This window comes from Rosa rugosa, chromosome 6 (assembly GCF_958449725.1).
Source record: "Rosa rugosa chromosome 6, drRosRugo1.1, whole genome shotgun sequence".
NCBI lineage: Eukaryota > Viridiplantae > Streptophyta > Magnoliopsida > Rosales > Rosaceae > Rosa > Rosa rugosa.
Genome location: NC_084825.1, coordinates 3,188,178 through 3,249,125, shown reverse-complemented (window position 1 = coordinate 3,249,125; position 60,948 = coordinate 3,188,178). Strand labels below are relative to the sequence as shown.

Sequence of the window (60,948 nt, the reverse complement as noted above, 5' to 3'; positions counted from 1 at the left end):
GGAATTCTGTGGACAGAACATCACTGATACGATGTTGATCGAGAAGACTCTCTCCACCTTCCCTGTCTCTGCATTGATGATAGCCAAAAACTATCGGATTGATGTCAATGCTAGACGCATCACAAGATTTCATGAGCTAATTGGTGCCTTGAACGTAGCTGAAAAGCACGACAACATACTTGTGAAGAACTATAACTCTAGACCTGTGGGAACCAAGTCAAATCCGGAGTCTAATTATAGTCGCGCCTCCAAGGGAGGACGCAAGGAGCGAAACCCTAAGAGTAGGGATAATTCTGGACGTTCTGGTCCATATTCTCGCCTTAAAGAGGAAGGAAATCGCCAAGATAGGCGTGCACGGAACCGTGGAGGTAAACGTGTGAACAGAGAGAGAGGCCAAGCCTCCGGTTATGGTGGTAACGCCACCAAAGGCAATAACCATCTACAAAACGCTCCCAGAGCGCCTCAATCAAGGGAACCTGACCATAATGATGCTTGTCTCAGATGTGGATCAAGTGGACATTGGGCAAAGAAGTGTACTGCATCCCAGAACGTTGCAAACACATACAAGATGTATCGTGAAGCAAGGGAGGCAAATTACATGGAACAAGAAGATCAAGATGGAGATCTCGATCTAAGGGTGGAAGACTACAAGGATCAAGACCCAGAAACTGGCGATTTTGATTAAGTCTTTTTATTTCCAAGAGATGTAGGCAATTGCCATATTATTTTTTGTAGTAGATGCCAATGCTATTAGTCTTTCTTCAAAGTAGGCATACTCAATGTGAGTGTGATGTCTAGGAAGGTTTTGAGATCAGTGGTACTTAAGTGAGCCTCGCTCCACCGACATCTCTCTACTCACCTGGTCACATTTACATTGGAATTACCGAAAGGAGTTAGACGACTACCATTGTTTTGCACTAACTAGTTTATTGGATTAGATTTCCTTTGGTTAAAGAAACGATGATGTAATTCCGTTTGGCTTATTAATAAAAGTTGAGTTCTTTTCTTTATGACTCCTTTTTAATTACGAGCTTTTCTTTTAGGAATGGATGAACTTCAATGTCTTGCGGATAGTGCGACTACGCACACCATTCTACGACATAGGCAATTATTCTTGGAGATGTTGCCTACATATTCATCTGTGACTACGATGGCTGGGCCATCAGGTTTAGTTCAAGGACATGGAATGACCCAATTCCTTTTGCCTAATGGCACCTTGATTAAAGTCACTGAAGCTCTCTACGCTCCTAAGGCAAATCGAACCTTATTGAGTTTTAAAGATATTAGAGCCAACGGATTCCATGCAGAAACGCATAGTGAGAACGGAATAGAATTCCTTTGCATTACCTCTAATGATTGCGGAAGAAAGCGCATCTTAGAGAAGCTTATGTGTCAATCTAGTGGACTTTGACCTATTGAATCCAATAATGTCATAAGAGAAGATCTCTTGGATTCAGACACATATTGGCTTTGGCATGACCGACTAGGACATCCTGGTCGTGATATGATGCTCCGTATACTAAAGACTTCACACGGACATCCATTCTTCAGAGTGAGAAGAAGCAAGAATCAAAAATTGATTCCAGGACTTAGCAAGACCGCAACAATTGCAGCATCTGGAGCTGCAGCCGTCTTGGGGCGCCATAAGGCCGCCCACGTCCCATGTGATGACGCCATTAATGGCGCCAACCATGAGCATGACGCCATGGTTGTTCCTCCTAGTGGCCATGACGCCACACACACCAATTTCCATGGCTCTAACGCCATAATGGGAGATGTAGTCACACACTTTGCTTCTAATAGCTCTACGGACGCTCAGGCCCAACCAAAATCCTCATTGGTTGCTTCTAAGGCCCCTCGCTCTTTCTGCAAAGCCTGTTCCTTCGGGAAATTAGGACCGAAACCGTCCTATGCAAAGGATCCCAAAATACTCATTCCGTTCTTACAGAGAATCCAAGGGGATATCTGTGGACCAATTCAACCATCATGCAGACCTTTTAAATACTTTATGGTATTGGTTGATGCGTCGACACGCTGGTCACATGTCGCGCTATTGTCCACTCGAAATGCTGCTTATGCTAAACTCCTCGCCCAGATTATTCGTCTACGAGCTCACTACCCTGACCATCCTATTAAGTCAATTCGACTTGATAAGGCTGGGGAGTTTACATCGAAAACATTCGATGACTATTGCATGTCACTGGGGATTGATGTAGAGCATCCAGTTCCCCATGTTCATACCCAAAATGGTCTCGCAGAAGCCGCTATCAAACGACTACATATGATAGCACGGACATTGGTTATGCGCACCAATCTCCCTGTTTCTGCTTGGGGATATGCAGTATTGCATGCAGCGACGCTAATTCGTCTACGACCCACTGCCACCCAATCTTACTCTGCGTTACAGCTAGTGACTGGGTACGAGCCTGATATCTCGCACTTACGCATTTTTGGGTGTGCCATTTATGTGCCTATTACGCCGCCACAACGTACTAAGATGGGTCCACAACGACGAATGGGCATTTATGTTGGATATGAATCTCCAACGATCGTCCGCTACCTTGAACCCTTGACAGGCGATCTCTTTACCGCTAGATTTGCGGATTGTCACTTTGATGAGACAGTCTTCCCATCGTTAGGGGGAGATAAGAACACATATGTTCAACAGGAACGACAGGAATTGTCGTGGTCTGTCCCCACTATGTCTCATCTCGATCCCCGTACCGCACAGTCCGAACTTGAAGTGCGAAGAATAATCGAGCTCCAGAACGTAGCAGACACTCTGCCTGATGCGTTTTCTGATGTTGCCAAAGTGACGAGATCACACATACCTGCTGCAAACGTGCCTGCAAGGATCGATGTCCCAAATACTGGACATCACGCCTCTCCTGTGACACCAGGAGATGGCGCCATTGCCCAACATGGCAATGATGTGGCATCTATGGCCGCAGGTCCCGCAAGAAAGCTCAGTAGACCGATTGGTTCAAAGGATACTCGCCCTAGAAAGAGAGCGAATGAGGCACAAACAAATCCTTTGATCATCGATACTCAAAATCCGTCACATGAGAATGTTCCGGATTATGGTTATGTTCATGAGACATCATTGGGGGACGCCTCAATGTCAGAACCTATCCCTGAGAACGTAGAGATCTCTGTTAATTACACTAGTGTACATGGGACGTGGGAAAGAAACTCCATCATCATTGATGATGTATTCGCGTATTCAGTGGCGCGTGAGATTATTGAGACCGATGACATCGAACCACGCTCCATTGATGAATGCCAACGTAGAGCTGATTGGCCAAAGTGGAAAGATGCGATCCAGGCAGAACTTGATTCTCTAGCGAAAAGAAAGGTATTCGGACCAGTTGTGCCAATACCGCCCAACACCAAACCAGTAGGTCACAAATGGGTATTCGTTAGAAAGCGTAATGAGAAAAACGAGATTGTAAGGTACAAAGCTCGCCTTGTGGTGCAAGGTTTCTCACAACGCCCTGGAATCGACTACGAGGAGACCTATTCTCCCGTAATGGACGTCATAACGTTCCGCTACCTTGTCAGTTTGGTAGTTTCCGAAAAACTAAACATGCAGCTTATGGATGTGGTTACTGCGTATCTATATGGGGATCTAGATACAGAGATATACATGAAGATTCCAGACGGAATTCAGTTACCCAAATCAAGTGGCTCTAAACCACGGAGCGCGTTTGCGATTAGATTGAAACGCTCACTATATGGATTGAAACAATCCGGACGGATGTGGTATAACCGTCTAAGTGACTACTTGATTGGAAAGGGATATGTCAACAATGAACTATGCCCATGTGTGTTCATAAAAAGGACAAGTTCCGGATTTGCAATAGTAGCGGTTTATGTCGATGACATGAACATAATTGGCACCCTTAAAGAGTTAAGGGAAACCGCTGAACACTTGAAATCCAAGTTTGAGATGAAAGATCTTGGGAAAACACGGTTTTGCCTCGGTTTAGAACTTGAGCACCGTAGAGATGGTATCCTGATTCATCAATCAGCTTATACCCAAAAGATGCTTAGGCGTTTCAACACTGATAAGATTAAGCCTTCAAGCACCCCAATGGTCGTCCGTAGTCTTGATCCAAAGAAGGATCAATTTCGTTCAAAAGATGACGATGAAGAAGTGCTAGAGGCAGAAGTGCCCTACCTAAGTGCAATAGGCGCATTATTGTACTTAGCACAATGCACAAGACTGGATATCTCATTCGCTGTGAACTTGCTAGCTAGATATAGCTCTGCGCCTACACGACGTCATTGGACTGGTGTTAAAGATATCTTTCGATACCTAAGTGGTACGATCGATATGGGCTTGTTCTATCCCTACAGAGAGAAGATGGATTCGGACCCATCAAGTGCCAGGGACGCCACACATGGTGGACCGCGTTCCCTCTCCCCGTCCCAAAACGATATAAGTGTTTTGGAAGGTTTTGCTGATGCTGGGTACCTCTCCGACCCACACAAAGGTCGCTCCCAAACTGGTTATGTTTTCACCATGGGAAAGACCACGATATCTTGGAGGTCTACAAAACAGACCTTAGTCGCTACTTCTTCGAATCATGCAGAGATTATTGCTCTTCACAAAGCAGTTCGTGAATGTATATGGCTTCGATCCATAGTTACGCATGTTCGAAGCAATTGTGGTTTGAAGTCTACCACAGATGAGCCAACAAGCATTTATGAGGATAATGCTGCTTGCATTGAACAAATGAAGCAAGGCTACATCAAAGGCGACAACACCAAGCACATATCGCCTAAATTCTTCTACAATCAGCAACAACAGAAGCTCCTCAAGATCAAAGTGAACCAGGTTCGATCTGAGGACAATGTGGCAGACTTGTTTACTAAGTCATTGCCCAAATCCACGTTCGAGAAACATGTGGCAAGAATTGGCTTGCGGAAATTATCTGAACTCCCATGATCGTAGTCATCAGGAGGAGGCGCAGACATCAGGGGGAGATGTCTACATGTTCGTCTCGAAACGTGAAGGGTGTGTTGTGCTCTTTTTCCCCTTCGACCGAGGTTATATTTGTCCCACTGGGTTTTTGTTACTCGGCAAGGTTTTTAACGAGGCAACGAGAGAAGCACCGCGTTTGGGCAACACAAGGGGGAGTGTTCAAGTAAACCCTAATTTGTGTTTGGCCTAAACTCTAGGTTACTTGACCTAGTGGTAATAGGATTAAATTAGAAGGATCTAGATTCCTATTCAATGTACGATTAATTTCCTTGTACGATTGAGATTCTATGCATTGTAATCCTCTATATAAAGAGGCCCCTATTATCAATGAGAATACACAGCAAATTCCTCTCAATTTCAGTTTCTCTACAACAATGAGAAGTATGTGTCATGGATGAAGAAGAGGAAGAAAGACATGATTCAGTGGGAAAAAGAAGGAACCGTTGGGACTGTTAAGTGCTTAAACCATATATAAACGAATCCATAAAAATTAATGCACTAATAATTAATTTTGATTCAAAATAGTAATTTTAAGAACGTTGTTTAGAAAATAAATTAAATTTGTTATCCATGTTATAAACTAGAGAATTAGAGAGAGATAGAATAGAGAAACAAATGTAAGAGGAGGTAGAAGTGTATATTTCATTCTCATTAGACCCCTTTATATAGGAGTAATGTTTACATCATAAGGACATAACTAATGAGTATTTACAGTGGACAGCCACATATATATAATATTTATAACACTCCCCCTTGGATGTTCACCACTAAATGATATGGTGTTGGACGCGCTTAATGTTGCCTCGTCAAAAACCTTGCCAGGTAACAAAAACCCAGTGGGACAAAAACAACCCTGGTCGAAGGAGAAAAAGAGTACAACGCGCATATGTCCTAGGTAGCATATTTTGAATGCTCCCCCTGATGAGAATCTCCCCCTGATTTTTGCAAGCTTCAATCATGTATGTAATAAAATACATGCACCATGTATATTAGATATGGTGTGTCGATTACATAGGTGAGACCATGTGTGCTTAGCATAAAGGGGACTCATCATGAATTGCAATTCCTGCGAAGGTTAGGGTAATACCAATAAAACTATGATAATAAATCTTACCTCAAGTAGAACCAATTTCATATGCTCAAATTATAGATAAAGATATTAGCAAAGAATAACAATATAAAGGAACAACAATTGACACATTTACCTTTATACAATATTCCGAGCATTGAAATTTATGTATGACATACTTAGCCATAGATATCAATTTGTGTAATTGATAATTTCATATAGGCTCAATATGAGCTCTAGATAAATTCATAACTTCGTGGAAGTTAGAATATGTTGCAACATTATGAGTATGATTCGAATTCGATTTCTTAGTCTTGTTATAGTACTCATTGAGGCAATAAGTCACTTTGACCATAATTGAATGAGTATGTATGAGCTTTAGACTTTTGATTCCATGAGTGAGCTTTAAGCTCTTTCACTCATTCATGGACTTGCCTTTGGCAATATGAATCCATTAAGGATTTGGTTAAGCAATATGCTTATAATGACACATAGGATTTGGGGATTTGCTTTTAGCAATTTGCCTTTAAGATCTTCATGATAATCATGACAACCTGCTATAAGCCTCTCGTCAATATATCAGCTATATGTAACACTGTACTTATAGAAAAGTTGTCGCTTGGAGAAGAATGATAAGCCCATGTCTCTATAAAGAGACTTGTGTCATAGTGATTTTAATTCACTTTAGTACACCCTTTGTAATTTTTTAGGGTAGATAAAGTCCAAGTATATCATCACGTTTACAATATTTAAAATTATTGGAATTGCCTCTTTCCAGTTTGGCCAATAGTATAATTTGTCGACACAATGAAACGTGGTAGTAAACAGCCCTTGATGATATTTAGTAGCTACTACAGATGAGATATCATCAATGATCATCAATTAGAGATCTATCACACATTCAAAATATATGCATGCATTAGCTATAAAAGCTTATTCATATCAGGTACCCATGCCTCTTTTAGGGCATTTGTTGTCTCTCAAGGACAAATTAATTAAAGAATGTGGATCTTTGTATAACCTCATAACGAGTGTTATAGGCTAGGGCTTGTATAATCTTCCCTTATAGGGAGATTAAAACATTGGACTTGGTGGATATATCCCACATAATGCACGCCGTTATAATAGTGTTTCCTCCCCCTAACGGCGGGAAGACCATCTAGTTTGACCATTCGCAAAATATGCGTGCAAAAAATTTGGATTGGAAATCCATTGGTGGGTGGTGAGCCCAAACCAATTTTTAGGTCAAAAACTTATCGTTAATAAGTGTCACTTTCTCAATTTCTCATAATTGATTGAGACTTTTTCTTAAGATAATAATAAGACATGGTGGATAAATATCACACACCAATTCATATCGTTTTTCATAATATTTCTCCCCCTAATGACGGGAGAATTGTCTTATTAAAGTGACAACTCGCAAATATGCGATAAATTATAATATCCTCGTTAGGAAAGTTTGCAATTATTGTTGTATTATACAACAATGTAAAGTATGTAGATAAGTCTACATGACATAGTAGATAAAATAATGACACATTGGTCACGCCAAAATAATTTTATTTGGCTCAATGAAATTTTTAATTCATGATATAGTATACAGTAGTATACTTATAGTTGATTAATACAACTTAATGTAGGTGAAACTTTCATCACCAAATAATGGTATTCCACATAGGTAACATAATACGAGCTCAGTTGGAGCCGGCCATCAATCAAGATCTGCAGCTCTTGAGATGATTGTTACCTTAGTTTTTGGAAGCATCAATTGTGAAAAATTATCAACAATTGCAATGGATCATGTCCATAGTTGCATTATATGCATGCAAGACAACTATGTTTGTCATTATATTTATCATGAACATTCATGGTTCAAAATGAATTTATTAATGAACACGTGGTTCATATTATTGTTTGACACTGAAAACAAATGTCAAAATTATATACTCAAATTTCGAGTATGGGACAGTAGTCCATATGGGTATAAGCATATACTCCAATAATAATAGATTTAGGGACCATAGCCCTCATACTCAAAACATTTGGTTTGAGTCTTCACAATTAGAAGCATGTTCTAAAAGTGGAGTGAACATAGGTTCACATGTACTCATAAAGAGAATGGGACAAAGGTCCTGACATAATTGGAGATCAATAAACAAGATGTTTCGATCTATTTGATTGTATAACAATCAGTGGAGGAATTTTAAGTCCACATGTAATTGGATCAAGAAACATGTAGTTTATATCTCATTATAAATTGACAATTTTATATCAAATTATTAGATAAGATAATAAGATTAGATCAAATTGAAGTCGTCAAACTCATGAAAAATACATACCTCGATTCTGTTGAAAATATAATTGATATTGTTGATATCAATTGGTGAGTAACAAAATATTCTAAAATAGAGACAGATTTATTTAGAGTCAGTAATTGAAATTAACATGCATTAATATAACATTGTAACAAAATAATCATAAATTTGGTGTAGTCTAGTTGGTTAATATATTTTGTTTGCATCCAAAAAGACCTGGGTTCAAGTCCCAGCTATGGAAAATAATTTTGTTATTTTTTCACAAACGACATAATCATATGAGGTAGATATGACAAAAATAATCATAAGACATTAATATAAATAACTATGGTAAGTATCAAATAATGGTAATAGAATGAGTTACTTATAACAATAATTACCAGAGAATGGTAATAAAATTGATAATAAAATGAGTTATTAATAACAATAACTACCAGATAATGGTAATTAGAAATATTATCATGATAATTGTAACTCTTGCAACAAATTCTCATGACAAATTCAGTTATGAAAGAATTGTAATAAATGTAATTTAAACATAATAAATGTGATTAAACAGATAAAGATAATGAAACATAATTATGTTTAATCGGTGCCAAAACATAGGCTAAACAAAATAAATAGAGACAAAAAAAGCGCCTAAACATAGGCTTAAAATTTATCGGTGTCAAGAAAACCGCCGCTGATCATGTAATCAATATGTTTTCCATTGTCCACAAAAAAATCAGGACTTTGAGCTTGTTATCTTCACTGACAGATTCTCCTCATAATTTTAGTTGGGAGGTAATCATATGTTTAGCGGAATTGAAAATCAGTGACAGATTTAAAGTTCTGAAGGCGCAAAATGCGTCCATTCATATCGTGCTCTAGATAGAACAATGGTTTTCTGGTGAGCAAATTGATCAGCCAATGCTTGCCAAATCTCAAGTGGATCTTTCACCGTAAGGTAATCATCTTTTAGGATCTTATCAAGATGATAACGCAAGAAAATCATAGGCTTGGCGGGATCTTGCACAGATGACTTATTGTCAACTTTGATGGCATTTCCAAAGTTTTTAGCCATAAGGTGAATTTCAACATCAAATAGTTCTTGCCAGAAATTTTAAGAGGATCAAACTCCAATTTTGTTAGATGCATCATCTTTCTACAAAGAGAAAAGATGAGATATATTAGGATCCATAATTATTAGAACAATATGTTCTATGAAAAATTCATATACGAAACAAAGGTTTCGAAGAGTTCATAAATATGAACAATGGATCCCATAGGGAACACACGAGAAAAACATTTGTGTGATGTCTATAGAACCATAGGTTCTAAGACTACTCGGTCAGAGGACTCGAGTCTTGAGCAATGGAACATGTAGTTCTCATTGTCGTATATGAAATATAAATTTTCAACAATTATATTATATAAAAGATACATACAAATACATGTAAATGATCGCATAAAGAAAATTGATATTCATCTAGGAGAGAAAGAAGAAAAACTCATAGATCATTAGCCTTGGTCATAAGCAACTATGTTGCACCATAAGGCTTGCGGATCATCATGGAGTTCAAAGAAGAAGAAGAAGAAAAATAAGAGCAAATTCGTGCTGATAACGTGTTATAAACTAGAGAATTAGAGAGAGATAGAATAGAGAAACAAATGTAGGAGGAGGTAGAAGTGTATATTTCATTCTCATTAAACCCCTTTATATAGGAGTAATGTTTACATCATAAGGACATAACTAATGAGTATTTACAGTGGACAGCCACATATATATAATATTTATAACAATCCATAAAATCTTGGGTTAATTACATATAAGTGCATATTTGAATGTTTTTTAGCCATAAGGCCACCAACTATTTTTTTTCCCCTCATAAGGCCACTAGATTAAAAAGGGTGTTAAATTTTAGCTATAAAAACCAACATATTTACATAAATGCCACTAGAGTAAAAAGTCAACAATCATCCTCTTTCTCCTCTCAGGCGAGGTCTCCGGCCAACTCCGGCCTGTCTCCGGTCGACCTTCGGCCAACTTCGGCCGGTCTTCAATCGACCTTCAGCCAACTCCGAAGGGTCTCCAGCCAACCTCCGGAGAACTCCAGCAACCACAAAATCTACTGTTACTAACACCAAAAGCTACTGTCGCTAGCAACAAAAGCTACTATGGTGAGATTTCCGGCAATCTCCTGTGAGGTCACAAATGCTACTATCACCAGCAACAAAATCTACTGTTACCAACAAAAGCTACTGTCACTGATAACAAAAGCTAATCTGATGAGATTTTCAGCAACCTCCGACGAGATAACAAAAGTTATTATCATCAACAACAAAAGCTACTCCTTACCAAAAAAAAATTATGCTCCCCAAAACCAAAAACTACTATCCCCACCAACAAAAGCTACTGTCACAAACACCAAAAGCTATTCTCACCAGCAACAAACGCTACTCTCACCAACACTAGAAAGCTACTCTCAACAATAACAAAAGCTACTCTCACCATCACCAAAAGTTACTCTCATCAAAGCCAAAAACAATAACCAAACAGGAAAATAAACTACTACCAAGCAGAAAAAAAGCTACTCCCAAAGACTAACAAAGGTATTCTCAGAGACTAACAAAGTTATGAAAATGTAAATGATACAACCAAAATAAAAATGTTACTGCAATCGAGAAAAGAAAACATATTCAATGATACAAAAAGTACACAGGGTCCAACAATGATATAATTATGTAAAAAGCTACGTTCATAGTTGTAAAAAGCCACTACCATAGTTGTGAAAATCTAATACAATAGTTGGATAAAGCTACTGTCAATGTTGTAATGCTACTGTCATTTTTCAGATGACCACCGTTGATGTTTCTTATTGTCAAGCTCTACCACAGTACACTAGCCATAGGGATTATTTTGCCACCTTCAGCACCAGACTTCATTTCAACCTTTTTTTAGTTGGTCAGATGATCTCGTGGTCAATGGAGGCTTCACTACCCAAATTCACACTACTAGAAATCTGTTCATAGACATCGCATGTTTTAAATCGGTCAGACTTGCACACGATGTAAAAACGTAATCTAACATCGTTTTAAGAAAATACCGATTTAAATGTATATCATTAACATCGGGTCTTAAAATGACCGGTGTTAAAAGTTTTGTTTGAAAATTTGCGGGAACCTATTTTTGCAAAACGCGCTAAGTTTTTAAGTAAAATGAAGAAGTAGGTACTAAAACTCAAAACTTTCACACTCAGAAAAAAATTGCGCCCGACCCCAAATGTGAAACAGATCGAAACCCTCGAGCTCAGTTGAGCTGGCTCCCAAACTCGAGCTCTTCCTCACCATCACAATCCTTCCTCCTCCATTTCCGGCGGAGTCTGAAACGCCAAGAGAGTCGAAGAAACATAGATCCTGACAATGTCGAAGAAACCCGAGCTCCTTCTCGACCTTTCTTCACCTTTGACCGAGATCAATTAGCTTCTCATCTCATCTCATCTCAGCTTCTCTCTCCAGATCGGTGTATGAATTTCTAAACCCAGCCCCCCTTTTCTTTTTCGCTCTTCGATGTTTTCTTCTAGTTGTTTTTATTCTATGGATTTGTGGGCTAGAGCCCGACCTCACATATAAGGAGAATGAGTTGGTGAGTCAGTTTCCTGCTCTTCTTCCACCATGACCGATAAAGCTAAATCGTCCGACCCGTAATCCCTCAGATCCAATTCCTCTTCTTTTTGATTTTAAGCTAACTTTTTTGATTTTCTGAAATTTTTAGGGATTTTGATTTCTGATGCGATTGCTTTGAAAATTGTTGCAATAAGGGGACTAAGAGGGATTTCAGCTCTGCGATTCTCGAGCGGAAGAAGGCAGCGAATCGCCTTGTCGTCGATGAGGCCATCAATGATGTCAACTCTGTCGTCGCGCTCCACCCTGAGACCATGGAGAAGCTCCAGCTCTTTAGGGGCAACACAATCCTCATCAAGGTGCGATTTTGATGTCGTTTTGTTGGTTTATTCAGAATATTGTTGAAGAAAATTGATGGAATTTTACTTAATTAGGTTTTGGGTAGTGAGTGAAGGTAATAACCAAGATAAACTGTGGGATTGTCTGTTTTCAAGTCAAATGGTCATTGCTTGCATCTGGGTTTTATCTATTTTGGATGTTTGGAGGTTTAATTTTGAGATAAGGCTTCATGATCTACATAGCCTCTGCAAGCCATGCAAGACTGAGTGCTTGACAGCTTAAAGATCACTGGGAGAGTTAGCAACTTAGCAATGAATTTCTTAACTTCTCTATTGCAAAGAATTTCTTAACTTCTCTATTGCAATGAATTTTGGTTTTAATTGCTTTATTCTATGATTTGTATGGTCACCTTGAGTTTGAACGTACTGTTGATTTTGTTATGGTTTTGAGATTGGACGGTCTGGAGGTTGAAATGTTTTTCTTGGGGATTTGGTGATTGAGGATTTAGCAAGCATGGCAGAAGTACATTGATATTGTTAGTGAGCTATATCGATCCTACTTGGACTGATGGTTTGATTGTACGTGGTGAGTGGTCTCGCTAGTCCTTGTTGTTTTTGATGTTTCTCTGTATTAGTACAGCGGTGTAGTTACTTACTTTCTGTTTGGTTTTCTTGTCGGATTGTTTGTTTTGTATTGCTAGAAGAGCAAAGGTGGAGATGGTAGCTCGATCGGTAATGATTCAAAAAGATCAATGGGACCGGTTTTCAGCACTTTTGTTTATGAGGAGGGATCTGAAAATGATTTGTAAGCTTCTTTACTACTGCTAACTATGGGAGGTTTGATATATTAGGAGTTCAGTTATATCTACATGGTTTTTCATGCTTTAAGTTCTGCTGAAACTGCCATAATCATGTTCAGCAATTTTTGTATGCTTGGGTTAGCTTTTTCGATCGTTGTTTAATTTATCAGCTCAGTTTGCGAACTAGAAGTGGAGATTACTTGTATCTTGGAATAGTGATTGTGGTGGTATTGTGTCTTGTCTGTGAAAACTATAAGTTGCACAATTGGAAGGCCGATAGAGTACTAGGTACTAATTATGTGAAGTTTTATACACAATATGATCTTGCTCTTTGTGTACAATATCTTGTAGAACTAAGAGTTCTAGTTATCTGGTGTCTAAGTGTTTAGTTATATAAATTTTGTTTTTCATAGTGCTTCAAAAGTAGTCATCTGAAGTCAATGAGCTAATCTTTGTCATATCTCTACAACTCAGTAGACGGACTTGGTAGTTGTCCAACAGAAAACATGAGATTCTGGATTTGGAGATTTACTTGCGACCAAGCTTTAGCCGTGACTACCTCAAATATCCTTACTTTAGAAATTTATGATTTTTGTTCTGTTATTTTCCCTTCAATGTCATTGGATCCTTGACTCTACGTACTTATTCATGCATTTATCCTCTTTGTTCAGGCAATTACTTTGTCAAACTGCATTGTTGCTCACAATAATGACTTGTTCGCTTTGCTGGTGTCCTATAACTTTGCCGAGATAAAAAGCAATGTGTTCAAGTGATATAGTAAGGAAAACATTCATAGCCTGGTATACTTTGGTGAGTTTGCTTCCTTTTATTGGCTTATAGCGACTATGTTAATTAAACTAGATCGATGTGGTTCTGTGTCCGATGAATTAAATTAGATTAGTCTTATATTCTTTTCAGATGGTCCTAAATCCTCTTTGATTTTATTTTATTTTTTGTTTGTGACCAGATTCTGTGGAGAGGTTCCACATTTATGCATTTATCATATTCATCCTAGCTCAAAACATTCTGGAGGAAACATTTGATGGGAAACTGTTTTAACATTTGGGTACTGCAGAACGCTGGTGTGGTATTCGTCTGTGAAATGATCATCGATATCGTAAAGCACTCGTTCATTGCTAAGTTCAATGACATAAAGCCCTTTGCATACTCTGAGTTTCTTGAAGGACCTATGCAAGCAGGTACTGTTTTGTTCAGCTTCAGCAAATGTTGAGTTTAGATCAGTTCAGCAAATGTTGACTTATGATTCTAAATTACACTACTCAATGAGTGGGATTGGAGATTTGAAAGGTGGAAGTGCGGGACGAGAACCTGAATATCGTGGCAGACGTTCAAACAGGATCAAGAGCTTTGCCTACTTTCATCAACTATACTCGTGATGGTATAGAGGTACATGTATAGTCATGACTTAATTGAAAATTTGAAATAACATTTGATGGCCTCTATGCTTCGCCTTCTATCAGGTAATACATCTTCTGTTGTACTGTCTCTTCCATCTATTTATTTTTTTTCTAAAGTATTAGCTCTTTTTTTCTTTAAAAAGTAAATGATGTAACTAAAATAGAGGTTTGCTTGCTTGCGTTAAGAAATACGTGCATTTAATTTGGTGCAACATGAGAATTCTAAAAGCGTGCATGTATGCACATGTATGGTATATGGGTGATTCATTTTTCTTGATTTATGTGTGTTTAAATTTGGTAAAGTCCAGTTATATTAGTATTGGATGTGACTTGTAGTTGTGCAGATCCATCTTGTAGTTCAGGTGCTGCAGTTTGTTTGTTTCTTTGTTTGAGTTTGTTTGTTTTGTTTTTGGGTTAATTAAATATTAACTTGTTTACCCAATGATTGTGACTTGATTGTGTTGGTTTATACAGTTGTAGTGGGCGGTAAAGACTCAGAAATCATATAGCCAACAGCGATGAGGTGTGCATTGAAGTGGCTGATTATATACAGACTTTGGTATAGAATTTTGACTACTAAAATGATTTGGAGTAAGGCTAGTTTTTTTCTTTGAGGCAATGTGTGTTGATAAAACTGATTGTAACTTGTTATTCATATGTCTCTAGGCTAGCTTTTGTAGGCTTGGAGTTTTCTGTTGGATCATGAATTTGGAAAGAAAATTAATGGAATGTCCCATTTTTGGATGATGTGCTTGAGTTAAGATGTTGAGATATATATATATATATATATATATGAACTGATGTATATAAATGGGAACAAAACACTAATGTCAAAGAAAACGATGTCAATTCAGAGATTACAAATCAGTACCTAAAACTGGACTGATGTCTAATGATTATGAACATATCGAAATATCACCCAAAAATCGATGTACACAAAACCAATGCACATCGATATCTAAACACCAAACCGTTATCTATTGTCAACGTACAAATCAGCTGTTATAAAGTAAACTGATTTATCATGAAATACAGGACATCGGTTTTGAAAAATAGAAATGATGTCTACAAAATTACTAGACATCGTTTCAAATAACGAAAAACGATGTTCCTAGTAACATAAAACATCATTCTTAATAGATTAACTGATGTTGCCTAAAGGCACATACATCGTTCTCAGGAGAATAAAGTGGCAAGATGCACGTAAAAATAGACACGAACAAACAAATTTTTTTGGAGACTGATGTCTACGAGTGTACTGGACATCGCTTCTGGAATAGAAATCGATGCAAATGTTCAAGTAGGTATTGTTCGACATATACTTTTTTAAGCATAAAATGTGAAAATATGAAGAATTAGACATACCTAACATACAAAAATATTATGATTATAACGATTATACATCGATTTGTTTTTTAGAATCGATGTTGGTTGCTGTCTGGGACATCGGTTGAAAACGCGCTTATACTGATGTCTATACTTTTCTCTACACCCACTAAGACATCGGTCGAAAATTAGTTTAACATCGGTCTAGAACCGATGTATATGAACAAAATTCTAGTAGTGTCACATGATTTTTGGAATCTACTATTGCAAATGCAAAGGGGAAGAATTCTGCAAAAACAAAAATACAACAAAACAAGCAATCTTTATCAACTAGATAATCAAAAACAAGCAATCTAAAATATACTAAGATAAAGACAGAAAGCTACTATGACACATGTAGAAAGCTACTAGACCAGTAGTAAAAAACTACTGACATGAATACTAATTGCAATAAAACCAACAGATTATCTATGTTGATAGTGCAACACAAATCTCAAACAAGGAATGCTAGAGATACAAAATCACAACAAAAAGAAAACTGAATTTCATACAAAATCTTGATTTTCCAATTTGATAAGCTATTGACAAAAGACAACTTAAGGTCAATCAAAATGCAAACAAAAAAGCTACTGATATCGGCTTTAAAAGATATTAACATAGGCATAAAAAATTACTATCATTTTGTTGCAAAGCCATTATAACAGTTATAGAAAGCTACTGATTTGTAGTCAATCAAAATGTAAACTGAAATGCTACTGACATCAGTATGAAAAGATACTAACATATCCACAGAAAGCTACTAACACTGTTGAAAAGCAAGACACCCAAAACAGAGAGCGAGCGATTCTTACCAAGCAGTCAAGCACACTTGACTCATCTCACTCGACATCAATAGTTCGACCAAAGATATAATTGATATCTTAAAGTGCCAAGGTTCATGAGCACGTAAATCACCTCAAACCAAAAGCATTTCACAATATTAAACTAGCACATTTAACTATAGCATTGTGCATAGAAAGCTATTACCAAATTCCAACATGTACAGACAAACCTCAAGTGCTAATGCAACACCTACCAAATTTCTTTGAAACTAATTCCTGAAGCATATAAAGAAACATCAAGGAAGATTTGAGTTGAACAAATTCATCTATGGAAACTAGCTAATTCAATAATCAATTCAAAATTCTCAAGGATTTCATACTAGAAAAAAAAAAAGAACAAGTAAAAAATAAATCAACATGAAAGTAGAAAAGTTACTAACATCAATTTGAAAAATACTAACATAGGCATGAAGAAAAATTAGTGTAGTAATAGATGCATTTTAAAATCAACAAATTCAAATTCAAATTCGGTAGTGGAAACGGAAGTAGCATCAAATCAAAACAAGCTAAATTCAATTCTGTAATTGCACTAAGCTCCCTAATCACCTAACCAATCGGATTAGGTATCAATGAAAATTGAATTTCGATCAATTTCGCATTTCAATTAAAGTATACAAAAGAAACGAATTCCATGGTATAGATCAAAGAGTGAAGAAGTTTACTTGTACGAGATCGATTACTGATCTAACCGAGTTGTGAGAATTCCACGCTTGGCGGTGGAAGGATCTCCGCAGATGAACCCGACTCTCAGAACTCTATAAATTCTCCTTCTCCTCTCCCTTGATCTCCATCCACCACCACCGCATCGGGGTGGAACTTTGACGCCGCCCCACCGGTCGACGAAGCGTGATTTCTGAGGCTCAGATTCACAACTGAATGCGACGGAGGCCATCAGGAAATGATCGGCTAGGAGAAATAAGGAGTGAGTGAGGTGGAGTGGTAAAAAGCATTGTCAAATTTAAGTTATCGTTCCTAATCAGCGACGTCGGAGAGTGCCGAGCGACGACGGCGACGAGAGGCGAGGGAGTGAAAACGACTATTCGACTGGGACGGAGGCGAGGGAGTGACAGCAAAGAGAGGATGAGTTGTGGAGAAAGCAAGGTTGTGTGTGTGACAGGAGCATCTGGGTTCATAGGATCATGGCTGGTCAAGCTCTTATTGCAACGAGGTTTTACTGTCAAAGCCACTGTCCGTGACCCAAGTCTGTTCCATCCCTTGTTTTTCTTGTCTTTTTTTTTTCTTTTTCTTTTTTCCTTTTATCTACATTGAACTTTCTCAATTTTGCTAGTTCTTTCAATAATCTTCATTTTCAACTTGGTTTCGATTTTTATTCTCAGAGATTTAGCCTGTTCTGTTTTTGCATGCCGCAGGTGATCAAAAGAATACAGAACACCTACTCTTACTTGACGGAGCAAAAGATAGGCTTCATTTGTTCAAAGCAGACTTGTTAGAAGAAGGGTCTTTTGATACGGCAATTGATGGATGTCAATGTGTTTTCCATACGGCATCCCCTGTACTTCTTTCAATCACTGATCCACAGGTTAGATCATCTCTTTCTTTACATAATTCATATGTTTCGCCGTTTCTTGTAATTGCCTATTGTTTGCTGCACCTGCATGTCTTTGTTTAGCTCAGTTGTATTGTAATGTGCATTCATTGTTTGTAGCATCTTGCCAACATGTTGTAGAATTCAGTTGTATTTGATACTAGTTATCGATGCAAGTCGATTTTATCTGCAAATACTATAATCAAGACCCGCTATATCGTTGTCAGGCAGAATTAATTGATCCTGCTTTGAAGGGAACACTTAATGTCCTCAGAGGCTCAGATCATGTGCAAATACTCTGTCTGTGAAAAGGGTGGTTATAACATCCTCTATTGTATCAGTTATGTTCAACGGAAAACCTCTTTCTCCTGATGTTACAGTTGATGAAACTTGGTTTTCAGATCAAACTTTTTGTGAAAAATCAAAGGTATGTAGTTCTTAAAACTATACATTTTTCATATGCCATGCTACTTAATTTTGTAAACTATATCTCTTTTGTTTCTTTGTTTTGCTTAGCACACCCCCAGTAATACGAACATAATTGGATAAACCTTATTGCTTTCATGCTATTTAAAAGAAGATATTTTCATTCTGTTTATTGAATTTTTGGTTGTGATCAGCTTTGGTATCCAGTCTCAAAGATCTTAGCTGAGGAAGCTGCTTGGAAGTTTGCTAAAGAAAACAGAATTGATATGGTTACAATATATCCAGGAATAGTGATTGACCTTCTCTTACGGCCTACGGTGAACACAAGCATGGAACCCCTTCTAAAACTCGTAAATGGTAATCTAAAGCAATTATTAGAAATACCATCTCATTATGTCGATATGCCATAACCTTTATGGAACAACCTGTTTTGAGGATATGCTAGGTGTGATAGTTTATATATATTTCACCATGGATGCAGTGCCCACTGTGTATCTTGTCCTTGATTACCTTATCTAGTATCACCAACAGAATCTTTTTCTTGATGCTTTCTTCTATATTTATCAACAATTATGAAATAGATCTCAAATGTTAGAATATTCATATGATCTTTGAAAAAGGGCAAGACTGAAATGTCAATTAATTTTGGTTACAAAATTTGAGTCACAAATGATGGGGCATTTGCCATGGCAAATGTCATGTCCTCAATTCTATAGTAGGAATCTCCAGCTTGATGTTGTAACATCTACCACATCAGATGTCACGTCATTTAGAACTCAAAATTTGTAATTTTGGAACAGTAGAACTACTCTTTGAAAATTGAAGGATTGAATTTGTGAGTCAAGTTATAGGAAATTTGATAATGAAATACATGTTGACTTGTTCTTTTTACATTAAGAATGCGAACTCATTTTAGTAACCTCAGCATAGAACATTTAAGTAGTTTAACATAATCTTATTATCCGTTTATATGTTAACAGATTTATTTATCAATCTCTTTTTATTGTATTCCTACTTTTACAAATTGGCAGTATTGACATCCAGTTACAAATTGTAGGTTAGTAATTCATACTTCCTCAGTGATGAACATATCACTGTATAAGAAAGTGTATGAATCTCAGATCCTAGTACTTGTTAGTATTGCTTTTAACTGTCATACTAGAAACGTAAAATCAGTGTTATCAGCCAGAACTTTGAATTTTTTTTCTTTTCTACAAAAGAATGGACTTATGTTTACATCTACAAATATCAGTAGCTATGAAGATCTGTTATTTTTCCAGTACATCTTGTATGCAAATGTTATTTGCTATGTTTTCAAACTTAATTAGTTGATTGAGCATATAATTTGATTTACTTGTTTATTCAAGTATCATTTCCTTCTCTTTCTGTTATTATCAATATGCTGCGTTGACAACTAATAGTGAAACATGTTTTCCTCATTAGAAATCTCAAGTCTTATCACTTTCTTGCTATTTAAAATAAAATAGGTTCATTTTTTTTATTGAAACTTTGGTTTAATTGATGCAGGAACTGAACATTTCCAAATGTAGCTTATAGATGGATTGATGTTAGAGATGTTGCAAATGCACATATTCTAGTCTTCCAGAATCCTTCAGCTAGTGGGAGATATTGTTTAGTTGGAAAAGTAGTCCACTGTGCTGAGGTTGTGAAAATTTTGCATGATATCTTCCCCGCTCTCAATCTTCCTGGAAAGTAAGTTTCTAACTTAATAATTGCATGAAACTCCTTTGTATGTATTTGAGACATGTCCAAAGATAGTATAGGTTTACTGGAGCATTATTAATGTACCTTTCTGTCACAGTTTCTCTCTTAGACAGGGATAGTTGGGTTAATTTGGTACGAGTCATAGGACTATGCAGGGTGTGTCTTATTTTGACAATTTCTGTATAAAGCTGAAATTAAGTATTTTGAAATGGGACATGAAAGAAAGAAGGTCTTCTAGCTAGATACAGAGAGAGTTCATTTGATCAAGTTATCATTTATATACATACTTTTGACTCAAAGAAATGACATATGAATCTTCACTTGTCATATATATAAGCTAATTGAGTGGTTTAGCCTAAGGTGAACATGTCATTTAATACTTTCTCAAAACTATCCTGTTGGTACTAGTGGCATGGTGTAGCATTCTGAAATTTTGTGGTGTGGTAAATACAGTCAGATAGAACACAAAATATTTGACTCAAGTTTTGAGAGTTCAGGCTGTGTCTCTTTCCTGGGCAGATGTGCAGATGACCAACCTTTGGCACCAACTTGCCAACTGGCTGTGTCACAAACCAATCCAGAACTCTGCACTGTTCCGATGAGGGACTACTTGGCCCTAACCTAAGCTACTCCACCATTTCAAGAATGTATTCGAGATGCAATATAAAAGTGACAATATAAATACTCTGCGGATCGGGCGAACGATTTCCCATCTTCAAATTCTTCTTCTAAAATTCCAAGGATTTATCATTTATGTATCTACACCTGGTACTTTAGACAAAAACTTAGACCTTTAACGCACTTCCAGAAGTTTAAAATGTTGAATAGTCAAGAAAAGGATTTGACCATAAAGAGTGAAATTAGCAATCACCCATTTACAATTCACGATCCCTTTGTTGAAGGATGTCGACATCATGTGTGCCTCTTCAAACTAGGGTTTAGAGTTGTAATAGGAGAAGGTTCTAGGTATTTAATTGTATTCGGATTCTATTACCTTTTGTGTACTTTGTAACTCTCTATATAAATGGCTCCTATTATCAATAATATACACACAATTCCAATTCTCTACAACACGTTATCAGCACGAGCCTTAACCCTAGCCTAAAAGAAAAAAAAGAAAAAAACCCTAAAACCCCTACTCACCAAAAACTGCCGCAAGCCTGCAGCCTCCTGCCGCAAGCCCTGCAGCCCACCGCAACCTGCACACCAGCCTACCTCGCTGCAGCCCTGCCCAGCTCACCTACCCCTCGCAAGACTGCTGCCTGCTCCCTGCGCGCGCCCCTGCGCTCACGTCCGTCCCCTGCAACCTGCGCGCTGCACACTTGCGCGCTACTGCTGCTGCCCGCTGCTGCTCGCTTCTGCCTCTGCTGCTTGCCGCTGCTGTGCTGCTGCCTCTACTGCTGCCGCTGCTATTTGCAGTTGCCCTAACACGCCTGCTCCAACACGCGCGTGTTCTCAAGCCAAGAACCATCACGTAAGTTTTTGTGATTAAAGTTGCTGCTTTCTTGTATTTTAAATTCTTTTATTTGCTGCAGAATTTTGAAATATATGAATATGGTTTTGAGTATTTAATAAGCGGAATTGTGGGGATTCACGCTTAACGAACTAAGAGTGTTCGTAACCAATGAACTAAGAGTGTTCATAATTAACGAACTAAGAGCGTTCGTAATCAATGAACTAAGAGTGTTCATGATATTCGGACTAAGAGCGTCCACAAGCATCAAATTGTGACCATATTAAAACATCATTGTTTGGTCTAATCCAAAGATTCTTGGAAATTGATTTCTTGGTAGCATAGCTCGGAAATCTTATTATTTTAGTTTTCGTGGAAGTTTAGCTTTGAAACTAATATATCTTCTATTCTTATTTTCAGGATGTCGAATGAACCTAGACTCGACTTTCCCATGCTTGACTCAACAGGCTCGGATTACCATAGTTGGGTAACTGATGTTGAGAACCACCTCACTTTAAAGGGAATATTACCCATAATCCAGGCACCTAACCCGGATCTTGTGTTCGTCCGAACACCTACAAAGCATGCTCAAGCAGTTATCTTGATGCGACGTCATATGGACAAAGCACTCAGATTGGAGTATATGTCGATCAAGGATGCAAGAGAGCTATGGGTAGCGCTAGAAGAGCGTTTGGCAATGTTCAAGATTCCCTCCTCCCTGACTTGAAGGTTCAATATATGGAATAATCTGCGCTTTGCTGACTTCAAGTCTGTTGCTGAATATAATTCAGAAGCTCTTGGCTTACAATCCATGTTGAGATTTTGTGGACAACCTGTCACGGTGCAAGAGCTAATTGAGAAAACTCTCTCCACCTTCCCCGTTTCAGCCATTGTGGTATCAAAGCAATATCGTACTGAGGTCAATGCTGGACGGATCACGAGGTTTCATCAGTTTATCAATATCATATCTGTAGCTGAGAAACATGATAACATACTCGTGAGGAATTATAATTCAAGGCCCATTGGAACTAAGAGCGTTCATGAGGCGAATTATAATGCACCCAAAGGAGGGCGCAAGGAGCGGAACCCTAAGAATAAGGGACATGAGGGACGTATGGGTCCATATAACCACCCTAACCAGGAAGGAAACTGCAAGTTTGGTGCGGATACACGTGGTGGCAATGCCACACGTGGGAGAGGGGGTCGTGGTATCCCTGGCCGTGGGGGTGGCGCCATGGCCCATGGTGGTGGCGCCATGGGTCGTGGTGGTGGCACCAACCCTCCTAGGGAACGCCCACAACGTGCACCTCAATTGAAGGGAGGCAACCACAATGATATGTGTCATCAATGTGGATCAAGTGAGCATTGGTTCAAGCAATGCAAGGCAAGCCAGCAACTAGTTGCAAGATACAGGGCATACAGGGACCTGAGGGAGCAAGAAGTTTACCTTGCAGAAGAAGAAGATGGTGGAGACGTCAACCTCACCATAGAGGACTTCAAAGATGACGATGAAGTGCACAAGGATGCTGCAGACTTTGATTAGAATAGTCCTTTTTATTTTCCAAGAATTTTGTAATGGCAATTTGCCTTAGTCAATAAATGACAATTGTATTAACTCTTTCTCATGTGACGCATCCAATGAAATATGATGTCTAGGAAAGTAATTGAGATTAGTGGTACTTAAGAGAGCCTCGCTCCACCAACATCTCTCTCTACTTTCCTGGTCATATTTGATTGGAGTTACCAAACAGATTGAGTGACTACAATTTGTCTAGGTTTGATTTTCTTTATTTTGGATTAGACTTTTGGGACCTTTGATGTAATCATTGGCTATTTTTATAAATAAAGTATCGTATTATTATTCAATGTCATGGACATGTTTTAATTCCGAACTTTATTATTTTTCAGTATGTTTCCTGGAGAGTTGGAATGCCTTGTTGATAGTGGCACCACACATACTATATTGCGACATAGGCAATTATTTCTATGGATGACGCCTAGTCGATCTTCAGTGACTACGATGGCTGGACCATCACAATTGATTCATGGTCGAGAACCAGCTCAATTTATGTTGCCAAATGGCACAAGTATTAATGTCACCGAAGCTCTATATGCTCCTAGGGCTGGAAGAACCCTATTGAGTTTTAAAGATATAAGGGCCAATGGTTTTAATGTGGAAACACATTGTGAGAATGGACAAGAGTTCCTTTGCATCACCTCTAATGACTACGGACATAAACCAGTATTAGAGAAACTTATGTGTTGCTCTATTGGGTTGTATCAGTAGGGCTGGGTTCGGTTCGGTACCGAAGCTTACGGGCCGATACCATGTACCGTACCAACTTATACTGGTATGCAAAAAATCATACCACTACCGGCCACAAAATCCGGTATACCGATTTAATCGGTCTGTTCGGTACGGTTGGGCTTGTAACCGACTTTGACATTGGGCCGCAAACCAGTCACCAGTACATCACCGATCCCTTCTTCTTCTTCTGTTTTCTCCTTCTGAGAACTCTTCGACCCGCACAGTTATGGGTCTCTTCAGTCTCCATACCACACACAGTGATGGAAGAGTGTTGTGGTGAAGGAAGAAGCAACCTCAGATTTGCAACCTTTGCTAAAATCAAACAAAAGTTTCAAACTTCATTCATCTATAAAGCATGATTCTCTGAATTTCTAACAAAACCTCATCTGGGTGTTCACCAAATTTCACAACTAACAAAACCCAAGACGCAAAGAAATGAACAACCAAAACTTTACTCAACACCAACTAAACCCAAAACCAGATTTTTCCTCCCAGTAAAGAAAATCAACATAAGCAAGAAAAGAAACTTGAAGTAAAAGAGAGATCCAGGGTCGAGTTTGAATCAGATTCTGGGAAGAGAGCAGAGTCTGAGAGAAACACTTTATAGGTTGCTATTTTTCAAGAAGAAGAAGATAAGAAACAAAACAGAAGAAGAAGGAGGAAAAAAAGAGAGAGGAGACGGGGAAAGAAAGAAGAAAGAAGACAGAAGAAAGAGAAAAGAATAAAAAACTAAAAAGAAGAAGACCAGAAGAGAGACAGAAAGAGACATCAAAAGATAAAAAAAAGAAGAAAGAAGAAAGAGAAGAGAGAAGAAGCGTCCAGAAAGAAGAGAAGAATAAAAAATTTAAAAAATATGAGTATTATAGATGAGTTCGGTACGGTACGGTATACCGTAAATGTATGAAATTACATACCATTACCGTACCGTCTTCATGTAGTCGGTTCGGTACAACAGTACCAAGTTTTCGGTTACCGACTTTTCGGCTACCAATTCACTTGGCTCGGCTCGGATGCGGTTGGTACAGTTTGATTCGGGAGAATTTGCCAGCCCTAGTTGTATGCAACCACTATTCGAATTATTGAATCCAACCATGTCATGAGAGATGACTTATGGGATTCTGACACATATAGGCTTTGGTATGACCATTTGGGACATCCAGGTCGTGATATGATGATCCGTATATTAAAGACTTCACACGGACATTCATTTTTCAAAACGAAAAGAAGTCAGAACCAAAATTTGGTCCAAGGTAGGGCTGGCGCCGCCTACCCCCTGCGGCCCAAAAGTGGTATTGACACCACTAATGCCTCCTTGGTTCCTTTTTCTACTTCTAAAGTCAATTGTGACTTCGTGGCTCAACCGGATTCTTCCCTGGTTGCTTCTAAAGCCCATCTTTCGTTTTGCAAAGCCTGTTCTTTAGCAAAATTAGGATCGAGACGATCCTATGCAAAGGACACTAAGGAAAATATTCCATTCTTGCAAAGAATCCAAGGTGATATTTGTGGACCTATTCAACCAACTTGCGGGCCATTTAGATATTTTATGGTGTTGGTTGATGTATCGACACGCTGGTCACATGTCATGCTCTTGTCCACAAGAAATGCTGCATTTGCTAAACTCCTAGCACAAATCATTAAATTAAGGGCTCACCACCCTGATCATCCCATTAAGTCAATTCGTCTTGACAATGCTGGAGAGTTTACATTAAAAACATTTGATGACTATTGCATGTCCATTGGGATTGAGGTTGAACACCCTGTTCCTCATGTTCACACCCAAAATGGTCTCGCAGAAGCTGCCATTAAACGACTCCAAATGGTCGCTAGGGCATTGGTTATGCGCACCAATCTCCATGTTTCTGCTTGGGGCTATGCAATATTGCATGCAGATGTGCTCATTCGTCTGAGGCCTACTGCCACTCAACCCTTTTCTGCGTCCCAGATGGTTACTGGATATGAGCCTGATGTCTCACACTTATGCATATTTGGGTGTGCAGTTTATGTGCCAATTGCGCCGCCACAGCGCACCAAAATGGGTCATCAAAGACGATTAGGCATTTATGTTGGATATGACTCTCCAACTATTATCCGCTACTTAGAACCCTTGACAGGCGATCTATTTACCGCTAGATTTGCGGATTGTCACTTTGAAGAGACAGTGTTCCCGTCGTTAGGGGGAGATAAGAACAAAAATGTTCAACAGGAACGACATGAATTGTCGTGGTCTGTCTCCACTTTGTCTCATCTTGATCCCCGAACTGCACAGTCCGAAATTGAAGTGCGGAGAATTCTCGATCTTCAGAACGTGGCAGACTCTATGCCTGATGCGTTTTCTGATATCGCTAAATTAAGTGACAAGATCACATATACCTGCTGCAAACATGCCTGCAAGGATTGATGTCCCTAAAAATCATGGACATGGCGCCACCCCTAGAGGTAATGGGCATGGCGCCGCCACCACTAATGGTGATGGCAATGTGGCTCAGGCCGGGCTCCCAGCAAGGGAACGTGGGAGGCCCAAAGGTTCGATGGATTCTCGCCCAAGAAAGAAAGCGAGTTTGGCACAAAAAGATCAATTAATCATCGACATAAATAACCCGTCTCATGAAGATATTCCGGATTATGGTTATGTCCAAGAGACATCATTGGGAGACGTTCCAATATTCGAACCAATTCCAGAGAATAGGGAGATCTCCATGAATTACACTAGTGTACATGAGACGTTGAATCGAGATTCTATTATCCTTGATGATGTGTTTGCATATTCTATTGCTTAAGGAATTATAGAACACGATGATATCGAACCTCGCTCCGTTGAAGAATGTCAACGAAGAGAAGATTGGCCTATATGGAAAGATGCGATCCAGGTTGAATTGGATTCACTAACAAAGAGACAGGTATTTGGGCCTATAACGCTGACACCCCTAAGTAAAAAGCCTGTTGACCATAAATGGGTCTTTGTTAGAAAGCCTAATGAGAAAAATGAGGTTGTTAGATACAAAGCCCGCCTTGTGGCGCAAGGTTTCTCACAACGCCCTGGAATCGACTACGAGGAGACATATTCTCCCGTAATGGACGTTATAACGTTCCAATACCTTGTCAGTTTTGTAGTTTCCAAAAAACTTGACATGCAGCTTATGGATGTAGTTACAGCATATCTCTATGGGGATCTAGATTCAGAGATATATATGAAGGTTCCAGATGGACTTCAATTACCCAAATCAAATGGCTCTAAACCACAGAGCGCGTTTTCAATAAGATTGAGAAGCTCACTATATGGATTGAAACAATCCGGACGGATGTGGTATAACCGTCTAAGTGACTACTTGATTGGGAAGGGATATGTCAACAATGAAATATGCCCATGCGTGTTTATAAAAAGGACAAGTTCCGGATTTGCAATTATAGCAGTTTATGTCGACGACATGAACCTAATTGGAACTCTAGATGAGTTAAAGGTAACTGCTAAATACTTGAAATCCGAATTTGAGATGAAAGATCTTGGGAAAACACGGTTTTGTCTCGGATTAGAACTCGAGCACCGGAGTGATGGAATTATGATCCATCAGTCACCATATACTCAAAAATTACTAAGGCGCTTTACTGAAGATAAAGCGAAGCCTGTGAGTACTCCCATGATCGGCCGTAGTCTTGAGCCCGGAAAAGATCCGTTTCGTCCAAGGGATGAGGATGAAGACTTATTAGAGGCTGAAGTGCCCTATCTAAGTGCAATTGGCACATTATTGTTACTTAGCTCAATGCACAAGACCGGATATCTCATTTGCAGTGAACTTGTTAGCTCGACACAGTTCTGCGCCAACACGCCGCCATTTGATTGGTGTAAAGACAATCTTTCGATACTTGAGAGGTACGATTGATATGGGCTTGTTTTATCCCTACAGAGAGAAAAGAAATAACGGAAGTGTGGGATCGGACTCCACAAGGCAAAACGCCACCTTCCGTGCTCCTCCTCCCCTCCATCAAAATGACAACAATGTCTTGATGGGTTTCGCTGATGCAGAGTATCTCTTTGACCCTCACAAAGGTCGCTCCCAAATGGGTTATGTCTTTACCATGGGAAGCACTGCGATATCTTGGAGGTCTACAAAGCAGACCCTTGTTGCTACTTCCTCAAATCATGCAGAGATTATTGCTCTACATGAAGCTGTGCGAGAATGCATATGGCTAAGGTCTATAGTTAGACACATTCGAGGAACTTGTGGTTTGAAGTCTACCACAGATGAACCTACATGCATTTATGAAGATAATGCAGCTTGTATTGAACAAATGAAATTAGGTTTCATCAAGGGCGACAACACCAAGCATATATCGCCTAGGTTCTTTTGCAATCAGCAACAACAGGCACTTCTAAATATTGAAGTGAACCAAATCCGATCTGAGGATAATGTAGCGGACTTATTTACTAAGTCGTTACCTAAATTCACCTTCGAGAAACATGTGAAGAGCATTGGATTAAGAAAGTTATCCAAACTCCCATGATTGTAGCAATCAGGGGGAGATATTGACATCAGGGGGAGGTATGATGTCTACATGTTCGATCTCGAAGAGTGAATGACGTGTTGTGCTTTTTTTGTCCTTCGACCAGGGTTATTTTTGTCCCACAGGGTTTTTGTTACCTGACAAGGTTTTTAGTGAGGCAACGATCAAAGCGTCATCACCAAGTTTGAGCGGCACAAGGGGGAGTGTTGAAGGATGTCGACATCATATGTGCCTCTTCAAACTAGGGTTTAGAGTTGTTATATGAGAAGGTTCTAGGTATTCAATTGTATTCGGATTCTATTACCTTTTGTGTACTTTGTAACTCCCTATATAAAGGCTCCTATTATTAATAATATACACACAATTCCAATTCTCTACAACACCCTTTCATTTCTTTAAGTTTTTTTTTTTTTTTTTCAGCTTTTCTGGTTAGTTTGAAATTTGATTTGCCCTTATATCTGTTGGTTCATTTGGTTGTTCTAATTTACTCAACATTAGTGTTATTTCCTCGTGAAATATAGAAATTGTGGTACACATTGGTACAAAATTTATATGCTAGCAAATGAATCAATGCAAATATTGAATGAATTTTCTTTGAGTTCAACAACCACAAAACGGAGTGAAAACTTGATTTAATAATAAAAAAATATGCCTAAACAAGTTCACCCCGTATTAGGAACATCAACAACATAACGACCCAAATTTGTATCAACTTGCATTGTCTGGGAATATAAACCTAAGGGTTAATTGCCTTCCGCAGACCGGGTGTCATCGCCTTACGTAAATGTTGTGTTGCCACCTTTGCATAGAGGATATCGCGGCCTTTCATGGGTACGACACATGCCTTTGTGATATTGGTTTCTATGTGGTGGAGGAGAAAGGGATCTTTGGACTTATTTTGGTTAGGTCCCATTGGGCGCCTGTGGTTGGTTTGAAGTGATTGCAGATTTGCAGAGTACACGATTTTGCTTAAAAAAAAAAAAAAAAAAAAAAAAAAAAAACCTCTTGGTCAAGGTGTCACACTCATTAAGCCGTTTGGATTTTTGGCAAACAAACAAGACCAGAAAAGAATGTCTGCTTTCGAAAACATCCTGGCTGTTTCAGTAGTACTAGACTTTAAGAATGCATGGTGAACCTTCATCGGTTGAAGCATTTCATGCGACTAAGCTATCATGTCTTCCAAAAGATTGGAATTGAATAGTAGCTAAGCTATGCCACTGTTAATGATCATGACGCAGGTGCTGATTGCAATGCGTTTGACTTTGGTAAGAGAACAAAAAGCTGATGACGCCTTCCCTTTCGTCACAAATTAACGAGTGACAACGTTAATTTGTTCTGAGCTGAAGAGTGACGTACTGAAGCTGCCTCCCATTATTGACCCAGATCATATATAATAACATACCATGACTGTACACAAAGCTTCTGAGCCGAGAGAGAGAGAGGATGAGTGGAGAAACTAAGGTTGTGTGTGTAACAGGAGCCTCCGGTTACATAGCATCGTGGCTAGTGAAGCTCTTATTACAACAAGGTTATACTGTCAAAGCCACCGTTCGTGACCCAAGTCAGTACTACTACCGAACCCCACTTTCAATAACTTTTGTTTTCATATACTAATTCTGTTTTTTGTTTTGTTTTCCATAACAAAAGTTTAGGATCTAAGTCAGGATCCTTGGTTCTTAGTGTCCAGTGTTGTTTACCGTCATTAGCCATGTCGGTTTGGTAAAAACCTTAAATTTGCAACAAGTCGTCAATTTTTTTTTTTTTTTTTGAGTGCCAAATTGTATATACTGTCGATTAATTTACAGTTCTGGGTTATTAAAAATGGAGTCGGATTTGGACTCAGTACTGATGTGTTATGTACTTATGCGTATGTATGCGACATGCAGATGATGCAAAGAAAACAGAACACTTGCTTTCACTTGATGGAGCTAAGGAAAGGCTTCATCTGTTCAAAGCAGATTTATTAGAAGAAGGATCTTTTGACCCTGTCGTTGATGGATGCGAAGGTGTTTTTCATACAGCATCCCCTGTCCTATTGTCATCTACTAATCCGCAGGTTAGCTCAAATTTGTTGAATATGCTGCAATTAGTTCCTGTAAACTGTAATCGTGCATAATGCTTACAGGTTTTCTTTCACCGGCCAGCTATATATATGAAGCATTCTTCATGCATAATAAATACTTTAATGACCAGGTGGCACAACTTATATAACATTGTGCTCTAATCAATCTCCTCGAAACATTAGTTACATGTAATCGACAGACCCAATGATGATGGTTAACAAGAAAACGTACAGACTAAAGAAAAAATACTTTTCATAGAGGAACATGTGTGTGTGTGTTTTAATTTGCTTTGTATTTGTTAAGAAAATCACCATAATTTTCAAATCAATCGTTATGTAAAAACAGCAATAATCCTTTGTCTCTGTATCACAGGCAGAACTAATTGACCCTGCAGTAAAGGGAACACATAATGTTCTGAAATCATGTGCAAAATTTCCGACTGTCAAGAGAGTGGTTTTAACTTCTTCTATGGCTGCAGTAATATTGACCGGAAAACCTCTGACCTCAGATGTGGTAGTTGATGAAACATGGTTTTCGGATCCACTTTTTTGTGAGAAGAATAAGGTACAACTTTGTGTTCTACGTTTTGTGAGAAGTATAACTGTATAAGGTATGGAGTTATGAACTATGAAGTTGAACTTTCTTAATTAATTTTTCACTTGTACGTCCAGCTATGGTATATTCTTTCAAAAACTATAGCTGAGGATGCTGCTTGGAAATTCGCCAAGGAAAATGGGATTGATCTGGTTTCAATAAATCCAGGGTTTGTGATTGGTCCGTTGTTACAGCCGACTCTCAATCTCTCTGTGCAAGTGATTCAGAGTCTCCTAACTGGTACGTACACATGCATATCTTCAACACCTATCTTTTTCAATCTTCCATGATTGGGGTAGAGTTTGATGGAAAGTCAGTTGAATGATTCTTGTGCTGCAAGCTAGCAATTGATTAATTTTTGTTGCCCTTTTATGTAGGCAAGGCATTGCCCGCTTCAAATTACAGATTCGTTGATGTTAGAGATGTTGCCTCTGCGCATATTCAAGCCTTTGAAGTTCCTTCAGCCAGTGGAAGGTATTGTTTGGTCAACCATGTTGCACACATTTCCGAGGTTCTGAAGATTATAAGACAATTTTATCCCACTTTGTACATTCCGGAAAGGTACGTTGTCATTTGCAAAATACAACTGCTACCAGTTTCACTAATTAAGATTACTGCTAGCTATCCTACTAAATTCCCCATATCATTAATCATTGGCAGATATGAGGATGACAATAATCCTCATCGTATTCTTCTTTCTGACCCAAGTTATCAAGTATCCAACGAGAAGGCAAAAGGTTTAGGAATTAACTTCTTTCCTTTTGAAGTAACGGTCAAAGACACTGTTGGAAGCCTGAAGGAGAAGGGCTTCCTCAATTAGGTAGCTGAATTTAAACGTACACATTGGTCAGATGTTGGCAGTTGAAGTCTTTTCTCTGATAAACTCCAAAGAGCATAGTGAAGATGCATGTCCAGGATTCCTTAAAATATATAACTCAGTCAGATACTCGGATTCGGAGTTGTCTAGGCAAATGCTCAGTTGCTTTCAGCTCATTTAAGTGCTCATTAATTAGAAGCATATTTGTAGAATTAATTAAAAGGAGAATCAGTAAATCTTGACTTCAGCTGCTCGTATGGATTGGAGAATCAGTACCTCTTGAGTTCTTAGGTTGTCTGTTGTCTTGCTCTTTTGGTTTCTATATACTTGTTGCCTTTGTTCTGGATTGTAAGCCTTCCGTAGGCGTTGCCGTTGTTCTTTCTTCTCTGTATGTTTATTCGAGTGTGTAAAACTTGAAACCTTGCTATAGCATTAATAAGTAAGTGTTTGGGCTAGGGGTGGGATCGGCTCGGTACGGTTCGGTAATTAAGGTATACCGAAGCCGAGACCGATTATTTGACACGGTTCGGTACTCATAAAAATGCCTAACAAAACCGAACCGTCCCGAAACCGATCGGTTCGGCACTGGTTCGGCACCATTCGGTACCCCAGTTCTGCTTTCAAAATTCTGTGAAGAAACAACTTTCAACTTTCAAAGCAATGCTCAACTGACCAAGCAATGCAGTCCTGTTCTTCTCTTCATCATGATAAACAAGTAAACTAATCCCAAATAATCAATCTAACAATCATAGATTCATAATCTCTAATTCCTTCAATAATTAAACTAATCCTTCCCCGTCCTCTACTAAAACTCCAGCTATTAGAGTATTAGCCTTAAAAAAATTTCAATGTTAAAAACCCTCTTCAACTCTTTAACGATACCAAGTTACCAACAGCAAGCTCAAGTTTGCAAGTAAGCCATGCAAGATAAATTATCAAATTGATAATCGAAAGAGCATGGAATTTAGTTAATCTTTGGAATTTGGATAATCGAAGGAGTATCTACTATCTAATACATGATAATCAATCTGAAGTTCTCAACCAGTCAACCATCATACATGATAATCACATACTAACAAACATCTCTTGATAATCATTTGAAATTCAAAAGAATCAAAACCCATTAACCCAATAATACTCATTACTCAGACTTACTCCTAGCTTTCCGGCCTTTCTCATTGATAATCAAATCAAAGCCTTCTTGAGTTCATGAGTTCGTGAAAGCTGCAGACGTATTGGAATCGGAGCTTCAACTTCTTGTCTTCTTTAGTTCTTACTTCTTCTCTTCGATTTGAATGGAATCGTGGTGCATCGAAGTGATCGAAGGAGGTTTGCCTGTTTGAGAGTGAAGGACTGAAGGCGGCTTCTTTAGGTTGAAATGTCAAATGAGTGAATAACCTACCCGAGCTGCAGCCCTGCATCAATTTGGAGCAAATTATTGGGCTGGGTCGGTAACAACCCGGTATTAAAAAGGCCCAATCCGATCCCGACCCGAGCCCAATATAATCGGTACGGTCTCGGTTCGGTACTATAGAAAACAGAAATGAAACCGACCCGATCGGTATCGGTACCGGTTCGGTCGGTATCGGTACCGGTTCGGTCGGTATCGGTATAGGTATCTCGGTCTCAGATTTCCACCCCTAGTTTGGGCCTTTCCCATTATTGCCAATTGATTTTGGTGATGAAGCTCATGATACTTTATCATGGTATCAGAGCTGATTCACCCACGTGTGAAAACTAAACGGTCACACGTGCTCCACATCACTCATTATAAATTGTTAACATGTTTGGCTTGAAAACGTATGCCACACATACGGGAGAATGTGGAGGGGGTTAAGACCACCGAAAATACCCTGTACAACGAAATTTTGATTGAGGTTTGGGTCTTTCACCTTAATGGGAAAAACACTACAAAATTAGTATAAGCAGTTGACTTTTGAAATTTAGACCTTCAAAGTAATGCTCTAAAGTCTAAACCCCCTAAATTTCAATTTCAAAATTTACATAAATTACTTCAAACCATGGATCAAGAAAAGATCAAAAGAACAAGACTGAAATATTCAACCCTTAACTAAATTAGGTGTAGGAGCTCCGCTAGGGTTTTTTCTTCCTTAGTTTTTCACAGAAAATACGTCGTTGTATCGATGGTTGACGAAGTTTTTCTGCATTTAGCGGCTTCTTTGGTTATCTTCGATAAGGGGAAAATCTCTTTTGATTATGTAGGTGGTTCCGCCATCTTGAATCATTTTCACGTTGTTAGTCGACTACTCCATGCCAAGAGGAAGGCTCAGACTTCTGATTTGAGCTAAGACTCAGTGTTTGAAAAGCTTTCTCAGATGGTTCATCATGGCTCATTAACCTATGATCAAAAGCCTTAAGTGTCCCCATCACATCTTGAACACCAAGAGTTTCCATATCCCTAGTCTCCTCTATAATACAGATTATAGCATCATATTTTCTATTTAGACTCATAAGGATCTTCTGGACTATTCTCTTCTCCCTAATGGATTCACCATAGGTTTTCATTTGATTTACAATATCAGTCAGTCTAGTACTGTAATCATTTAACAGATCAGTTTCATTCATTCTAGTATACTCAAAATCTCTTCTCAAATATTGAAGTTTAACAGCTCTAACCTTTTCTGAGCCTTTGAACTCAAGCAGCAGAACATCCCAAGCTGCTTTCGCTGTTACTTCATTTGAGATTCTTGGAAAGATCTCTTATGAGACTGAGTTTTGTAGTATTCCTAGAGCTTTTGCATCTTTCTTTATGTTTGTCTTCAGCTCCACTCTCTGAGCATTAGACATATTTTCAATTTCTGGAACTGTATAGCCTTCATCCACATAACTCCATAGTTCATGTGAGATGAACATGGTTCTCATCTTGATCACCCAGAAGTCGAAGTTCTCTCCACTGAAGATTGGAACTTTGATTTCTGATGAGTTGCTTGAACTAGCCATATTAGATCAGTACCTTGTGTTTGATTTTTTTTCTTCCTTTTTTTTTTTCAACAGTTGATACGACCCAGTTGATATTGATCAACAGAGCTCTGATACCATGTTGAATATATTTGTGAAATTTTAATTGCTTCTACTTTGTATTTGAACAAAATGTAATCGAAACCACAACTTGTTGATTTGATTAATTTGCAGTAGCAAATGAAGCATGAACAGATGAATAAAAACCTCAGCAAACGTTGTGCTTTTAGTTTCAGAATTGTTCTTCTATCTGATCTCTTTTTACATCAACCAACACTTCCCTTATATAGGGTACAAGATTAACCTACAAAATATCTAAGCTAAAAGCATATTAAACTAGATTAAAAGTACTTTCGATACAAAATATCTAGCTTAATTTGAGTGGAGCAAACAGTAATACAAGTTGCTGTAAAATATCTTTCACCGCAGCTAAGATCTTCACCGCAGCATGTTTCGCGGCAGCTAAAAGACTCAACCTTCGCGACGATAGACTTAGTTATTCCGTGACTTGTTATTCGTGAATACTACTTCTCAGCGACCTCGCGACTTACTATTCCCCGCAGTGATGTTATCTCACGAGCATTTCGCCGCGGTGACTTCACCTCGCGACCATTTCGCCGCGGTGACTTCTCCTCGCGGTGACTTTTCCTCGCATTGACCTCTTCTCGCGAACACTCTTTCGCAACCATTCGCGGATGGAGCAGGGAAGCATTAATTCTATCACTCCCTCTTAATGCTTTGCTTCTTCATTCCGAGTTGGCCTCTGAGGTATTCAAACCTCTCTCTTGGTAGAGCTTTGGTGAAGATGCCTGCAACTTGGTCTTCAGTATTGTAGTAGATCAAATCCATTTCATTCTCTTCAACTGCATCCCTGATGTAGTGAAACTTCAAGGCAATGTGTTTCGCCCTACTGTGATACACCGGATTCTTGCTCATGGCAATTGCAGACTTGTTGTCGCAGAGAATGGTTGTTGCAGAATCTTGTTTCTCACCAAAATCTTCAATGACTCTTCTGAGCCAAATTGCTTGTGAAGTAGCTATAGATGCAGAAACATACTCAGCTTCAGCTGTAGATAGGGCCACTGATTTTTGCTTCTTTGAAGCCGAAGAGAATACACCAGTTCCAAGTGTGAAAGTATACCCAGATGTGCTTTTCAAATCATCTACACTGCCTCCCCAATCACTATCACAGAAACCAAAGAGTTTTGGTTCCACATTCCTCTCATACATGATTCCAAAGTCAATTGTACCTTGAATGTATCTCAGGATCCTCTTCGCAGCTCCATAGTGTACTTTGGTTGGCTTGTGCATAAATCTGGATAACAAACTTGCAGTATACATAAGATCAGGCCTTGTTGCTGTCAAGTAGAGCAAGCTTCCCACTAAACTTCTGTATATACTCTCATCTGCACTACCACTTCCATCTTCTTTCTGAAATTTTTCATTGACAACTAGAGGTGTTGCGACAGATTTGCAACCAAGCATTTTTAACTTCTCTAGAATTGCCTTTGCATAATTTTTCTGTGTAATGAAGATTCCCTCCACTGATTGAACTATTTCAATTCCCAGAAAATAATGCATGATTCCCAAATCACTCATTTCATATTTCATCATCATATCAGACTTGAAATTTGAAATCATTTTTTCACAACTTCCAATAAATACAAAATCATCAACATATAAGGAGACAATAAGAATACTTGATTTACCTTCAGTTTTGGTGTAAAGGGCAGGTTCATTTTCACTCCTTTGAAACCCTTTTCCTGTGAAATAGGAATCGATCTCACCGTACCAAGCTCTTGGGGCTTGTTTCAAACCATAAAGAGCCTTCTTCAGTTTGTAAACCTTCTGCTCTTTACCCTTGATGATGAAACCTTGTGGTTGTTCCACAAACACTTCTTCTTTTAACACTCCATTTAGAAATGCAGACTTTACGTCTAACTGGTGAAGAAACCAGCCTTTTTGTGCAGCAATGGAAATTGGACCTCTTATGGTCTCATGCCTTGCTACTGGTGCAAAAGTTTCATTGAAATCGACTCCAGGTATCTGCGAGTACCCTTTTGCCACCAATCTTGCTTTGTTTCTTTGTACAGAACCATCAACATTTAGCTTTGTTTTGTAAATCCACTTTAAACCAATAACATCTTTGTTATCTGGTTTATCAACCAGCTTCCATGTATTGTTCTTCACAATTACATCGATCTCCTCTTTCATCGCAGTTCTTCATTCATCTTCTTTCACAGCTTCTTCAAAATGTTCAGGTTCGAACAAGCATGCATTGCAGCTTTCATACACATCATTCAAGCTTCTTAACCTGATCGGTGTTGAGCTTGGAGTTGATTGTGCATTTGAAGGTGTTGGTGAAGGTTGTTGAGGACTGTGAGGCGGTGACTGTTGTTGTGGATCAAGTTCCAACTGTTCTGGAACCTCTTGTTCATTTTGAACAACATTATCTTGCACATCTTGTTGCAGGACTGAACCTTGATTCCAATCCCAAGATGATTTCTCAGTGAAGAGAACATCTTTGCAGATAATCATTTTTTTCTTTTTCAAATTGTAGAGCCTATAACCCTTTGTATGTGAGCTGTATCCCATGAACACAGACTTTTCACTTGATTCATCAAGCTTCTTTCTCAGCTCCTTTGGAATATGTGCATAGCAAATTGAACCAAATACCCTCAAGTGGTTAACACTTGGTTTTCTTTCACTCCAGGCTTCAATTGGTGTCATTCCTTGCACAACTGTTGTTGGATGTCTGTTCATCAAATATACTGCAGTGTTAACAACTTCTGCCCGAAATTCTTGAGGCATCTTCTTGTCATGCAGCATTGATTTCGCCATTTCCACGATTGTTCTGTTTTTCCTTTCAGCTACCCCATTTTGTTGCGGTGTATAGCTTACTGTGAGTTGTCTTTCCAAACCAATGTCTGCACAGAAATTTCCAAACTTATTTGATGTATATTTGCCTCCTCTGTCTGATCTTAGCACTTTGATCTTGAGATCAGATTGTCTCTAAACCATTGCTTGAAACTTCTTGAATACTAAGAACACATCAGTCTTCTGCCTTAGGAAATAAACCCAGGTCATTCTTGAATAATCATCAATGAACGTCAGAAAGTATCTGTTTCCAGCTTCTGTTATGGTCTTCATTGGGCCACACACATCAGAATGGACTAACTCAAGTGGAACTTTGGCTCTCCATGCTTTCCCTTTTGGAAATGAGATTATGTGCTGCTTTCCCAGTGCACATCCTTCACATACATCAATAACTTCTTTAATTTTTGGCAATCCCTGCACCATTTCATTTTGCTGCAGTTGCTTGAGACTTTGAAAATTCAAATGTCCAAGTCTTCGATGCCAGAGCCAAGGATCATCCTGTAGCTCCATTTTTCTTGCACTCTCTGTTACATATTTGAGAGTCAAAGGAAAACTTCTGTTCCTCTTCATCTCAACTTCTACCATCAGTTTCTTGCTGCTCCCTCTCTCGAAGATCTTGCAAGTGTTGTCACTAAAGTGTAAGTGATATGAGTGCTCAATGAGTTGACCAACACTTAGCAGATTCGAATCAAGATCTGGAACTAACATAACATCTCTGATGAACATTTTTCCATTTTTGGTTTCCACCGCAGTACTTCCTTTGCCTTTTGTGTCAACCAACATTCCATTTCCCATCTTCACTTTAGTGATGTTGTTGTAGTCGATATCATACAGAAGATTAGCATTCGCAGTCATATGGTTACTGCAAGCACTATCAACAAGCCACACATTCTCACTCACTTGTGTAGTTGTAGCATAGCTGACAGAGAACATGTTGTTATCACCTTGTTCTTCAATGCAATTTGCTTGTTGATTGCCTTTGTAGTTGCAATCCTTCTTGACAAGACCAAACCTGTTACAATTTGTACACTTTGGTTTTCCTTTAAACCAATATTCACCAGTATGAAGTTTTGAACAAATAGAACACTTTGAATAACTTGAACTGCTACTTCCTTCATTATTTTTCTTTACTAACTGATCTGATTTGCCTTCCCACTTCTTGCCTTTATTTTTCCAGTTCTTCTTCATCTTTTGTTTTCCCTTTTCTGAATTAGAACTAGGTGCCTCATCATATTTCTGATTTGAGCTAAGACTCAGTGTTTGAAAAGCTTTCTCAGATGGTTCATCATGGCTCATTAACCTCTGATCAAGAGCCTTAAGTGTCCCCATCACATCTTGAACACCAAGAGTTTCCATATCCCTAGTCTCCTCTATAATACAGATTATAGCATCATATTTTCTATTTAGACTCATAAGGATCTTCTGGACTATTCTCTTCTCCCTAATGGATTCACCATAGGTTTTCATTTGATTTACAATATCAGTCAGTCTAGTACTGTAATCATTTAACAGCTCAGTTTCATTCATTCTAGTATACTCAAAATCTCTTCTCAAAGATTGAAGTTTAACAGCTCTAACCTTTTCTGAGCCTTTGAACTCAAGCAGCAGAACATCCCAAGCTGCTTTCGCTGTTACTTCATTTGAGATTCTTGGAAAGATCTCTTCTGAGACTGAGTTTTGTAGTATTCCTAGAGCTTTTGCATCTTTTTTTATGTTTGTCTTCAGCTCCACTCTCTGAGCATTAGACATATTTTCAATTTCTGGAATTGTATAGCCTTCATCCACATAACTCCATAGTTCATGTGAGATGAACATGGTTCTCATCTTGATCACCCAGAAGTCGAAGTTCTCTCCACTGAAGATTGGAACTTTGATTTCTGATGAGTTGCTTGAACTAGCCATATTAGATCAGTACCTTGTGTTTGATTTTTTTTCTTCCTTTTTTTTTTTCAACAGTTGATACGACCCAGTTGATATTGATCAACAGAGCTCTGATACCATGTTGTGTTGTAAAACAGAAAAGTTTTTGAGAGAGAGAGAGAGAGTTTGGACACAGAGAATAGAATGTGTGTATTATTCATCTCACCATGAGGAGCCTTATATAGGACTACATGGTGTACACAAAAGGGTAATGCTTAATTACAATCCAATCACTCCTACAATTACAACCTATCAATCACCAATCTATAGAGATAGGCACCTATTACTCAACATCTATTTACATGATTATCCACAAATATTTACAACACTCCCCCTTGGATATTCCATGTCAATAGTGTTGCATAGGCTGAGCGCTTCTAAATTGCCTCGTCAAAAACCTTGCCAAGTAATAAAAACCCTGTGGGAAAAAAAAAACAACCTTGGTCGAAGGAGAAAAAGAGCACAACGCGCTTGAGTGTGAAGTAGCAGTATCACAGCTTTAGAGATAGGTGAAGTCTTCTTATCAGCACCATAAGTAGGTAGTATGTCTACGAGAGGGATGCATTAAAGTTGCTACACCATAAGTAGGTAGTATGTCTACGAGAGGGATGCATTAAAGTTGCTACACCAAAACCTTGCCCGGTAAACCCAATGGGAGAAACCCGTGGTCGAAGGGAAAAGATGAGCAAATGCATATATGTCAAATCAAAGCATCTTCAGGATGTAGTATAAGTGGCGTGACCATTCTAAAGATGTGCCTCGTTAAAACCTTGCCAGGTAACAAATCCCAGTGGGACAAAATAACCCTGGACGAAGGACGAAAAGAGTACACGATCGTCAAGTGGGTATGCTTCAGGATACTCCCCCTGATTTCAACTCCCCCTGAAAATTACATGTTAGGTAATTCAGATAGTTTACGTAGACTAATACCTTGAACATGCTTCTGGAATGTAGACTTTGGTAGTGACTTGGTAAAGAGGTCTGCATGATTGTCTTCAAATCAAATATGCTTAACTTCAATCTTCTGATGCTCCTGTTGTTGCTAATTGAATGAGAACTTCGGTACAATATGTTTGGTGTTGTCTCCTTTGATGAAACTCATCTTTATCTGCTCTATGTAAGCAGCATTATCCTCGTAGATAATGGTTGGTTCATCAGTGGTGGAATGCAGTCCACATATGCTTCGAACATGCTTTGTAACGACTCTTAGCCATGTACATTCACATACTGCTTCTTGAAGAGCTAGTATCTCAGCATGATTCGAAGAGGTAGCAACAAGTGTCTATTTCGTAGACCTCCAAGAAATTGCAGTATTCCCAATGGTAAAGACATAACCAGTTTGGGAACGTGCCTTGTGCGGGTCTGATAGATAGTCTATATCAACATATCCAACAAGGCAAGCATCATTCTGAGGATCAAGGGGATTTGATCCATTCCTTGATGCGTAGGGATAGAATAAGCCCATATCCGTTGTACCTCTAAGGTAGCGAAAAATGTCTTTTATGTCATTCCAGTGGCGGCGTGTTGGCGCAAAGCTATATCTAGCTAACAAGTTCACATCGAATGAGATGTCCTATCTAGGGCATTGAGCCAAGTACAATAATGCGCCTATTGCACTTAGATATGAGACTTCTGGCACCAATATCTCTTCGTTATCATTTGCAGGACGATACGGTTCTCTCTAGACTTCAGACGACCATGGGTGTGCTTGCTTTTATCCTCATTAAAGCATCTTAACATCTTCTGGATGTAATTTGGTTGATGGACCAAAATTTCATCTGCACTGTGCTCGGGCTCCAGGTCGAGACAATAATTTGTTCTCCCAAGGCCTTTCATCTCAAATTCCAACTTCAGGTGCTTTGCAGTTTCCTTGATCTCTTCAGGAGTATCGATCAAATTCATGTCATTGACATAGACCGCCACAATTCCAAACTAGGAACTTGTTTCCTTAATAAACACGCATGGGCATAGTTTATTATTCACATATCCCATCCCGATTAAATATTCACTTAGACGGCTATACCACCTCCGTCTGGATTGTTTCAATCCATAAAGTGAACGCCTCAAAACTAATGAAGAACGTGTTCCATGGTCTAGAACTATTTGCATCGGGTATATTAAGTCCTTTAGGAACTTTTATGTATATCTCTGTATCGTGATCCCAATAGAGATAAGCTGTGACCACATTCATAAGCTGCATATTCAGTTTTTCGGAAAACTACCAAACTGATAAGGTAGCGGAACGTTATGACGTCCATTACGGAAGAATACGCCTCCTCGAATCAATCACATGGAGTTGAGAAAATTCTTGCGCCACTAGACGACCCTTGTGTATCACAATCTCGTTTTTCTCATTACGCTTCCTTACAAATACCCATTTAAATCCTACAGGTTTAACATGGGGAGGTGTGGGAACTACAGGCCCAAACACCTTTCTCTTTGTCAAGGAATCTAATTCGACCTGGATTGCTTCTTTCCATTTTGGCCAGTCGTCTCTACGTTGACATTCATCAACGGAGCGAGGTTCGATGTCATCGCTATTTATAATTTCGGTAGCTACTGCGAATACAAATATATCATCGATGATAATCTCATTCCGATTCCAAATCTCACTTAAGCATGCATAATTTACCGAGATTTCTCTATTCTCGGGAGTGGGTTCAGACGTTGGAGCGTCCCCCAACGTCGTCTCTTCTAGGACGGACCCATAATCCGGAATTGTCTCGTGAGATGGATCAGTTGAGATCGCGATGTCTAATGGATTGGTTTGTGCCAGTTTTACCCTCTTCCGGGGATAAGAATCCTTCGAACCTAGTGGTCTACCTCACTTCTGGGCAGGGACATGTGACTGGTTAGCCGCCATGGTCGTACCTCGTCCATCTGGGGTGACGTGTCCTACAGGGACATCTATCCTTGCAGGCACATTTGCAGCAGGTATATGTGATCTCGTCACTTTAGATAGATCAGAGAAAGTGTCTGGCATATTGTATTCTATACTCTATAGATCTAGAATTGTCCGCACTTCAGTACTTTCGTGCAGTTCGGGGATCATGATAAAACATAGTGGGGACATTTCATGTTAGTTCACGCCATTCATCAGGAACAGTGACGTTCTTATCTCCCCCTAACGGCGGGAAGACTGTCTCATCAAAGTGACAATCCGCAAATCTAGCGGTAAAGAGATCGCCTGTCAAGGGCTCTAAAGAGCACATAATGGATGGGATTCATAATCGACATACAGGTCATTTCTGTGTAAGAGATGTTGTCCAAAATCATTGTAACCAGTTCATTATTAATGAAGTTTCTTATTGATCAAAAAAAAAAAAGATAATATGAAATTAGGAGCCACACAACCAAACCTTATCCTTCTCTTTTCTCAGCGTTCTGTCTCTCCTCGACTCCTCTCCTCAATTCTCATAATCTCATTTGACATCAGTACCTCTCTACATACTATACTCAGCCACTCAGGTATGATTGAACAATTATTTGCTGTGTTATTTACTCAGGCCCGTAATGATTCTTTGATGCGTTATTTCTAATGGTTTGATTTGATTTCCAGATCGCAAAGGTCTAGGCCAGTAGGCCGTCTAGCAATTTTGTGGGATCCTGGAATTGAGAAAATTGGAGAAGTCGAGCAGTGAACAAATTCAGAGTCTCATACTATACTTTGAGTTCAGGGAATCAGGTTCTCTCCTTCACCTTGATTTGCTAAGTTTGCTTAAATCGTCTGGGGATGTTGCTTGAATTGATTTGCTAAAATTTAGAAGCATGCCTCCTAAAAGAAAATGTTTATTTGGATATGCAAAACGTTTAAAGAAGAAAAAAGATGCAGAGTTGGTTAACTCTTTAACGGGAAGTCTTGATAGGTTCATTACTAGAGAACCATAAGATTTGGATGGACATTTAGTTAATGAAGAGGCAAAAGAGCACACTAATAGGGAAGATAATGTGGAAGAGCACACTGATGGCAAATGTAGTATTTGATAATTTGGGTAATGATGAAAATGAGAATGGTACAGGTCATAATGATAATGTGAATGATGCTCTCGTGAATATTTTTGACCCAAGAAATTGGGATAGTTTGAATAAAAAGTTGATAGATTTGTTGGTAGAAAAGGGTCCTCTTAGAGATCTTTCAACAGAAAATGATCCTCCAGACAAATTCAATAGACATTTCAGTTCAAAATTCTACACTCGGTTTTTGGGAAATGGAGAGAAATATGATAGAGAGTGGCTAGTGTAGTCAAAAAGAACTTGATAAGGTTTTTTGTTTTTGCTGCAAGTTGTTTAAGAGTCAAGGAGCACACTAATAGGAACTTGATAAGGTTTTTTGTTTTTTAATGTGGAAGATTACCATTAAAAAAAAACCAAGTTGTTTGCCTCCCTTTGTTTGAAGCCTGTTTCTTCTATATATTCATTCATTTACCAAAAATTAAAAAAACTCAGCTCTTACTAGCTTCCTAGCAGAGAGAACAAGAGAAAAAGGATGAGCTGTGGAGAAAGCAAGGTTGTGTGTGTGACGGGAGCATCTGGTTTCATAGCGTCATGGCTGGTGAAGATTTTATTGCAAAGAGGTTTTACTGTCAAAGCCACTGTTCGGGACCCAAGTCTGTTCCATCACTTCTCTTTTCTGTCTTTCTTTCCGTTTTGTTTTCAACTTTTAATCCATTTAACTTGCTCAATTTAGCCAGTTCTCCCAATCTTCAGATTAAATATCTGGGTTTTAATTTTCACTCTTAATTAAGCAAGTTCTGTTTTTGCATGCTCCAGATGATCAAAAGAAAACAGATCACCTACTCTCACTTGATGGAGCAAAGGAAAGGCTTCATTTGTTCAAAGCAGACTTGTTAGAAGAAGGTTCTTTTGACCCTGTCGTTGATGGGTGTGAAGGTGTTTTTCATACAGCATCTCCTGTCGTACTCTCATCTACTAATCCGCAGGTTCATCTCTTTATTTACATACAAAACGTTTATCAATTTTTCTTTGTAGCATCGTAAGCCAACAGTTTATGAAATTCAGTTCTATCTGATACTCTGCCAAGAGTTATTGATGCAGTTTGATTTTACCTGCAAAATCTATATCAATATGCGCTATAATGTTGCTAGCTCTTAATCGTTGTCAGGCAGAATTAATTGACCCTGCTTTGAAGGGAACGCTTAATGTCCTTGGATCGTGTGTGAAGGTTCAGTCTATCAAAAGGGTGGTTATAACATCCTCTATAGCAGCAGTTGCATTTAATGGAAAACCTCTTACTGCTGATGTAATAATCGATGAATCTTGGTTTTCAGATCCCGCTTTTTGTGAAAAAGCGAAGGTTAGTGTGTAAATGGTTTTTGTGGTTGTCTAGCATACCATGCTAAAACTTGATACGAGTTTGATCTCAATGCTTTCAAGCCATAAAAACGTACTATGTGTGTTTACTGAGTGATTGGTTTTCATCAGCTTTGGTATATCCTTTCAAAGACATTAGCTGAGGAAGCTGCTTGGAAGTTTGCCAAAGAGAAAGGAATTGATATTATTACAATAAATCCGGGATGGGTGATCGGCCCTCTTTTACAGCCAACTCTGAACCTTAGTGATGAAATAGTTCTGAAACTCGTAAATGGTACTTTTATTGAAAATATTGCATTACTTAGATCTGAACACATGTTCTTTTTTTATCATTTTATCTATCATGGCGAGAATTAAAGTCACTGTTGATCTGCTAGAACTTCCACATTTTGTATAACAGACCTTGCATTTGAACCCTTGCCTCCATTTTCCTATAAACTTATATAATTGATCTTAGTACTACTAGTCATTTTATATTGACTGAGCACATCTTGAATAATGATTATTCTTGAGAACATTCTTTAGAGTGTTTTCATTAGTGTCATTCGAATAATTGTTTTATCATCAATTTGCAATTCTTATGCGCTTATACCTATTATATTGAAATGCTGCTTCCACATTCACAATATAATCATTTGAATGATTATATACGGATATTTCTGCTGAAAAGGGGGTGGCCAGGGAGTCAGGTTGAGGGATGTAGTGTTTGAAAATTACTTTCGCACAATATGTCATATTGCCAAATTGTCATTCCTATGTAGCCTGGTAGCTTTGTGTTATAAACTTAAAGGGAAAGTTAGTTTGCCCTTCAGCTTGATGGATGTCTTAAACAATCAGCCAAGAAAATTATTGTTCCTGATAATAGTTTAATTGATGCAGGGAGCGAAACATTTCCCAACAGAACTTACAGACTTGTTGATGTTAGAGATGTTGCTAATGCACATATTCTAGCCCTTGAAGACCCATCAGCTAGTGGACGTTATTGTTTAGTTGGAAGCGTAAAACACTGTTCAGAGGTCGTGAAAATGTTGTACGAGATCTCCCCTGCTCTCAATCTCCCAGATAAGTAAGTTGCTAATATAATCAAATTGTCACATGCCATTCCTCCATGTGTTTTAGAGGCAGTTGTTAGAATAGTGCAGGTTTACTTGGTCATTAACGGTAAATTTCTGCTAGATTTCATTACTTTCCCTTTTGCATAGTCAATAGTTTCTTACAAGGATACAAAATGCATGTTACTTCTGGCATGAGTGAGTACCTAATAAACATAAATTTAGACAATATCTGTTTGAAGCCTACATTATTTTTTTTATAGAGAGGGAGGGAGTTTATTTCATTATTTGGTCAAGTTAATATCTGTTAATAGATCTTTTCTATATCCTGCCTTTTCACCATGTTGTGTTTTCAGTCCTTTCTAAAAGTAAATGGTATGTGTCCCTTCGGGGACATCCAATAAAAAAAGGTAAATGGTATGCTTAGTACAGTCGGATAATGTAGACATTTCCATAATTGCCCACTAGAGAATATTGGAACTTGACAATCTAGTCTCTATTTTTGACAGATGTGCAGACGACAAGCCTTTCACACCAACTCACCAGGTATCCAAGGAAAGAACCCAAACTTTGGGTGTAAAGTATACTCCGCTAGAAGTGTCTCTGAAGGATACTGTTGAAAGTTTGAAGAACAAGAACTTCTTCTAATTGTGGAACTCATTCACAAGTCAGGAAACAGTTAAAGATTGATAGTATGTGTATGTCTACCTCTGTTGCTTTATTGTTTATGAGATCATTGCCAGGTTGTGTGACTTTATAGGTTGTGGTGATGATATGCACATAAAAGTACCATAATGATGCTTCGTATCATTTGCAAAAACTTCAACTTATCAGAAAGCATATGGGAATAATGTGATTGATTATATTCATCTCTCAAGGAGGTGTATATGGTATTAATGAAAAGTAATCAACTCTAATCTAAGTCAATTATAGCACTTAATGTTAATTGATACACAAAATTAATCATAATAAAGCTAATTGATACAATTCGTGTTTGTTAGAGCACGATTTCTCCTGGTGGGAATCAACTGCACAATAAAAAGAACAAACTAATAACATTTATAGCTTTGCCTTGCCGGACGAAGCGAACCGCATTGTTCTGAGATCCAGTAATGGCTAAAATAGCCTAAAAGATACCTGCCGGAAAACCCAGAAAGTTTTTGAGCTTTGGTACACCGTTTGGGATAATTTTCTAGACAAGATAAGACAACAAGAACACCAGCGACTTCGAACTGATCCGATCACACACACACACACACACACAAAATTCAGATGGTTCAGATTAGATGGTGTTTAAAATCAACAGTCTGGATCTCGCCAAATTTCCTATTCTAAAATAATTATTGGTATACTGTTGTAGAAGGAGGAAATTTGAGAAAAATGTGGAAGCACATTTCATAATGGGGCTATTTATGTAGGGACAAGATGATAAGGATTACATAGAATCTAAATCTAATATTACAAGGAATCCTATTCAGAATATGAACAGGAAATCTATAACTAAATATACTCTCCCTATTATATAAAGATTCACATTCCCGTTTGGACTAGTCACACCAAAACTAGGTTCACTGCAACACTCCCCCTTGTGATATCCAAACGTGACGTCATGAATGTTGATGGTGCTTTTCACGCTCGTTAAAAACTTTACCGAGTAACAAAAATCCTTTGAGATAAAAATAAGGGCTAATTATTGTTTAGTACCCTGTGGTTTGGGTCCAACATCAATTCAGTCCCTCGACTTTCAATTTCATCAAAAACACCCTCACACTATCATTTCTCGTCCAATAGGTCCATCCGTTATGATTCCGTCAATTTCAGCCGTTTAGCTGCTGACGTGGCGATCCAACTCAGCACAGGTGGGGCCCACATGGAAGTAAAATGCCCAAAGTGACCCTGACTCTATTCTAACCCACGGCCAGGCCCAACCACCGATTCTCTATCTCCTTCCATTTCTCTAATGCCAAACTCCAGATTTTCTCCGCTCAAATCGGCCTCCGTTAATGGCTACGCGGCGAAGGAGTACGAAAAGGAAAACCATAAAGCTGACGAAATCGAGGTCGAGCTATTTGAGCAGCTCTATGCGACTGTTCGGTTTTCTCCGATCAATTTTGCCCCGCGGAGATTGGTGGAACTTCTCCGATGACGCCGAAATTAGAATCTTCGCGAAGCCGGTGACTCTGACGCGGAATCTGACTGTGATGGCTTGCCAGGATGGCACCGGAGCTAGACTGCGGTAAATTAAGGTCGGAGAAGTCGAGGTGGTTGCGGCGGTGTCCGGCGAGGTAGTTGCGGTGAGGAGGGTGAGAAGAAAGCCGGCGGAGAGAGAGAAGTAGGAAGCCATGGATTTGGGGAATCGGATTATAACGAATCCGATTGGGTTCGTTCGTTCATTGAACTTGGCCTGCGACAAGTCAAGGCTAGCCACCACATCTTCCGGAGACGCTAGGAATTGCGCTCAAGCACCATCGCCGCCGTCAGCTAATCAGCACTCTTTGGGTTTGGGCTCGCTAACCAAAGCTTTAATCAAATTGCCGAGAAATGGTGAAAATTGTAGATAGATTGATTGATGGATTGGTTTTAGTTCTAGCCCAGAAGAAGATCTTTGTGCTGGAGGTGAGTGATTCTAGACTCTGATGAATTTTGGTTTTCTGTTTGTATGTTATGATGCAATTTGGGTTTAAATTGTTGGGAATTCCGCGTTGTTTCGATCAATGATAGATGGGTCTATTGATCGAAAGGGTTTCAATTTGTTTTTGATATTTGTTTGCAATTTTGAGCAATTGGGATTGTGATTGAGGTTGGATCTGATCGTGGAATTTTGGCCATTTTTTTGTTTTGCTGAATTTGGGTTTGATTGCGGCTTTTGTGAATGATGAGAATTATTGGTTTCGTTTTTGCATGGAGTTCTTATCTTTGTTGATCTGAGTTGGGAAGCCATGGATTTGGGGCTATAATCTGAGTTAGAATCGAGACAGGGTCGTTTTTGGATGGAGTTCTTATCTTTGTTGGAGAGAGAGAAGTGAGAAGCCATGGATTTGAGGCTGGCCGTGGGTTAGAATAGAGTCAGGGTCACTTTGGGCATTTTACTTCCATGTGGGCCCCACCTGTGCTGAGTTGGATCGCCACGTCAGCAGCTAAACGGCTGAAATTGACGGAATCATAACGGATGGACCTATTGGACGAGAAATGATAGTGTGGGGGTGTTTTTGATGAAATTGAAAGTCGAGGGACTGAATTGATGTTGGACCCAAACCACAGAGTACTAAACAGTAATTAGCCCTAAAAATAACCTTAGTCGAAAGGGAAAAAGAGTACAACACGCCTCACATTTCGAGAATACCATGCAAGCATCAAACCTTCCCCTTATGTCATTCACAAACTATTTCTTGAAGAGCAAAAATCTCTACATAATTTAAAGATGTAGAGACCAGGGTCTGTTAAGTAGACCTATAAGATATCGCAGTATTTCTCGTGGTAAATACATAACTAGTTTGGAAAAGACCTTTGTGTGAGTCAGGGAGGTACCAAACATCAGCAAATCCATCAAAATATCAGTAGGATATTGATGAAGGGAGGCAGCAGCGAGGGTACACTTGCCGGCAGCAATGCCGATCATGGGGGACTTCTGTTTAGCAGCCACGATGCTTCTATGTGTGGATTTCGATTCTGTACATACCTCCAACAATATGGAGTATTTGCTATCTCACCAAGCATAAGTAACACCCTCTTTGGGACACCCACAAGCCATGGTGAGGCCCAACCGCTACTTGCATCTTGTAGCCCTATGTTCAAGCTACGCTACGGTATCCGGAAGTCACAAATCCATCGCCGGGAAGCCACCTTTCCGGCCTTGCCAAGTTGCCTCCACAATATGTTTTTCTAGACTAGAATAGTAACTTTGAGTCCCACATCTAAGAAAATGTAAATGAGGAAGCCTTCTTCCCCTATAAAAGGAATGCTTCCTCCCACAACTCAACGGACTCCATTACAACACACTTTGTAATCTTGTTAGGCCGCAAGGCTCGACACACACTAGTGTAACATTCAAGTGGACGTAGTCTCCCGCTAAGGCGAGAGGTGAACCACTATACTTCGCTTGTGTCACTCTCTCTCTCTCTCTCTCTCTCTAAAGCTAACTAGAGACCCCTCGGTCACTAACGTTAACATTGACGCCGTCTGTGGGAAGCCAACACAAAGGCTTCGTCACCTACCACGAACTTTGACCCGTAAGTGTCTAGTCAACGCTCGTTCAACATCAAATTGGGGCCGGTCAATGCTTGGTCAACGCCCGGCGGGGTGGGTCAACGCCTGGCGGAGTCGGTCAACGCCCATCAGGGCTTGGTCAACTTTTGGTCAACGCTGACATAGTTGGTCAACAACAGCCACACTAAAAAAAAAAAAAATTTTGGGCGCCAAATTTCTCTGGACACCCAGCCATTTTCTCTGGGCACCCAGGGCATGAAGATGACGATCTGCAACGCTACACTATGGCTCCGCTGGTCCTCTATGATCCGCCGAACAGCTCCGCCCAACTCCTCAGCATCGCCCCTGCTCCGCAAACGGCTCAGCCGGATAGCTTCTCCGCTCCGCCCACTACTGCGCAGGCTCCGCTTAACAGTGCACGTTCCTGCTGCAACTCCGCTGCAAACTACTACAGCAAGCTCCGCTGGACTGCACCACGGCAATCCTCCGCTGGCCTATCCGTTCCGCCGGTCTCCGCTGGGAAACTTCCAGCTCCGTAAAGGCACAGCTAGGCTCCGCCGGCGCCGGTCCGCTTGGCGTCATCCGCCACCGCTGACCAAGGCTCGTTCCGCTACCCATCCTCTGCTAGGCCTGCCATCCATGTCCCCGCTAGTCTCCACCGCCAAACTTCTTCAGCGGCACCGCCAATCTCGGTCAGCGGTAACACCGGCCATATCCCGCTGGTCTCCACTGTTGGATTTCACCGCTGAACATCCCCCACGAGTCTCCGCTGAACTCTTGAGGCTCCGCCGAACTATCAATCTCCGCTGAGCTATAAGTGTCGAGCCTCCGCCGGACTGCACCACCGGACAGCCTCCGCCGAACTTCACTTCCCCTAAGCAACGCTCTACTACCACTCCCCCGAGCCTCCTCCGCTGGGAACGTTCGCTGAACCCCATCTCCACAATCCTCATCTCGGAGCTGCGACCACTACTGCCCAGTGAGCACGCTAGAGCCTCACACTGTGAGCGCCGGAAAAATTCAAAGGTTTAGTGAGATCGTTTAAGGAATTAAATTTTCGATCTCGGTGGTTATTTAAATACTCGGGAATATTCATCCAAATTTTTCACAATGTGGAATATGTTATTTTTGGACTCGATAATAAAATACGCGATGCGACGAGTCCGTGGGAATTTTCGGAGAATTTTTAGGATACCCGAGCTAATTTATATGAATTTAGGAAGTTTTGGGATTATAAACAATTATTAAAGGAAAATGGAAATTATCTGGTTCAATCTGATCCATTCATTTACCCACCGCTTAATCTGGACCGTCCAAGATTTATTAAGGGGACTATATATAGACCTTCAGACCAACGCATCAGATCGTTCCAGAAGCATCAAGCTCCCTCTGACCCGCGACGCGACCCGACGACCCGAGAAAAAGACCCGGTCGGAACTCCTCCGTCCGACCATATCTCGCGGCGGACCACCGGCGTTCGCTTCGTCTCGACGACGCCGACGTGCCTCTGGCCACGGATCATCCATGCACGGGCTGTGGAGAGGATTCGAAGCTTGAAAGGTTTGAACTTTCCGGCGATGCTTCTGCAATTTCCGGCGATCTTCAGGGCTGTGTGAGGTAGGAAAACTAACCCTCTGTTCACGCTCTACGTGCTGGTCTAACTGGTTCTCGAATTCGATTAAGTTTTGATGAATTTGTGTTTTGGGTGATTTCGGGTATCGACGGACCGCCGTCCATGGCGGCGATTCCAGGCTTCTAGTTTCGTTTCTGGCGTCTTGGAAAACCAGTTGAGGTCCGGGGAAGCTTGGTTCCTTGAATTGGCGTTCGGGGATGCTTTGGTCCTTGCTGCACTTCGGACTGAAGGAGAGGACTGGGATGCGCTCTGCGCTCTGTTCAAAATTCACCAAGCACAGTGGCTGCAAGTTTGCTTGCTCACGATGTATGTTAGCTCAGATTAAGCTACTCTGATTGTCAAAGGTAAAATTCGAGTTCTTGGGGTGAAACTGTGCTTTTGGTGAATTATTGCCGAATGGTTGGATGGGAGTTGAATTGGATGTTTGATTTAGAATTGGTTTATACTTATGTGTTGGCTGGGAATGGAATGATGTTGTGATTGTGATTTTGGACCAAGTACATGCTGTGATGTTTGCTGGGATTGAACTATAGATTTAATCCTCGCTTGTGTTAGTTTTGAATGGTGAAGTTGTTCTTGTTACTACTTAATTGTGGAAAGAAATTGGGTCGGGAAGACACCACATGTAACAATAAAAAGAGATGGGTATTATTAACGAAATGCTCAACCCGGGATTTGAAGAAAATGGTATAAGTACTGTTTCCGGTAAGAATCCGGAGTTAATGGGTGCCCTTAGCAGTTTTGGGCACACTTAATAAAAAAAAAATGGAAGGAAGTCAAAATGGTTAATTTTGTGATCGGTCAATTTGGTCAAACTTTGGTCAATCCTGGTCTAACTAGGAGAAGTTGGTCGGACGATTAGATAATCGTGTAATAGTTGATTAATGGATTATTAACGATTATTATGTCGGAATCTAGGACTCCAGTTACCCGAGGAACGGAAGGTTCGTGAATTTCGGACGACTTCGGAATCCAGGTAGGGGATTCGGGGCCTTTCTCGGTTAGTAGTTTTCCCGTTTTATATAAAGTGAAGCATGATGCATGTTAAATTATATGGTATGGTTATGTTTAAATGCAATGCATACTAACCATTCCGTGAGAGATATCGTTGATGGCTTGAGAGCGAAGGGTGGCTCTGACTTCCTTAGGTTCGATCTCCAAAACCTCCGGAGGGTTAGCTACACCGGTCGGACGGTGCGCGATCGTAATGACGACCCGATTCCGTGTGTGTAGCTAGGTAGCGGACGCTCTCGCTACGCTTACCTGGTTATGAATTGATTTGAGGTAAGGTCGTGTAGTTGGTCTATGGGACCGGCCATCAGGTATTGTTTTGGGCCCGTATTTACTTGAAGTTCATGCATCGTATTTTATATCGGAAAACCATTTAAGTTGTCGTTCTTAAAGAAAATGCATTTACATCTGTTTTTATACTGGCGCCACAAAAGTTTATTTAAAGGTTTTCAAATCTAGCCGGGGTGAAGCCCCTGTTGAGCAGCGAGGACGAAAGCTCACCCCTACAACAGTGTTGATGCAGGTACTGTGCACTGGTGACGGGATTGACGGACGGAGCGGGTGTGCAGAGTCAACTTCGGTAAATGGTTGTAATGGGAACAGGTTCCGAAGTTTAATGATTGTTTAGTGTTATCTCAGAAGTAGTTGATTGATCATTTACCATTTATTCTAAATTCAATACTCGGAGATGTCGATTATTTATTGACTCCTTGTTGACTCAAGCTCTAGATGAACAAATATTTGAAATAAAAGTTTTCAAGTTTTCACCTCAATATTACTTTAGACGTTTTCGCTGTGCGGTTTACGAAAAAATTATTTATTAAAATGCCTTGCGGGGTTCTGGAATGTAAATCGAACATTCGGTTTATGTTTCGGGGTCTCGCGGCACTGTGACGTGCTCAAGCTGGTGAGGTGCAGTTTGGGGCGTTACACACACCATGCCCTCCGCTAGGTACCTCAGCGGCCAGCACCCGCCAACAAGGCTAACCAACAACCCCAGCGGAGTCGGCCTCCTCCGCCAACTATCAGCGGCTATCTGACCGCTAGCCACACCCCGCTAGCATAGCTCCGCCGACAAGATCTCATCTGAACAATCTCCGCTAAGCTCCAGGTCACCGCCGAGCACCTAATCCTCCGCTTCGCTAGCCATATATCCTCCTCTAGGCACCGCATATAAGTCCAAACAACCACCCAACAAAACATCTCTGCTTGACGGAATAATCTCATCCTCAAAGCATCACCGCTAGCTGTCACCAGCGGCACCGCCAGCTGAAACCAACGGCACCGCCCAACTACAATCACAGCTGGGCAACCTCATCTGGACAACATCAACTCTGGGCACTCACAGACCAAACGAGCTAAGTCTCCTGCTGCTCTGTACTTGCATTATCTTTATTGATAGGCAGGGACTGAAATCCCAATTGCACACCACGTGCTTCCATGTGAAACTGCATGGCTGGTTTAGTGCCACGTATTGCATGATATCTGCTAAAACTCTCTTCCCTTTTAAGCTATCGGCTCATTTATATGGATATATAGAAAAATCTGGTTTACTACCACATGCATGTTTCTGTTTTACGAATAAAAAATGGTGAGTGCACCATGACACATACCACGCTAGACATCATGATATGCTAACCATAGAAAACATAATTAGGTAGCACGTGGCCTTGATTTCTCTTAGCTCAAGTGCAGACATCAACTTTATTTGACTAAACTATGTTCCAAATATGCATGTACACTTGCCTAGACTATCTGGGCTATATCATGGGCACCGACAGTATACCTATATAGCTACACATTATACTTGCTCGTCCCCCCGCAAAGTTTCGTATACACGTTTAATCGATACTTGGCTCGTTTGCCTCCATGATGCATATACTCAAATCATTTGTCTATCCTATCAAAGTACATATGCAAAACACACATGCAAATTATTGGTGTCGATTTTACAAATCCACATATTAATCATTTATTTTGTTTCAAGGAAATTCAACTATTTCTATTGAGCATTCAACCGTAACTACGAGTTGACGGACATTATCGGAGTGCTTTATCCGCCACAAGCAATGGACCGTCATGCTCGGCCAACTCCGCTAGCCTCCAAATCGGCATAAGATAAGTCACTATATCTTATCTTTTACGCTCTTTCAAATTGAGCTAATGCCATGCCAATACCATGCTTTTACTACTTCTAAACATGACTACAATATATCACACTTTATATGCTTTTACATGCTTCCATAAACTTTTGAGCATGCCAACAACATTTCGTAGATTTGGCAACACTTTCTAGATCTCACATACTAGATATGCCATGCTTCACATACCGATCTCAATGATCTCTAAGCATGTTTACAAAATGCAAAAATGTTATTAGCATCCACATTACAAGTACATGCTATACACATATGCCATGCTTCTATTTTAATTGCAACTCAATTAAATAAACATGCGACACTTAAACAAAATATTATTACTTGCTCTATGTGTTTATCATTTTTCATAGACCAACCGCCAAGCGGTAAGGCAATGCCTCATAATGACAATGACCGCTACGCGGCATTGCAGTCAAGTCTCTCCTCCGAGAAATAGTAAAGGGACTAGTTAACACAGCCTACGGCAGCCATTGATCCGGCAGTTAACCCCGACGCTTGGGTACCAAAGATTGGGCTCGCTACCCAACACCCTCTGCTCCGCGCAGCTCCCCTCATCAAACAATTTTCCGACCATCCGGAGGTCTATAGCCAGGAGTGGGGGACTCCTCGCAGGGCCTGGCAGGGGCCCACCCGAAAGGGCAAAAGCGTTCGCTCCAACCAATTCTAGATGGACGACGCACTCGCACTAATTATGCTTGATATACGGCACAAAGCTACGCTTTGGTATCAACCCGCAAGAACACCCTCCTTGACTGGGGACTTCGGGGACTTGTACATACAGCCCAGCATAATTAGCAACGGTCACGCTCATGCCTCAGGGCATCACCTCGAGCTACCCGTTAATGCGCCGCCGAGCTTTCACGCTCTCGCCTCAGCGGCAACCGCCGAACTTTTCGCGCTCGTGCCTCAGTGGTACCGCCGAGCTTTTCGAGCTCGTGCCTCAGCTGCACCGCCGAGCTTTCCCGCTCTCGCCTCAGCGGCAACCGCCGAACTTTTCGCGCTCGTGCCTCAGCGGCACCGCCGAGCTTTCACGCTCTTGCCTCAGCGGCACCGCCGAGCTTTTCGCACTCTCGCCTCAGCGGCAACCGCCGAACTTTTCGCGCTCGTGCCTCAGCGGCACCGCCGAACTTTTCGCTCTCGTGCCTCAGCGGCACCGCCTAGCTTTTCGCGCTCGTGCCTCAGCAGCACCGCCGAGCTTTCACGCTCTTGCCTCAGCGGCACCGCCGAACTTTTCGCGCTCGTGCCTCAGCGGAACCGCCGAGCTTTTCGCGCTCGTGCCTCAACGGCACCGCCGAGCTTTCACGCTCTCACCTCAGTGGCAACCGCCGAGCTTTCGCGCTTGTGCCTCAGCGGCACCGCCGAACTTTTGCCGCTAGTGCCTCAGCGGCACTGCCGACTTTCGCCCTCATGCCTTCGCGGCACCCTTGAGCTTCCGCTTATGCCTTCCCGGCACCACGAGCTTCCGCTCACGAGCTTACCGCCCATGCCTTCGCGGCACCCTTGAGCTTCCGCTTATGCCTTCCCGGCACCACGAGCTTCCGCTCACGAGCTTACCGCTCATACCTTCGCGGCACCCTTGAGCTTCCGCTCATGCCTTCCCGGCACCACGAGTTTCCGCTCACGATCTTACCGCTCATGCCTTCGCGGCACCCTTGAGCTTCCGCTCATGCCCTCCCAGCACCACGAGTTTCCGCTCACGAGCTTACCGCTCATGCCTTCGCGGCACCCTTGAGCTTCCGCTCATGCCTTCCCGGCACCACGAGCTTCCGCTCACGAGCTTACCGCTCATGCCTTCGCGGCACCCTTGAGCTTCTGCTCATGCTTTCCCGGCACCACGAGCTTCCGCTCACGCCTTCGCAGTACCCTTGAGCTTCTGCTCATGCCTTCCAGGCACCACGAGCTTCCGCTCACGAGCTTACCGCTCATGCCTTCGCGGCACCCTTGAGCTTCTGCTCATGCCTTCCCGGTACCACGAGCTTCCGCTCACGAGCTTACCGCTCATGCCTTCGCGGCACCCCGAGCTTCCGCTCATGCCTTCCCGGCAACCCTTGAGCTTCCGCTCACGAGCTTCCCGCTCATGCGTTCGCGGGACCCTTGAGCTTCCGCTCACGAGCTTACCGCTCATGCCTTCGCGGCACCCCGAGCTTCCGCTCATGCCTTCCCGGCAACCCTTGAGCTTCCCGCTCATGCCTTCGCGGCACCCTTGAGCTTCCGCTGGCACCTTTGAGCTTCCGCTCAAGAGCTTACCGCTCATGCCTTCCCGGCAACCCTTGAGCTTCCGCTCACGAGCTTCCCGCTCATGCCTTCCCGACACCCCGAGCTTCCGCTCATGCCTTCCCGGCAACCCTTGAGCTTCCGCTCACGAGCTTCCCGCTCATGCCTTCCCGGCACCCCGAGCTTCCGCTCATGGCTTCCCGGCACCGACGAGCTTCCCACTCATGCCTCCCCGACAACCCTTGAGCCTCCGCTCATGCCTCCTCGGCAACCCACGAGCTTCCCGCTCATGCCTTCCCGGCAACCCCGAGTTTCCCGCTCACGAGATTTCCGCTCATGCCTTCCCGGCAATCCTCGAGCTTTATGCTCATGTCTACTCGACACACCACACGTTACTGGAACATTGAATTTTTCTACCATTTGTCGTTTACCGACCGCGACAAATCAAATTCTTTTCGCGTTCCATTAATACGACCGAAAACCAAACAGACACAAACCGTACGCGCGGTCATCGTTCATGAGTTACAAATGCATACCTTCGCAGCACTCATACAACTTACATCTCACGAGCGTAACCCCGTCAAACTCGACCTCGCTCGTCTCCTTGCGCGCGTCACACATTTATCATATGCAATCCATATGCTCACACGACCATGTATCACGCACCCCATACGTTAATATATGCCAACGCATATCAATGCAACTCACATTTGTTGCCCAATGCAACGAGCATTCTACATATGCCTGTTTTTTGCCTTTGTTGTGCAGGTTAATGAGTCCCTTCTTGCTTACGGAGTTCGGGGACTTGTAGGGGCTCCGTACCGCCCGGTTACTTATGCTTGGTGACATCGTGTGTATAACTCCCCAACCAAGAAGCTCCTTTTACTTGGGGACTTCGGGGACTTGTACATACCTCCAACAATATGGAGTATTTGCTATCTCACCAAGCATAAGTAACACCCTCTTTGGGACACCCACAAGCCATGGTGAGGCCCAACCACTACTTGCATCTTGTAGCCCTATGTTCAAGCTACGTGTCACGGGCCGAACTTTGCAATGCGCAAAGCGGACCGTGCGGCACTTGCTAGCAAGCAAGTCAGCCAAGTGAGTACCTTGCAAGGAACAATGAAAGCCACACAATATTAAAATAGTGCTAGTGACAAGCAAGAACACAATTATATGAATGTTGGGGCAACCACGAAGAACAATGAATAATCGAAAGGAAAGATCAAAGAGCAATCTCACGGGGCACAGATGATTGAATAATTCCTCTTTTATTGATGGTAAGACGGTAAGGGAGGCAAAAGTACATGTGCTTACCTATACTAGTTCCGTAGTCCAAACTATGCCGACTAGGAACCCCTCCCTATAGAGCATATCGGCCTTACATGAACCTGGCAGGAGGAAACATGAAAAAGGCCGAGGAGACTAATTGCTAAATAAAATAAATTACATAATTTGTAAATTACCAAAACAACCCTAGCACGCAAGCAAACCAACCAAAGGCTTAACTAATGACCCTGGACAAGGTTGCTTGCGACATTACAAGTGCGGCCCCTAACATCCTCCCCCACTTAAGCTGTCGGCGCTCTCGACGACTACCTTGATCTTGAAGTCTTCAATCTTCTGCTGGAACTTCTTCTTCAGGACGTTAGCATTCTCCCAACTGGTTTCTTCATCTCCAAGACCCTTCCACTTGACCAGGAACTGCTGGCATGGGCGCCTTGACACTCGGATCACTCTCTCTGCTAGGATCTCCTCCACTTCTTTCGGCTTTGGTGGTCTGATGTCGACGTGCTCCCGAACAGGCTGGTTGCGTGCTTGATCTTCACAGTCTGGCTGGTGCGGCTTGAGGTTGCTGACGTGGAAGACGGGGTGAACTCTCATCCAGGCGGGAATATCGACTTTGTAGGAGCACTTCCCCACTTTAGCAATGATGGGGAGCGGTCCTTCATACTTCCTGAATAGTCGTTTGTCTCTGGAGCGCAGGAACCTGAGTTGTTCCGGAAGTAGCTTGACAAGGACCATGTCCCCTGCCTGAAACTCCCTGGGCTTGCGGCCTTGATCTGCCCACTTCTTCATTCTCCCCGTCGCTTTCTCTAGATAGGCTTGAGCGATCTCGGCATTAGTCTTCCACTCTTTTGTGAAGTTGAAAGCATGCGGATTCGCCCCTTTGTAGACTTCTTGCACCGTATGCGGCAAGAGAGGCTGTTGGCCAGTGACAATTTCAAAAGCACTCTTGTTGGTGGATGAGCTCTTTTTCTAGTTGAAACAAAATTGTGCAACATCGAGCAATTGCGCCCAATTCTGTTGGTTGGCATGAACGAAATGGCGCAAGTACTCCTCCAACATCCTGTTGAACCTTTCTGTTTGCCCATCAGTCTGTGGGTGATAACTTGAAGATATGTTGAGCTCAGACCCGAGCAACTTGAATAGCTCGGTCCAGAATGTTCCCGTGAACCTAATGTCTCGATCGCTGACTATGTTCTGAGGCACACCCCAATACTTTACAACATGCTTGAAGAAGAGGCTTGCTGTGTCTTCCGCCGAACAGTACTTTGGGGTTGGCACAAAGGTGGCATACTTTGAAAACCTGTCAACCACAACCAGGATGCCTGATAAGTCTCCCACCTTCGGGAGGTTAGTAATAAAGTCAAGGGAGACACTCTCCCACGGGCGAGTAGGAATAGACAGTGGTTCCAACAGCCCTGGAGTCTTTTGGCGCTCAATCTTGTCTTGCTGGCATGTCAGGCAAGTCTTGGTGTATTCCGTGACATCGTCTCGCATCTGGGGCCAGTAGTACCCCTGCTTGAGGAGTGCATGGGTCCTCTGCCATCCAGGGTGACCTGCCCACAGGGTGTCGTGACACTCCCTCATAAGCATTCTTCGCAGTCCGTCAGCTCGCGGAACAAACACTCGTCCTCCTTTTGCCATCAATATGCCATCCTCCATCCAAAACCGACGGCTCTTCCCTTCCTTCACCATTTTCATGAGGGATTGCGCCACGGAATCCTTCTCCAGACTCTCCTTGATACGTTGCTTGATGTCTGTGGCAATGATGCTGCTCGACAAAGTGGCCAACACCTTGAGGGTGGCAAGGTCAGCCTTGCGACTTAGAGCATCAGCAACTTGGTTTGTGTGCCCAGCCTTGTGTTCGAAATGGAAGTCGAACTCAGCGAGAAACTCTTGCCATCGAGCTTGCTTTGGAGTTAACTTCGGCTGGGTCAGGAAGTGGCTGACGGCTGAATTGTCTGTCTTCACAATGAACTTTGACCCCAGCAAATAGTGTCGCCACGTCCTCAAACAGTGAATTACGGCTAGCAACTCCTTCTCCTGAGCCGCGTACCTCCTCTCAGCTTCCGAGAGTTTATGACTTTCATACGCAACAGGGTGCCCT

The 60,948-nt window shown here is 40.9% G+C and overlaps 2 protein-coding genes, 1 long non-coding RNA gene and 1 pseudogene across 6 annotated transcripts; all 4 read left to right on the top strand.

The window, feature by feature from the left end:
* Positions 1–16,215: 16,215 nt before the first annotated feature.
* On the top strand, positions 16,216–21,028 carry LOC133715711 (cinnamoyl-CoA reductase CAD2-like; annotated as a pseudogene).
* Positions 21,029–30,125: 9,097 nt separating this feature from the next.
* Positions 30,126–32,627, top strand: LOC133715710 (phenylacetaldehyde reductase-like). Its single transcript, XM_062142327.1, has 6 exons — positions 30,126–30,256; positions 30,582–30,751; positions 31,131–31,322; positions 31,430–31,592; positions 31,730–31,913; positions 32,013–32,627. Exons 1-6 carry the CDS (start codon positions 30,139–30,141, stop codon positions 32,170–32,172), a joined length of 987 nt encoding a protein of 328 aa, XP_061998311.1. The 5' UTR covers positions 30,126–30,138; the 3' UTR covers positions 32,173–32,627.
* Positions 32,628–43,279: 10,652 nt separating this feature from the next.
* LOC133714284 (phenylacetaldehyde reductase-like) lies at positions 43,280–47,191 on the top strand. 2 transcript variants are annotated; one of them, XM_062140371.1, is made up of 8 exons: positions 43,280–43,413; positions 43,505–43,630; positions 44,413–44,552; positions 44,716–44,885; positions 45,068–45,259; positions 45,388–45,550; positions 46,156–46,342; positions 46,838–47,191. In XM_062140371.1, the coding sequence occupies exons 3-8, from the start codon at positions 44,432–44,434 to the stop codon at positions 46,974–46,976; spliced, it is 972 nt and encodes a 323-aa protein (XP_061996355.1). In that variant the 5' UTR covers positions 43,280–43,413; positions 43,505–43,630; positions 44,413–44,431; the 3' UTR covers positions 46,977–47,191. The 2 variants fall into 2 exon arrangements, with proteins under 2 accessions (XP_061996355.1, XP_061996354.1); XM_062140370.1 differs by lacking the exons at positions 43,280–43,413; positions 43,505–43,630 and having other exon boundaries at positions 44,340–44,552.
* Positions 47,192–51,908: 4,717 nt separating this feature from the next.
* Positions 51,909–53,533, top strand: LOC133718160 (uncharacterized). Of its 3 annotated transcripts, none has more exons than XR_009850115.1 (3): positions 51,909–52,151; positions 52,286–52,511; positions 53,094–53,533. It is a non-coding gene; the product is annotated as an uncharacterized LOC133718160 (long non-coding RNA). The 3 variants fall into 3 exon arrangements; XR_009850113.1 differs by having other exon boundaries at positions 53,086–53,533; XR_009850114.1 differs by lacking the exon at positions 53,094–53,533 and having other exon boundaries at positions 52,286–52,654.
* Positions 53,534–60,948: the final 7,415 nt, after the last annotated feature.

Coding starts and splice junctions, on each gene's coding strand:
- LOC133715710 (XM_062142327.1), top strand. CDS start 30,139: ATGAGTGGAGAAACTAAGGTTGTGTGTGTAACAGGAGCCTCCGGTTAC. Junction 31,323..31,429: donor TTTTTTGTGAGAAGAATAAG/GTACAACTTTGT, acceptor TTGTACGTCCAG/CTATGGTATATTCTTTCAAA. Junction 31,914..32,012: donor ACTTTGTACATTCCGGAAAG/GTACGTTGTCAT, acceptor AATCATTGGCAG/ATATGAGGATGACAATAATC.
- LOC133714284 (XM_062140371.1), top strand. CDS start 44,432: ATGAGCTGTGGAGAAAGCAAGGTTGTGTGTGTGACGGGAGCATCTGGT. Junction 44,553..44,715: donor AGCCACTGTTCGGGACCCAA/GTCTGTTCCATC, acceptor TGCATGCTCCAG/ATGATCAAAAGAAAACAGAT. Junction 45,260..45,387: donor CTTTTTGTGAAAAAGCGAAG/GTTAGTGTGTAA, acceptor GGTTTTCATCAG/CTTTGGTATATCCTTTCAAA.